Source organism: Phalangium opilio, unplaced genomic scaffold (genome assembly GCF_054372755.1).
Source record: "Phalangium opilio isolate 3A_F unplaced genomic scaffold, DU_Popi_V2 ptg000021l_1, whole genome shotgun sequence".
NCBI lineage: Eukaryota > Metazoa > Arthropoda > Arachnida > Opiliones > Phalangiidae > Phalangium > Phalangium opilio.
In genome coordinates, this window is record NW_028324153.1 from 523,506 (window position 1) to 595,594 (window position 72,089).

General features: G+C 37.8%; 1 protein-coding gene and 1 long non-coding RNA gene across 2 annotated transcripts; one reads left to right on the plus strand and one right to left on the minus strand.

The window, feature by feature from the left end:
* Positions 1-12,863: 12,863 nt before the first annotated feature.
* On the plus strand, positions 12,864-14,479 carry LOC149696363 (uncharacterized). Its single transcript, XR_016382406.1, has 5 exons — positions 12,864-13,055; positions 13,844-13,895; positions 13,997-14,091; positions 14,147-14,295; positions 14,366-14,479. It is a non-coding gene; the product is annotated as an uncharacterized LOC149696363 (long non-coding RNA).
* Positions 14,480-47,567: 33,088 nt separating this feature from the next.
* Positions 47,568-52,165, minus strand: LOC149696364 (uncharacterized). Its single transcript, XM_089867331.1, has 2 exons — positions 51,856-52,165; positions 47,568-48,532 (listed from the first exon to the last, which is right to left on the minus strand). Exons 1-2 carry the CDS (start codon positions 52,163-52,165, stop codon positions 47,568-47,570), a joined length of 1,275 nt encoding a protein of 424 aa, XP_089723457.1.
* Positions 52,166-72,089: the final 19,924 nt, after the last annotated feature.

A 72,089-nucleotide genomic window follows, 5' to 3' on the forward strand; every position in this document is an offset into this window, starting at 1 on the left:
CACTAGTGCCAGGATCTATTGCCTAGGCCTGTGCGAGTACTCGATTAAAGGCAAGTACTGGATCGAGACTTGAGAATCAAAATTTTAGGACTTGAGAATTATTTCAAGTCCTCAAAAATCCTTAAAACTATTGGACTCAAAAAGCACTCGAACCGAGGCTTAATGACTTAGCAAGTCCAAAAATATTTACCTTGAATTCGGTGACCCGGAATTTTAAGAAGAGCGCGGCATCTAGAGAGGTTTTATCAATTTAGAAATTAGAGTAGACAGGTAATTGGATAAATATTTCTCCACAGAAATGCAGTTAAGCAAACCCGAAGTTAAAATTACTGTTTTTGCGGGTTGTTTTCGTAGGACTGTCCACTAGCCGAGCCGAGCGAGCTTTTTAAAAGCTCGGTCCAAAATGATAGAGACGAGCCGAGCTGGCTCGGTTAACAAATTTGTTTAACAAAAATTGCTACTACCAACTTAAGACTTGAGAACGACAAAAAATGCTATCCAATGTTTAGGAATGTAGTGGTTCAGTAAAACCCGCTCGGTAAAAAGTGAAGAAATCGTTATATGTTCACGGTTAGAGGCGAGAGACAGCAAATTTTCTCATGCTTTATTGGAGAGGACTAAAAGGAAAGCACTGACTAGGCTCGCTATACGGCTCGCGAGTTTTAAAAAAGCTCGCTCGTTAATTAGTCGAGCCGCCAAAGTGTTGGCTCGAACTCGGCTCGCTCGTCACAAGCACGAGCTGGTTCGAGCTCGTGTACAGTCCTACGTTTTCGTTAATGTTCACTATTTTATAAATTATATACTTTTTAGTAGATTTTAAATTATTCCTTTTTTTTGCAATATAATTATGTAAAATTAATTTATTAATAGTATGAATAGAAATAATTTATCAGAACTCGACTAGGACTTGAAACAATTTACCAGGATTCGACACTGGCCTTGAAACGTTCTGAAGCTGACTCAAAGACTCGATAGCATTTAGAAGACTCGACTCAAGATTCTATAATGGCTTTACTAGGACTCGAGACCCGACTAGAACCCTAAAAAACGGGACTCGCACAGGAGTATTATTGCTATGCTACAGCCCTTTAACTTTTAGTCCTCACCCTACTTCTGTGAATACTACGGTGATCTATCTCTAGCCGCACTAGAAGAATTTCAACATGTTGTCATGACATGTGGTTCTATTAAACAACCTAAAATAATTCATTATAATGTTTGTTTAGCTTTGGGTTCACTCTAAACCGTTAATACCTCTTCTCAGAGAACATGAGAAATTCTAATTTTAATTCATCTCATATCGGACCTGTAGTGTTTACTTTTGAGTTCACTAGGATCAACAAACAAACATCAATGGAAGAAATGACATTAAGTAATACTCTTCTTTATACCTAGCAACATCTTAATCAACGTTTAGGTTATATATTAATAGCTTAATTAATATATAAAGACCCATTTCAAATATTAATGTCAAAATATGCTCTTGGAATATCGAAATGAAAAAGCTTTATAGCTACAAAACTAATAAAGACATCGAAATTCCGAAACACATTTTTGGTTTGGATTGTGAAAAATGAAAATAATAGGGTTCTGTAGGGTTCCTTGACATATGAACACAATGCATAATTAGCAGTGGAATCTGTATAATTGCTAGGAATTAAGATAATCGTTCGATTATCTCAACAGTTCGATGGACCCCGCACGTTTAACCATGAAAATGGCTTTCGGTTAATTTTTTCCAAACTTCGGTACGAGATAGAATGCGTTATGCTGATCAATGTTTCAATGAGATAAAACGTTCTCTGACGTACGGTTCGCTCTGCACGTGTCGTCAAAGTTCATATTTTCTATGAGACATAATAGCTTAAAATTAACTATTTAATTAAATAAAACGCTTGTTTATGAGGGTTTTAAAGCTAGAGGACACAAATAATGTACTTACGAAGCTTAGAAGAAAGTCACCGGTTATTTGTGGTACTTAAAAGCGACGATTTCTTGCGTTAAAGCAGTTTTCCAATATTTTCATAATTATACTATATCGAAGCTTTCTAATTAGCATTAAGGCAATCGGAAGAAGCATCCCTGCGGGGGCCATAGAGATTTAGAGAGAAGGAGTTCTAGGTTTCTTCATTTCACTTGAAAACTGTAAATGCCGGTTGAAAATGACACAAAAGGGAGCTGTGTTTAGTAAGCTAACGAAATGGTTATCGATAGGTTCGCCACAAAAGGATAGAAATCCATATCTGCAATAATTTGCAGAAGAGGCGACTGGCAAATCAGAGATCTTTAAAGCGTTTGAGACGAATAGCCAAACATTGCTGTAATTAAGATGTAGGTCTTGCTATGAGAAAGCTATTATACGTACTTAACCTCGCGTCTTGCAATGTCGGGGTGCTTGTTTATAGCGAGTCCCATCACCTCTCGCTTTTCGGGGTGCTTGATTATAGCGAGTCCCCTGGCCTCTCGCTTTACGGGGTGCGTGATTATAGCGAGTCCCCAGACCTCTCGCTTTACGGGGTGCTTGATTATAGCGAGTCCGCTCGCTTTTCGGGGTGCTTGATTATAGCGAGTCCCCTGGCCTCTCGCTTTACGGGGTGCTTGATTATAGCGAGTCCCCTGGCCTCTCGCTTTACGGGGTGCTTGATTATAGCGAGTCCGCTCGCCTCTCGCTTTTCGGGCGCTTGATTATAGCGAGTCCCCTGGCCTCTCGCGTTTCGGGGTGCTTGATTATAGCGAGTCCCCTGGCCTCTCGCTTTACGGGGTGCTTGATTATAGCGAGTCCGCTCGCCTCTCGCTTTTCGGGGTGCTTGATTATAGCGAGTCCGCTCGCCTCTCGCTTTTCGGGGTGCTTGATTATAGCGAGTCCGCTCGCCTCTCGCTTTTCGGGGTGCTTGATTATAGCGAGTCCGCTCGATTCTCGCTTTACGGGGTGCTTGATTATAGCGAGTCCCCTGGCCTCTCGCTTTACGGGGTTTTTGTTTAAAGCGGTTTCCATAAAAAGTGGCTTTGGATTTTGATGTTAAACGTCAACAACGTCGATGTCATCATTGACGTTTTGAGGCAATGGTCTATTTGCCGCATCCATGACAGTCTGTAACAGGAGTGTCCATGGATATTTAACCCTGTTTTCCTGTCTTGCAAACCCCAAATACCAAAGAACACTCGCTTCGTGCGCGCATGTACCTAGCGTTCGAGCACCCGATTTACACGTGCAATAGTATCCTATTATTAGTTGTCTGTTTACGATATCTTCAGCCTCGTTATCGTCATCATCTAGAACGTTATAGGCTATCCAGAGCTGATACTTAGTAGCGTTTCTAAGTCGAGAATAAACCCTCACTCGCAGAAAACCAGGCTTGTCTACAAGTTCGTCATACTCAAAGACGTCATTTGCATCCCTTTGCATTTTGTCTTGAATATAGGATGGTGCTAGGTGTATTTGATATACTCCTACGGTCAGATCTCTCAAATATTCCAATGTGAGATGCGGGAAATGAGGATCAATATTTGCTTGTAAACGACCCCACCTTCCGTTTCTTCTATGTAGATTTTCAGCTTCTACTCGAGCTTGAACAATATTTGCCTCCCGTGACTTCAAAAGAATTTCTTGAGCCTTTTCGACCGTTGCATCTTGCATATGGACAGGATCATGGTACTTGTTAATGAGAGCACCAGCAATTCGGTAAAAATCTCCAAGATGAAGGGCGTGCATGAAATTAATTGTATCGTCAAAGAACTTGAAGATTTGTTTTATATGCCCATTTCTTGCTTCTACTATCCAACGTGTTTTCGTCACCAAGCGCGCTTCATTAGCTTCTTCCGTCGAAAATTGTCTTTGATTTGGTCGTAAAAATGGTGGCATTTTGCTCGCAATTCCTAATCTCTCGAGGAATGGTAAAACATCCCTGTAGCCTCTGTCAACTATGAAGATGTCTCCTTCATCAAACCATTCTCGGGTTTGTGAAGCGTCTCTTTGATATTCGTTTCGCAGGAGGTTCGCATCGTTGTTACGTGAGTCAGAAAAATAGGGCCCTTGAATATCTAAAATATAGCCATCTGGAGCCACTATTAATACTGGCTTGAGCACATGATTACCCTTATGCGTACTATACGATTGCCTTAGAACTCTAAAGTTGGAACTCTTATTTATGTAGCTGTACGTTCCATCTATATATGCAATGGCCCTGGGTGTTTCAGGGTCTGGATTATACAACTCATTAGCGAATGCTGATACATGCCCTTCAATGTATTGGTCCCTCGTTATAGCGTTCAAACCGATATATCGAGGAACAAAGGTTTGCATTAAGGATTTTCGAGCCTTCGCGATAGTCAAACTGGTATTTTGCCGAGAAGAGTAATTGAATATGACGGTTAAAAAGTCGTCAGACAAGCCTTGACGTAATTTGCACAAAAACACTAGAAGGTCTTTTTTGCTTATATGACGTTGAAACGCACCTTCATCCAATGGATGGCATAAAGCATATAAATCCCGGAACTGTTCTCTTGTGAGAGCTGACAAAGATTTAAATTCCTCATCGGAAAAACTATTTTCGTCGTGGAATTTAAAATCAGCTCGGTTGTTGGCTGTTTTCCTCAGACCTTCAAGAAATACGTGCAGTTGCTCCCCGCGGAATACAAATGGTCGGTTTATGAATCTTAAACCTTGAATCAAATATGGGAACAGGTACCCCCTTTGTACCCTACCAAACTTGGCGCTTCAACCTTTCTTCACTTAAAAAAGCTAGTTTTTTAAACAGCTAGTCAAGGGCAATGAACAAAACTGGTAGGGTACAAAGGTCTTAATATGATTTTCAATCAAGCTTGGTTCTCGAGCCCGAAAACGGATGATTCATTTTAATGCTGTTTATGAATAAATCAGTACAATTGCCGTTTCTCTTCCCTTTATATATTATATTATATTGTATTTCATATAATTATTTCACCAAATAGTCACAATTCATAATTGATTTATTATTTATATCACAATCACGCTATACGTTTCTCGTATTATTGATTATGGCTAATAGAAACCAGGGCCGGTGCTATATTTGCAATGTGGTTTTTAACTTGAGGCAAATGGTGCGCATATTTGGAGACGATAATAATGTGAAACGCCTTATTAGTATTGCAAGGCGAGAAAATCTTGAACGACCTGTGCTAGAGGTAACAGATGCAACACGCATATGTTTTAATTGCAACAGATCAATTAATCAAGAAATCCGAGACATTGAAACCAATCCTTCGTCTGTGAGACTAAATGTCTTGACACAAACAGCCAATAATACGTGTTTAATTTGTAACGCCGACCAAAATATTCAACGCCTCTCTATGGATAGTAGAATTGATGTATATTTGTCTAGGAATGTATATATATCAGAAAACACGAGGTGTTGCGCAATACATTTGGATGAAAGGGGGTACCTGTTCCCATATTTGATTCAAGGTTTAAGATTCATAAACCGACCATCTGTATTCCGCGGGGAGCAACTGCACGTATTTCTTGAAGGTCTGAGGAAAACAGCCAACAACCGAGCTGATTTTAAATTCCACGACGAAAATAGTTTTTCCGATGAGGAATTTAAATCTTTGTCAGCACTCACAAGAGAACAGTTCCGGGATTTATATGCTTTATGTCATCCATTGGATGAAGGTGCGTTTCAACGTCATATAAGCAAAAAAGACCTTCTAGTGTTTTTGTGCAAATTACGTCAAGGCTTGTCTGACGACTTTTTAACCGTCATATTCAATTACTCTTCTCGGCAAAATACCAGTTTGACTACCGCGAAGGTTCGAAAATCCTTAATGCAAACCTTTGTTCCTCGATATATCGGTTTTAACGCTATAACGAGGGACCAATACATTGAACGGCATGTATCAGCATTCGGTAATGAGTTGTATAATCCAGACCCTGAAACACCGAGGGCCATTGCATATATAGATGGAACGTACAGCTACATAAATAAGAGTTCCAACTTTAGAGTATAGTACGCATAAGGGTCGTCATGTGCTCAAGCCAGTATTAATAGTGGCTCCAGATGGCTATATTTTAGATATTCAAGGGCCCTATTTTTCTGACTCACGTAACAACGATGCGAACCTCCTGCGAAACGAATATCAAAGAGACGCTTCACAAATCCGAGAATGGTTTGATGAACGAGACATCTTCATAGTTGACAGAGGCTACAGGGATGTTTCACCATTCCTCGAGAGATTAGGAATTGCGAGCAAAATGCCACCATTTTTACGACCAAATCAAAGACAATGAAGCGCGCTTGGTGACGAAAACACGTTGGATAGTAGAAGCAAGAAATGGGCATATTAAACAAATCTTCAAGTTCTTTGACGATACAATTAATTTCTTGCACGCCCTTCATCTTGGAGATTTTCCCGAATTGCTGGTGCTCTCATTAACAAGTACCATGATCCTGTCCATATGCAAGATGCAACGGTCGAAAAGGCTAAAGAAATTCTTTTGAAGTCACGGGAGGCAAATATTGTTCAAGCTCGAGTAGAAGCTGAAAATCTACATAGAAGAAACGGAAGGTGGGGTCGTTTACAAGCAAATATTGATCCCCATTTCCCGCACCTCACATTGGAATATTTGAGAGATCTGACCGTAGGAGTATATCTAATACACCTAGCACCATCCTATATTCAAGACAAAATGCAAAGGGATGCAAATGACGTCTTTGAGTATGACGAACTTGTAGACGAGCCTGGTTTTCTGCGAGTGAGGGTTTATTCTCGATTTAGAAACGCTACTAAGAATCAGCTCTGGATAGCCTATAACGTTCTAGATGATGACGATTACGAGGCTGAAGATATCGTAAACACACAACCAATAATAGGATACTATTGCACGTGTAAATCGGGTGCTCGAACGCTAGGTACATGCGCGCACGTAGCGAGTGTTCTTTGGTATTTGGGGTTTGCAAGACAGGAAAACAGGGTTAAATATCCATGGACACTCCTGTTACAGACTGTCATGGATGCGGCAAATAGACCATTGCCTCAAAACGTCAATGATGACATCGACGTTGTTGACGTTTAACATCAAAATCCAAAGCCACTTTTTATGGAAACCGCTTTAAACAAAAACCCCGTAAAGCGAGAGGCCAGGGGACTCGCTATAATCAAGCACCCCGTAAAGCGAGAGGCCAGGGGACTCGCTATCATCAAGCACCCCGTAAAGCGAGAGGCGAGCGGACTCGCTATAATCAAGCACCCCGAAAAGCGAGAGGCCAGGGGACTCGCTATAATCAAGCACCCCGTAAAGCGAGAGGCCAAGGGACTCGCTATAATCAAGCACCCCGAAAAGCGAGAGGCGAGCGGACCCGCTATAATCAAGCACCCCGTAAAGCGAGAGGCCAGGGGACTCGCTATAATCAAGCACCCCGAAAAGCGAGAGGCTAGCGGACTCGCTATAATCAAGCACCCCGTAAAGCGAGAGGCCAGGGGACTCGCTATAATCAAGCACCCCGTAAAGCGAGAGGCCAGGGGACTCGCTATAATCAAGCACCCCGAAAAGCGAGAGGCGAGCGGACTCGCTATAATCAAGCACCCCGTAAAGCGAGAGGCCAGGGGACTCGCTATAATCAAGCACCCCGAAAAGCGAGAGGCGAGCGGACCCGCTATAATCAAGCACCCCGTAAAGCGAGAGGCCAGGGGACTCGCTATAATCAAGCACCCCGAAAAGCGAGAGGCGAGCGGACTCGCTATAATCAAGCACCCCGTAAAGCGAGAGGCCAGGGGACTCGCTATAATCAAGCACCCCGAAAAGCGAGAGGCTAGCGGACTCGCTATAATCAAGCACCCCGAAAAGCGAGAGGCGAGCGGACTCGCTATAATCAAGCACGCCGTGAAGCGAGAGGCCAGGGGACTCGCTATAATCAAGCACCCCGAAAAGCGAGAGGCCAGGGGACTCGCTATAATCAAGCACCCCGTAAAGCGAGAGGCCAGGGGTTTCGCAATAATAAAGTACCCCGAAAAGCGAGAGGCGAGCGGACTCGCTATAATCAAGCACCCCGTAAAGCGAGAGGCCAGGGGACTCGCTATAATCAAGCACCCCGTAAAGCGAGAGGCCAGGGGACTCGCTATAATCAAGCACCCCGAAAAGCGAGAGGCGAGCGGACTCGCTATAATCAAGCACCCCGTAAAGCGAGAGGCCAGGGGACTCGCTATAATCAAGCACCACGAAAAGCGAGAGGCGAGCGGACTCGCTATAATCAAGCACCCCGTAAAGCGAGAGGTCAGGGGACTCGCTATAATCAAGCACCCCGAAAAGCGAGAGGCGAGCGGACTCGCTATAATCAAGCACCCCGTAAAGCGAGAGGCCAGGGGACTCGCTATAATCAAGCACCCCGTAAAGCGAGAGGCCAGGGGACTCGCTATAATCAAGCACCCCGAAAAGCGAGAGGCGAGCGGACTCGCTATAATCAAGCACCCCGAAAAGCGAGAGGCGAGCGGACTCGCTATAATCAAGCACCCCGTAAAGCGAGAGGCCAGGGGACTCGCTATAATCAAGCACCCCGTAAAGCGAGAGGCCAGGGGACTCGCTATAATCAAGCACCCCGAAAAGCGAGAGGCGAGCGGACTCGCTATAATCAAGCACCCCGAAAAGCGAGAGGCGAGCGGACTCGCTATAATCAAGCACCCCGTAAAGCGAGAGGCCAGGGGACTCGCTATAATCAAGCACCACGAAAAGCGAGAGGCGAGCGGACTCGCTATAATCAAGCACCCCGTAAAGCGAGAGGTCAGGGGACTCGCTATAATCAAGCACCCCGAAAAGCGAGAGGCGAGCGGACTCGCTATAATCAAGCACCCCGTAAAGCGAGAGGCCAGGGGACTCGCTATAATCAAGCACCCCGTAAAGCGAGAGGCCAGGGGACTCGCTATAATCAAGCACCCCGAAAAGCGAGAGGCGAGCGGACTCGCTATAATCAAGCACCCCGAAAAGCGAGAGGCGAGCGGACTCGCTATAATCAAGCACCCCGTAAAGCGAGAGGCCAGGGGACTCGCTATAATCAAGCACCCCGTAAAGCGAGAGGCCAGGGGACTCGCTATAATCAAGCACCCCGAAAAGCGAGAGGCGAGCGGACTCGCTATAATCAAGCACCCCGTAAAGCGAGAGGCGAGCGGACTCGCTATAATCAAGCACCCCGAAAAGCGAGAGGCGAGCGGACTCGCTATAATCAAGCACGCCGTGAAGCGAGAGGCCAGGGGACTCGCTATAATCAAGCACCCCGAAAAGCGAGAGGCCAGGGGACTCGCTATAATCAAGCACCCCGAAAAGCGAGAGGCCAGGGGACTCGCTATAATCAAGCACCCCGTAAAGCGAGAGGCCAGGGGACTCGCTATAATCAAGCACCCCTAAAAGCGAGAGGTGATGGGACTCGCTATAAACAAGCACCCCGACATTGCAAGACGCGAGGTTAAGTACGTATAATAGCTTTCTCATAGCAAGACCTACATCTTAATTACAGCAATGTTTGGCTATTCGTCTCAAACGCTTTAAAGATCTCTGATTTGCCAGTCGCCTCTTCTGCATATTATTGCAGATATGGATTTCTATCCTTTTGTGGCGAACCTATCGATAACCATTTCGTTAGCTTACTAAACACAGCTCCCTTTTGTGTCATTTTCAACCGGCATTTACAGTTTTCAAGTGAAATGAAGAAACCTAGAACTCCTTCTCTCTAAATCTCTATGGCCCCTGCAGGGATGCTTCTTCCGATTGCCTTAATGCTAATTAGAAAGCTTCGATATAGTATAATTATGAAAATATTGGAAAACTGCTTTAACGCAAGAAATCGTCGCTTTTAAGTACCACAAATAACCGGTGACTTTCTTCTAAGCTTCGTAAGTACATTATTTGTGTCCTCTAGCTTTAAAACCCTCATAAACAAGCGTTTTATTTAATTAAATAGTTAATTTTAAGCTATTATGTCTCATAGAAAATATGAACTTTGACGACAGGTGCAGAGCGAACCGTACGTCAGAGAACGTTTTGTCTCATTGAAACATTGATCAGCATAACGCATTCTATCTGGTACCGAAGTTTGGAAAAAATTAACCGAAACCCATTTTCATGGTTAAACGTGCGGGGTCGCACAGTAGTTTTCGTTGTTGATTTCTGATACTATGAAGAAAAAAAACCAACATTCTCTACCGCAATTGACAGAGTCATGCGAGATAACTGATTTGCCGTTTATCCTGAATCGAAATCTTTTCTCTGTTTTATTCCACCTATATTGTTAGTTGTCTTATATTAACTTTGGAGAGTTTCCATGATTTGTAACACAACTATTAAATATATGTATTGACCATAAGTGGATCATATTACAGCTCTCTCAGAATCCAACAGTTGGTAAGGGACAACTTGTCTCCATTCACGCTCTTCTCTCTCAAACCTTCCCTCATTTGCTAACAACTGCTTCCGCTCGCTTGTCCCACTTAAAATTTATCTCGCGCCAAAATCATTCCCCTGGTTTAGTTCACAAATCACAATTTCACATATACCCTTTTCCCTTCAGTGCTGGGTGAAAATGCTGATGCACAAAGATGTTATATCGTCCAGTATATGGTATGACTTCATACGCAATCTTCATTACTCATCCTATATTATCTTTGACTAAAGAAGTTTCAATTAACAGATGTTAAACTTAATTCAATAAATATAGTTGGTATTAATTGTAACCTATTACTTAAACAAATTCTAGTTAAATTATTTCAAGAAATCATAGTCCAAATATATTATTTCAAAACGTCGCTGTTATTAATGTTTGACACCGGAATTCTCTGGGTATAAGGCAGTCGACTCCCATTAAATGATAAGAAAAAGCCCAACGTCATGAGTTTTTTGGTGGAGTTTACATTACATGCGGAGATTAGGCGTTACTCGTAACATTGGCTGAGAGATGAACTTAGATAATAGAAAATCAAGAATGATTAGTTTATTGTGAAATTGTTTGAACTTCTAAATTTAAAATGTAAAATGACGATTTTATGAATGACACATATTTTTATTTGTTTTACTTTTCTAGTAAGTTTTTTATCATATTTCAAAATAGGAGTATTACAACAGAACATGGTGTAACCCTCCGTAGAATAATTTAACTAAGGGAGAAAGCTCCCGAGGGCCATAAAAAGAATAAAGACAACTTACTTTTTAGTCAAAACAGAAGAAACAAGTCTTCTTAAATTTTATTAATCGAAAAGGGCTTAACCCGACTATACCGTAACTTGACAGTAAAGTAACAAACAAAAAACTGCTCGTTCCGAGAGAGCTAAGAAATTTTCTCAGAATCACAAAAGGAGGAGGAACATGTAGCATGGAGGCTTATACACCCTGCCAGACCCTAGGAGTAGAAACCAGCCATGCTACAATGGGTTTTTCACTTTTTTCAAACACACTGATTCAGGTTGTTTTATAACATTTTAAAACTAGGAATAATATAGTGCACATTAAAACTAATTTATCCATATTTTCAAAATATGACACTAATTTATCCATATTTTCAAAATATGACACTAATTTATCCATATTTTCAAAATATGACACTAATTTATTTATATATTTCAAATATAACACTATTATAGTCCCATTTTTAAAATGTAACACTATTATATTCCCATTTTTAAAATGTAACACTATTATATTCCCATTTTTAAAATGTAACACTATTATATTCCCATTTTTAAAATGTTACACTATTATATTCCCATTTTTAAAATATAACACTATTATATTCCCATTTTTAAAATGTAACACTATTATATTCCCATTTTTAAAATGTGGCACTATTTTATTTACAATTATAAATTCCTATGTGATAAAATAATTCACGTTGTAACATTACTATGTGATAAAATAATTCACGTTGTAACATTCCTATGTGATAAAATATTTCATGTTGTAACATTAATATGCGATTAAAAAACTTTATTTTATAATTTAAATTTAGAAGTTCAAACGATTCTCTAAGATTCCAAAAATTCCTGATCTTCAATTTTATAACCTAATCCCTCAATATCGAAGTTTTGCTGGGTTTAAAATTTCACGGGTAATTCAGAGGTTAGAGGTTAGAAGTTTGTAACGTTCTTTTGTAAAAATATATAAAAATAGTCGAGTATATAATTATTTTGAGAAAATATAAGAAATTCAAAGTTTTGAATTAGCTCCAGATCTCACACGTTTATTTTAAATTCGGGCTTCAGCTGTCAAACACAATATATGCACTCTAAAAAATAAGCGTTCAATAGGGTTCAAATTTGAACTGTACGATCCTTCGTTGAACATTTGCTGTTCAGAGGCTCATTAGATTTCAAAAAGCGTTCACGCTGCATCTTTTTAAAGATAAGCGTTCAACGTAGAACACATAATAATCGGCCTGGTGGGGTTTTCTAAGAAACCCAGGAAAGGGAGGTGTCACGGAGTGTTTAAAATAATTCGACCCCTATCACCAATATCCCCCCTCTTGGAAAGAAATGTAAAAAGGGGTGTACTACCCCGTTCTTCCCATTGGAAATGTGACCCTCTCCATTCCCTCGAGCCTTCATCCCACGTCACGCGGTCCAGGTTACCACTGAAAAAAAACTGAACTGCAAAAAAACCCGTATTTGTAAAATATGCCCTCGTGGCATTAAAACCGAGGGGTCGAACATAATGTACAAACACGTACGTTCTGGATATACTTCCCGGAATACTCGAATATGATTTTAATTATGCCTATTATAGCCACATAAAAGTAAATTCTCCTACAACCACACGCCCTAAATTTACTTTCTGTCCGATCCCTCGATAGACCGAGTACAAAGACCCTTAACCCTTTGAAGGCTTTCCCCCTTCAGTGGACGAAGGGGATGGGCCAGGTTCGGTTCTTTGTGTGTTTGTTAAGTGGTAAACGGTTACTAAAAATTTCCACTGTGCTTCGCGATGTTTTCGAAAAGCGGTTTAAAACGGTTTTACTACAGTACGCTATGCAAACCGATGATTTCAATCTGATGATCCATTGAAAAGTCTATATAAAAATTGTTTTATTGAAGATATAATTCAGGTATGTAATATTTTATTTTATTTTCTAGCTAATTAAGGTATTAAAACTTAAAATGAGTAAAATTTAATTGGACAATAGGGCTATTTGAATATAACGGAGCTCAAAGCCACTATAAATTCTACCAATTAGCTGAACCAGTCACTTTTTGTAAAGGTCCTGTGTTAAGAGATAACGCCTAAGTGTTTTTTCAGTAATAAACAGAAAAAATGTCCATAATAATATTATTTTTCACCTTGAGCTCTTGTTTAAAACACTTCTAATTAACGTGGTCATTTAGCTAGTGCTAAATTTCAAAATATAATTAAAAATCATTAATAAATAAAGAAAAACCCTAGTACTGGTAAATCGAACCTTTCCTACTGGTACTTTTCCTAAGTTACCCCCTCCCCCAATAGCGTGGAGTCGCGCCTTAATGTCGAAAAAACCGGGCTATTGTGGCTCAAAGAAAAAGTTTTTAAAATGAATGAAGTTTTAGGTTTATTATATATATATATACTATTAATTTTATGGACAATTTTGAGTTGACAATTTTCTTGGATATTTTCCTTAAGCGCCACCGTTTACAAGTTGTGATCAGTATTTTGCGTATGAACCGTTAAATTAGCATTATCTTTCAGTGCTCTACTTAAATTTACGGGACCATCCCTAATCATAACTCGTAAATAATTGTCCCTAAGTCAAAATGTCAAAGAAAAGTTTCGACTCAAAATCGTCTTTTGAAAAACGGTATTTGGTCGAAACACCCTGTATATGCTCTTTTAAATATATATAAAAACTCTCCATTATAGGTTGAACTTCTCGACCATTTTTTTAATTTGGAAAATGGACTGGCAATATCATGTAATGTATAAGAAAAAATAATTATATTTAACTGCAAGGAAAGCTGTACACGAACTAATTTACTACAAATTTTTGGAAATTTATTTGAAATTGATGTTAAGGTGGTCCAAATATCTTATTCTCAATGACATTCAAGAATTTATCATACTGCAAATGGATTTAAATTAAATCCATTAAATCTCTAATGAGGACTTCAGTAAGTTTGACATGTAAGTTAATAGCCATGATATCAATTCACTCTTCCATTCTAGTCGGACCATACTCGGAATATTTTTAGATGTCCAAAAGGTTTGACTACTCCAGAATCTGTTTAGCTCTAATTACTAAACACAAGTTTCTAAAACATCGACTTCCCAACACCAGTGGCTACGTAAATTATGCATATAATTATGCCACGAAGGTTCTAGTATAGTAATTAAAACTAATTATTCTAAGGGACTGGTAATAAAATATGAATTATCTTTTATTAGATGAATTCGTTGAAAATGAAATTTCGTCATGAAAGGATGCAAATGGGAAATTTAGTCGTTCGAGCTATGAAGTTCCTACAGAAAGTTGTTCTTCTTCAATTTATAACAAATTATAGATTTATAACGGATAATTTTATTCTGTAATTTACTTTGGTAAATCAAATAAAGTGGATTGAAATTCTAGAAAATCTTAGGTTTTTATGTTATGCATTCTACTTTTCTTTAAACTATTTTCAAAAGCACACTTTTTTCAATATTAAACCTTAAATATGGGTTCGAAATTCCGCAAAATCATTCAATTTTAAACGCTGTATATCTGCTCAATAAAGCACCTACTCGTTCACTGTGGAACGAAAAATGCGAGTTCGAGGTATACCAATATCATTCTGTGTTGAACGCTAAATATCGGTTCAATCCACATAAATACTGTTTAGAATTGAACGCTAATTATGAATTCAAAATACACCAATTTCGTTCAAACATGAACGTTAAATATTTGGTCAAAATAAATCGGTTTCGTTCAATATTGAACGTCCATAGAACGTTCGAGATTTCTCAGTAACGTTCAAAGTTGAACGTTAAATGTGCGTAAAAGATATAACAATTTCGTTCAGTACTGAACATTTTAAACTCAATCCAAAAAACACTTGCGTTCTTAAATGAACCCTAGATTCGCATATAGTATGGAACATTTGTGTTCTTGAAAGAACAAACTCCTTGCGTTCAGTTTTGAACGCTATATAATGAGTTCAAAGTTGAACAAAAAAGTGTTTAGCTACGGGGACAAGCCTCTGAACAACATTTTGTTCAGATGGGAACGATATTTTTTAAGAGTGTGGGTCGCCAAGTTTTTGGGTACTTGGATCCATGCGCGATAACTAAGCTTTTACTTGTGTACTGAGAGGGGATGACCTGCTAGACAGGTAGTCGCCGCCATACACATTTAGCGACATTTATCTCTATCTGAAGCACGGCTTTTTTCTATAATTAAACCGTTACACCCTTATTGGGGCTAATCAGTAAATTTATTGAAACAAAATATTTAAAATCCTTATTTGGAGCGAAACGCATGAATATATTTTTAATGTTTCTTCCCTGGAAGTTTTACGCGCTTAACATTATTTGTGTGCTTGCATTGTTTTATGTTATTTGTCGGTATTAAATATTATGGTTCATTGGCAATTCAATTCGGACCCTTTTACAAGTTTAAGCCTACACACAAAACCCCTAGACAACATTTTATAACATTTTTCTTGCTCAACCCAATAGTGAAATTGACGTGAGTTTCCGGGCATTTAACTTGTAGCTGTTAGTTAACACAATGTCTATTTCTTTTAGTTTTAAGGAGACTAACAAAAATCGCTACAGGTTTTCAAAAGCGACATGCATGCGTAGTGCCGAAATAAGCCAGGTCTCCCTACCCTGAATACTCAGGTTTGTAATAATAATTTTGGCGAAGACGTGAAAGATACAAAAACTTATCTTTTTCCTATGGTAACAAATGAAATACGAGGTGTGATAATGACCAATAGGTTCGAAGCTTTTCTTAAGAAACAATGTCTCATGTATAACCAACACTTAGCAAATGTAGCAATATTATATATATGAATTGAAATTATCTTACTTCCATTTATAGAAGTTGGATCTGGGAGTCGTTGTGTAAGAAATATTCAGATCAATTGCGCTGTAATCGTCGTCCATTTCCGAGCCTGTTGCTCATGTAAGTGGCTCGCCAAATACCACTCGTATGTTCTTCATCTCAAAATTCACATTTCGACATATAACGTTTGTGGGAAATAAAAGCTGTAGCATATACAAAGCATAGCTACCAAATTGGGACACATTACTTATTTATCTAATACTTGCTTAGCACTTTGATAAACCCTTTATTAAACACGACCGAAACACAAAGTTTAGATCTCGTTGATAAATATTTCCTTGGATTACATTACTGCAGTTTGTTTGAAATTAAATTTTTTTTGTTATATGAAAACAGCAAAACACAAAAACCAAATGCCTCAGACTCGGTTATTTGAAGATTCAAACGGATTTTGAAGGACGTTGCTGGCTGCTTTCAGCAAAAGAAACCCATCAATTGTAAATATATTTTGTCGGAGAGTGTTATATGAAGAGAAAATCTACATTCCTATAACTTTGACTCCGAAGTATTTCCATCATCTTCAAACTTTCGGTAGGGTCGATTCAAACGCCCCGATTTATTCGAAATTTATGCTATTTCTTGAGTTAATGAAAAGAGAAACCAATTCCGAAAATTTCCCCAACGTGGCAGCATTAGTCACGCTATTACCGAATCGCGAGGTTTTCTGGGAAATATCGTCTACCAAAAACTCTTTATTAAAATTTCTCTTCAAAATAAGATTTATAAAATGTACGTTTCAGTACGTACGACGCTACACATCATTGTGACTTCGAGAAGAACGGTAAGTTACCTACCGAACATTTTTTATCAGTTGTCTCCCTTTTTTGTCCTTTTAATGTGCTAAGACGACATCTGAAACCATTTCGATATAGTAAAATATTCAGTATCTGATAAAATAAATGTCTAAAAACATTGAAATACGAGTGTATGTAATTGGATTGTTCCTGGAAACTAACAGTTAAAGCTAATTTAATAAAACGACTTTTCTACTTGAAAAACATTGGTATGAATAAATAAAGAAGTGTACAATATTATATTTTAGTGACTATGTGAAAGTTACGAGGCGCTAGAAGAATGTATATTTTTTTAACTACAGCCCCTTTTAGACGATGCTTTATGACTTAAATATATGTGTAGAAAAAATTAGGGATAAACCTGTACCGATACCATATCGCTATTGGCTCTGATACTCGGGTTTTCCCGATAATATCGGATCGGTTGGTTTAATATGATACTAAACAGATACTCGTTTAAAATGCTATATATGGCTCTACATGACATTTTAAGGTCTTTCAGTAATGTATTGATTGTGATAATACATTTCTAAGAATGTCAATCGTGAATATTTCTCATTTATACAAAAAGCACCTGAATTTAGTTTATCTAATGACTAAGTTTAATAGAAGTTTAAGGATAAAAGGGCATCTCAGCATATAGTTAAACAAAAAAACCCAAGGGCTCGTAATAGTAGCCACATCGCACCGTACTAAACATGCGTACATAATATTTGAGTGAATAGCCCCTCGCTGCGCGACCTTTAACTGTTCTAAAATCAAATCTGTTCTAATCAATTTTTTACCTATGCTGTATTTATAATAGTGTGACACGAACGGGAAAAGTGAGTGATTAGCCTCATGATGCGTATCCTTTAACAGTGGTAAAAAGAAATACCCGCAAATACCCCTTAAAAGAAGTACAGAAAACCAGAGTGAATAGGGCCTCGATGCCCTAACAAAAAAAAATATAACCCTTAATCCTTATTTCAATAAATTTGCTTACGTTATAATTGTAATATCCACAGGGCCACAAGTTAGTACTTTCTTTTGCTTTTAAAATTCCTCTCGATTCGTAGAGAAATACCCGTAACTTTCAATAATAAACACCGCCTTAAGCCCATTCTAAATATAACGTCGGTATATTCCCCCTTTTGGGATCGACTAATCTGCTGAATGTCTGAACTGCTGAAAAAAGTAGAATTCCTACTATAAAATTCTCCCATCCTACCAAACCGTAAACTGTCTGAACCTTTTGACTTTTTTGTTGAAATGCCGAATTCTGAACACTGAACATTGAAGTTAAAGTAAGAGATCGTCTTAACCTTCTTGACTAATTAGCTGAAATGCAGAATTCTGAACACTGAACATTCAAATTAAAACAAGAGATCGTCTGAACCTTTTTGACTAATTTGCTGAAATGCTTAATTCTGAACCGTGAACTTTTGAAATTAATGTAAGATAGAGATCGTCTGAATAGTCAAAAAAGTTCAGACGGCCTCTATCTTACATTAATTTCAAAGTTTACGGTTCAGAATTCAGCATTTCAGCAAAATAGTCAAAAAAGTTCAGACGGTCTCTATCTTACATTAATTTCAAAGTTCACGGTTCAGAATTCAGAATTTCACCAAAATAGTCAAGAAAGTTCAGACGGTCTCTATCTTACATTAATTTCGGTTCAGAATTCAGCATTTCAGTAAAATAGTCAAAAAAGTTCAGATGGTCTCTATCTTACATTAATTTCGGTTCAGAATTCGGCATTTCTGCAAAATAGTCAAAAAATTTCAGACGGTCTCTATCTTACATTAATTTCGGTTCAGAATTCAGCATTTCAGCAAAATAGTCAAAAAAGTTCAGACGGTCTCCATTTTACTTCATTTTCAAAAATCACGGTTCAGAATTCAGCATTTCAGCAAAATAGTCAAAAAGGTTCAGACGGTCTCTATCTTACCTTAATTTCAAAGTTCACGGTTCCGAATTCAGCATTTCAGCAAAATAGTCAAAAAAGTTCAGACGGTCTCTATCTTACATTAATTTCGGTTCAGAATTCAGCATTTCAGCAAAATAGTCAAAAAGGTTCAGAGGATCTCTTACTTTAATTTGAATGTTCAGTGTTCAGAATTCGGCATTTCAGCAAAAAAGTCAAAAAGGTTCAGACAGTTTACGGTTTGGTAGGATGGGAGAATTTTATAGTAGGAATTCTACTATTTTCAGCAGTTCAGACGTTCAGACATTCAGCAGATTAGTCGATTCCCGTAAAGGGATACAATGAGCTAATTCTGAAGCAATATGGCAATATAAGCCATTACCTTTACTGTATAATAGGCTAAAGTCAACATGCAAGGTAAATGGAATACGTATTCTTGCATATCTAATACAAGTGTTAGTAAATTCAAGAAAGCCATTTAGCTTGCATCTTGACATAACCATAATTTTATTTATTTTTTCAATTCTTTAAACTTATTTTTTTTTCTTCCCCGCAGAATGAACATTTAGAAAGGATCACTACATTAGTATAGGTCCGGTTTTGCCTACATGTTGTTTATACCCTAAACAAAAGTTATTTGAGGTCAATTCAGTATTTTCAGTTATCAGTATTTTTACTTTATCTAAGGATGAAGAGTGTTTTATCCGAGTGGCTTATTAGTCTCAATTAGTAGGTAACCTAAGGTAAAAAACTAAGTTACAAAAGCTATTTATTTGGCTTCAAATAACTTTGCCAAACTGTACATTATATTTAAATATACTTATCTGATAATAGAACTATTATTAATTAAAAATCAATAGAAAAATTATTAATTGTGTTTAAAGGAAAAACACTATCCGACTACATTTAGTACTAAAATTTAATTTTTACTTACTTACTTGGAAGTCCAAATAGAAAACTTGTAGCTGTTTCCTCTTTGGCGATAGGATGAGAAAAATGTTCTACTCTGGCGAAAATAACCTATTCCCCGAATAATAAACGACCTCTGGCGCCGCGGAGAAAACCTGACTGTTACCTGTTACTGGACTCAATAATGGCACACGTGTGAAATACGTGCAAACATCCCTCCTTTGCGAATATAAAAAGAAAGGTTTCACAACCTTCGACTGCTGGCATTTTTTATTTTCAAATGATCTGGCTCTCTTATCATTATCATGATGTGCTCCTTAACGGTTTAAAACAGGCATTGGCGTAACTACAGGGGAGCAGAACCCGCAACTGCTGGCGGGCCCATGGCTTTTGGGGGCCCTTTTGAAATTTTGCTTATAGACTGATTGTCCCGTATTTCATAAATTTTACTATAATTTCACAAATCGTCCAATAAAGTCCTATATTTTTGAGGTTTCAAAGTAATTGTTTAAAATCCCAAATGTATGACGTTTTAAACGCTGAATTAGTTATATCTCATTTGGTCAGATCAAAAAATGGCGGAGCTCGCTTCGCTCGCTCAGGATTTTTTTATCTTAACTTCTCACATAATTGAATTTATAAGAATTTTTAAAGTTATTATAAGAGATGATAACAATTACTTTGCATTGAGAGCTGCACTCCAAATGACGCAATTGAATTTTTCCTCAGACCTTTCATTTAAATATCTAAGCCCAAAGATTGAAATTAATTATAGCACAGACATTTAAAATATTTTTAATTATAAAAAAGAGTTTTGAAAATCTATCATCTCTGAAAACATTTCTTCCTACCTGACCCTTTTAAATAGCTTGATTTGGTAATTTTCACTCACTTAGGTCTCTTTTGGCTTACCGTTTCATTTAATTAATAGTCACTTTTTCAAGTAAATCTAATTGTACGTCTTTGTGAGCCTTTCAGCATTTGTTTAGTTCTAGGTGCGATATAACGCTCATTTAAAGAATCTTACGTTTTCAAAAAAGTAAAATTATCCACACTCTAAATCTAATCATTTATGAGTCCTGTATAATCCTGTAATTTGATTAATCTGGTCCTATATAATGCTATAATTTGGCGAAGAGAATCCTACTTTTTTGTATTAAAAATTCTCCATAATAGTTGAGGCCTGGCATTACAGTTTAGGGGAGTGAGCCATGTATATGCAAGAAATCTTAGTCAAAAGCGGCAACAAGGCGCATTGCTATAAATTATGAAATTGAAAAGTAGTGGCGTTCGTGATGCTTTCATACTTTTTGAAAGCTCGACGCTCCAGAAGGGGCCCTAATTGTCGGGCTGCGGGCGGGCCCAACAAACGTCGTTACGCCACTGATATTCCGTAGCGCCCCAATCATCCTGAACGCTGTTCAGAATTGATTTCAGTTCAAACATGCTCTCGTATTTAATACATATACCGTCCTTAGTAGGGATGGGTAACAGTTTTCTAGGGTTCTTCGATTTTATATATCTTCAGATTTCAAGGTATAAGGTACTGTTGAACGACGATATTTTAACCGTTAATAATCTATTCCAACCATGTTCCATTACATGATATTTCCAATCATCCTTTTTATATCCCTACAGAGATAACAAGGTCTCTCCTTCCTTGTCACAGGATTGTGTCTCGTCCTTTTATTCGGCCTATTGAAATACTTATTTCTAATAAACTAAACACTCTAATCTCATTGTTTGACTCTCGATAGGGGATATTCTATAAATAGGAAAATTTCCCCATTACAAAAATCTCTCTCAACCTGAACACAGAAAGTACATAATGTTAGGGTAGAGCCTAAAGAAAGCGTTACTTTCAACTCGACTTAGACAATAACTTATCTACCCCAGGCGCTCGTTATAATCTACCCGGTTTGACTCTCGAAAGGGGATATACGAGAGTGGGTCGTAGGAAGCAATTCATTGCAGGGTATTTAGCGATGCATATGTTCAGGCAAAAGGCCAAGAAAGGAAAAATATTTATTCCTAGCATTTCTTGAAGCTATTGCTATAGTGTAAAATCCAGAAAATCATGAAAACCTTGGTGAAATATTGGAAGTTGAATAAAGTTCAACATTATTATAGCTCTTTTCTAGTTTTGTGTTAAAATATTTCATTTTCTGTATGTTTCCAAGTTTTGGGACAAAAAATTTTTTTTGAGTTAAATTAATAAAACTTGGAGTTTTCGAAATATACTCTATAACATACTTGGGGACTGAATACTCCAAAAAATGTTTAAACTTATGAGTGTTCTTTGACCAAAGAATAGCGCCCATTTTAGGCGCAGATTAACAGAGTCTAACATTGGAAAGTTCTAGTTTTGCGAGTGAGCTAGATTATTATTAACAATTATGGAAATCTCAGATTATTTTCACGGTTTAGAAAGTCACGTTAAAAATAGGTTCCGCATGAAAATAGCATATATAAACAATCTCGACCCGTGAGTTTTAAAAAACAAAGACTTCAATGTAATAAAAGCGGAATCCGTTCCAACCAGAGGCGTTCTTTGGGAGCGCATTCAACTTGCTGCGGCAATGTGGAAGCGTCTTTTAGATGCCGGCCGCCTGTTTCGAGGCTTACTATTCTCTAAGGCTGATTACTCGTAACCTACAGATTGGAATTGGATTTGGTGAAAATTGTTCAAATATGAATCGACCCCAAGGAATCCAACATTGTGAAAGTTGTTAATTTTGACACTTCTAGTTTCCTGTATAAGTTTGTGGTGGACTGTGAAATCGATAAAGTGTTAAAAAACTATAACACTTTTTTTAGGGCATTGGCTTGCATAGTGTTCGAAATATTGTAAAATGGGTGCGAAAAATACAACGCGCAAAGACTTTTTTAACAGACTTCTTATTATTCTATGACGTATTTTATTCTACAACCTGTCGAGGGCATGCCTTTACTTTCAATACTCTAAAAATAAAATTACTTCTCGTACCAATTGTTTGAAGTAAATAACAGCCTTAGAGATGCCTCAAAATATTTTAACATCGTGGCTGCAGGGCTACAAAAGCGACTCTTTTCTATAGCGGAGGAAAGGAGACTTTCTATTGAAAACACAAGTTTAGGAACAAGCTTCAATGAGAGTACAAGTAAAAGTTTACCATCATTATTGAATACTGATGACAGTGGAGTTTTAAGTGGATACAATTCCAGTACACAAAATGACGAAACTAATCAAGAAGTACAAAAAGAACCTGTAATCGCTAATAAAATCTGGTCAATCTTGTCACGAAATTCTAACTAGATATGACTCACAACCAGGGAACTTAAACGGGAGATTTTAAAATGAATCAAGAAACTCAAACTACAAATGAATTTCCCCCAAAACCAAAGAAATTCAAACTGACAGAGTAGAATTTTCTTCTGTTGAAACTCAAACATTGTTCCATACCTCTTAACTATTTGAGCTAGAATCTATGGAACTGAAGATTCAACAAGTAACTTCTGAGTTAGAAAAACTAAGGATAAACCTTCAAGATGCAGAAAATGAAGCAGAGACATTTAAGGCTGAGAAGAGTAAAGTTGCTAATTTTGAAACAAATTTAAAAAAATTATGTTATCATGTAGAGTCATACCTAGGAGACAATGATAAAGTTAAATTTTTTACTAGGTTAGAAAACTTCGATAACTTAAAAGCAATATTTCAGGAAGTGGAAGCTTATTTGTTCGTTTGCATAGATTTTTCGGGTTTGTCGAAAACGAGGTGGCTTGTTATAACCAACCGTATAGATCGCGTTTTAATCCAGTGGGACGAGCTTCAATTATACTTTGCGATATTTGTTACCCAAGACAAGGATTACGATGCGCGAGCGATACATGGTATGTTCAGCGTCCCGTTAACTCAACTATATTTGGACTTATTGCAACCTATTTTAATATAGTTGAAAAGGCTGACAAAGTTTTTGCAAATAGAAAACCATTGCAAATACTGGGCGAATTTCAGAACTTCTATAGCATTTTCTTGTCACTAATTTAAAACCAGGAATTTTTAGAACGAATTTAGAAAACAAAACTTTCAACAGTTTAGATTTAAAGAATATGAAAACCATATTCCTATACGTGAACAACTGTGACCTGGGCCCGACTTTCATTGAGAACATAAACAAAAGCAATGTCAGTAACAAAAAAGAAGGTGTTTTAACTTTATAAAGGCTGTTTGTTTACAATATCAAATAAAACTGCTAAATGCAAATAGCTTTTTAGATGTTACGGCAAATATTGATCGAAACAAAATTCTGTCGGGAATCGAATCTTTCAAGACACTACCTAAAGAATTTTTCAACACTGACTTTCTAAACTTAGAAAACCAAATAAGGACTTAAATTCTCTGATAAGGGTAAACAAACAAGACCAATAGAGTTTTGGAAAGAGGTTTTCTGTGTTTGATGATGCCCCCGCGAACACCGTTCTCAAAGGACTCGCTGAAGGTGCAATAAAAATACTATGGTTGCCAATATCAAATAGTTATGTGGAACGTGTTTTTATGCAAGTGAATTTAGTAAGAGATAAACATATAAATTGCATGGGACTAGGCTTGCTAGAAATCATTTTATATATCAGATTTGGATTATCAAAACTCGGGATAAAAAGTTCCCAATTTATCCCTCAACCAAGTCTATTAAAATACAATCGTATCATTTATGACTGGTGAATGTATCAATGAATAAAATATTTCTTAGATTTTAAAGGAACATTGGACATTTTGGGCTTTTTCTTTGAAATTTTTACGTTTTTGGAGGCCCAAATTCATTTGGGCTGATTTCAGACTCGCGCTTTTTTTTTGGTTGGGCTTCTGGTTGCCCTGCACGCAGCGCCTCTTGCGGACTGAATTAAAAAATCCTTTGAGAATATATTGGACCTTAGTCTTAAGCCTATTATCAGTATTTTCTTTTAAATCTATTAATATGTGAGAATTCGCTTTTTCAGTACACTCTTCGTACGCTTCTGTTAGACGTTTAGTCTCTGTAGGAAAAAGCTGACGACTTAAATATCTAACCTGGTTATTATCCCTAGGATTTTTAAACATAACAATATAAGAACAGTTCAATGATATATTTCTAAAACATTTACCGGGAGAGAATAATAAGCCTCTATACCCGTGGGCAACAAAGGGGGAAGAATTATCGATATAATGATAGTTAAAACGATCCTCGTGGAATATTATATATATTACGGTTAAAGGACAAAAAGTAACTTTTTGAATGACAGTCTTTGGAATGCGAAACTCCTTATAGTCATAGCTGGCGGTGGGTAGATCGTCGTGGACTTCGTCTTCGATCGGTACGTTGTTTGTTGGAGGTCTGCAGATGAAGGGACAACTACGAAAATGACGTTTGTGTTCTTCGTGCACAGAGTCCCGAATTTTCCAATCGTTTAATATACCGTGACAAAAATAACACTCTACGGTATAGTGACCATATGTATATAAATAAAAAATCCGTCTCTAGCTAGAACTCTGGGGTTTGAATACGGTGCTTTCCAGTGATAGAAACTTTCACGTCTTTTCACCTCGGCGTTCATACTAGGTTATGAAGCCCGACGGTTTTCCTGTTTGGTTATATAATTCGGACAAAACATGTAGCCCCCGCACCACACGCCTAGTGGCTAAAATAATTAATGCCCAGACTCGTTCGCCCTCCTCTCTATTTTACAATTCCTTCCACCTGAAAGAGGCCCAATAGTAACTTTAACTTTAACCAGAACCGACCAAAAAAACCAAAATTCAAACTTTACCTACAACTAGAACTAGAAGACATTTATTAATTTTTACCTATAAAATTCGTTAAGAATGTCTACGTTACACGAAATATAATTTCGGCTTTGTTACAATGAGCCCATTGGGCGTAAATTGAAGTCTTTTCAAAGGCGCAAGTCGTTTGCTGCTCACCGACAGGGTGTGGGTATAAGCAGCGCACGGGAAGAGAAGCGATGTCCGCGATGGCGGCTTTCGGACACTTAAAATTGTTCAGATCGTGAACTGTTCTGTTAAGGCGGTCCGATAGAAAGGCGAGTTTGGCGTCCCCCACGGAGAAGATCAAGTCGACCCCTTGAAGACCAGCGGCGAAGCATTCGTCGATTTTGCTTAAGATGTTAAGCCTGCATTCCAATCCAGTTGGTGTAGATTACGCGACACGCATTGGTTCTAGCGTTGTTTTGAAATGGCTACGTACGATTAATTTTAGGGTGGCACGAATGTCCAGGAAACAGTTGCCGCCTTGACTCGATGGTGGTTATGGCCAGTTCTTTAACGATTAGGTCCGTACAACCATCACTACGTGTGCGCCCGTTCAGATATTCTAACTCAATAATGGCGGACTTCAAAATAACTAGCAGCGGGACTGTGTAAAACCGAATCGGGAGTAGGTATGAAACCTCAAACGACCGTCGGGTTTCATTTATAGAGGTTGGAACGGATGACGTCATAACACGGACTAATACCGAGTCGGGATTGGATACGAGAATTCCGAGGGAGGCGTGTTTCTTTTATAGAGGTTGGAAATGATGACGTCATTCCTCCACGGATCCCGCTTAAATTTCTTGAAAAACACGTTTGTGCTTCTCCTCGCTCTGAATGTATATTGAATTGCTGAATAGGTTAATTTTAATCATATTATAAATTTCACAGTTTGTGTTTATTTTATTTACATTTCATTTAATATTTCACTTTTTAATCCTCGGAAACCTCATTTTAACTAGAAATTTACTTAAGTGCTGGTACCTTGGTAATCGTATAGGGCCTTACTTTGCTATACATGTATATGGGCCAAATCCGTATGGACTTTTTCGTAGAGGTGTTCATGTCACTTTAGGCATGTTTAATCACTCATTAATAGCAATTGTGCCTAAAATTGAATCTAACTATTTTCAAAAACTATTCTATCTCAAAGTTTCACTCACGGTTTTATCTAAGATTACGTTATTAAATCCCGTGGTGGCCTAACTATTACGCAGAACCATGCACGAAAATTAAGTTTCTTCCGCGTAAAGCAGCATTTTGCTTGGTTTTCACTGGGCGTTTTTCGTTGCGAAAAAAGCTTGGAAATCGCCCAATGAAAACCCAGTGTTAAGGATCGTAAATAGGTATGGTATGTTACGGTTGTTTTCAAATGCTGGAGAACTACATCCATTTTGGGTTTCAACAGGGTTCCTGATGTAGATTTTCTCTGATATGACCATCAGGATTAAATGACCATGGTACGATGTTAAAATTATAGAATATTAAACCTGGTTTTTTAATACGCGTCGAATTTAGACGCGGGAATTCTCATACCACCATACTGCGACATATTAAAGTTTGACGATACCTTAGAATTAAGCAACAATGATATTCTTAATACGCTGAAATCTGGAACGAGAAAAGAAACAAGGACTAAAGAAAAACAGCTGGACAGCGTAACCGCTTTCCAGGATCATTACATTCTCGCGCAATTCGCTAACAGCGCTTACAAAGAGAAATTTCCTCATGAAAAAGAGGAAAATGAAACTGAAGATGAATACGGGAAACGTTTGCAACTACTACAAGGTTGGAAACTTCTTACAACGGCCAAAAACAAGGCGTTCTGGAAAACCATTTGGGGATATTTTGGCGCTGCATTTTTACATCCGTTGCGCCGCAGAATTGTCATAGCCCATAGAGGAACCAAACTCTCAAACTTGGACGCGCTAAGAACCGATATAAAGGGAATCTCTGGGAATAAATATGTCAAACAGATGAACGCCGCTTGCACATTTACGCGCAGAGTTTACGAAGCTGTGCGTCGAGTTGAAAAAGAATGCAACGTCAAATTTCAAATTTAAGTCACGACATTTTCCCTCAAGCACCTGAAGTTGCGAGGAAACGTTTTCAACAAAAGTTCCAACCAGGATGATTATGACACGACTTACCACGCACACACTGTGGTATTTGAAAGCCCAGGTTGCAGCAACATGTTGTTACGAACGCAAAAAGATTTCAACGTCGGATGTTCCGGAAGAACGAGCGACGTGGATAGCCTGGACATAACAACCTATCTCACATCACCGAATTTGGTCAACTGTTGTAATTTGCACATTAGAAAATTGTACCAAATTTTTCCAAAATTTAACTGCAAAAGCCTTCGTGGCCTATTAATTTTTCATGATCTTGAAACAACTTTGAAAGCATTGGAAAATCGTTCATCACTCGATATTTCGGAAGTAGTCAATTGGCCCGAATTTCAATTGGATTTGTGGTCGTATTTTAAACCTTGGGAAAGTGTAAATTTTTTACTTTCGTGGAAAGAAATTGCCAGGTTTTTCTGGAAAGTCAATGAATATAATGCAACACCACAAGATTTGACGGTATATTTAAGACACACCCCGTTAAGAGATTCGGAAGGTCAAAAACTGACAAGACTTCGCTACCAATCAAAACCATACCTGGTCTCTCAGGCTCTCCTCTATTTTGTGCTCACTGGTTTTGGGTTGCGTATCTCCGTCCCCAACGGGACAGAAGTAGTCGCGACAGTAAAGCCAATATGCCTATGAACCGGCAGAGAAGACTCATTAGATACATCTTCCTCCGTGATTACCGCAGTCGGATAACCATTTTTGACAATGGCCATCATTTCTGAGCTGACGGCGTCCCTATAAGACTTAAGTCCTTTTGGCTGCCACCTGCAAAGTACCAGGCAAAGGAGTCAAGTCCTCCACTCTCGGCCTCTTCGTCGGGTTGTCACTGGGGTGGTGACCGCTTCAGAGCCCGATTTTGCTTTTAGCCTAGCAATCTGTCGTTTAAGACGGCGTCGCTCGGTGCGTTTAGTAATCTTGGGAAGGCTGGGTCCTGCCAAAGGCAGGCCCTTGCCCAGGACATTAGCGCAGACACCACTGGAGTCAGACACACGTTTTTCTTAACTCCTTTTCAATTTCCTCTGGGTTCATTTTTAGCTCCCTAGATTTGTCTTCTGGCCATTCGGTTTTGGGTTTCTTTAGCCAATAAGGCCCCTCCCACCACATCAGCTTTGTTGCTAGTTTTTCCGCAGTTATACCTCGAATTGGGATGTCGGAAGGGTTATTTATCCCTGGGCAGTGTCTCTAATCGTCTATGTTTGTAAGTCTTTGTATTTCTGCCGCTCTATTTGAAATAAAGGGCTTCCACATGTTCGTCGCGCCCCTAATCCAATACAGTGCTATTGTGGAATCACTCCACATGTATGTTCTGATAAATTTTTGGCTAAAGAATTCCTTTACATAGTTCACTAATCGGGCCCCCAAGTTGCACCCCATTAATTCTAATTTGGGCACGGATAACTATTTGAGTGGAGCTACGCGCGCCTTAGATGTTACTAGGGACGCCTATATTTTTTGTTTCGTAACATACAAGTAATTCAAGTTCTTGAATGTCGGCATAATTATCAAAATAATGTCTGGCTATGCTTATGTGTCTTAAGCTGGGGAATTACCAGTACAGGCTCATAAATTCCTCGGATAATTTTTCACTCAATCTTTCACCCCACGTGACTTTTCAATCCACAATTTTTGAAATATAATTTTGGCCCTTATGGTAAAGGGTGCCAAGATCCCTATTAGATCAAAGATATGGGCTACAGCACTTATTACGTGTCATTTAGTTGGTTCAATGTTTTGAAATATCCCAATTAGCTTTGTTAGGTCAAAGGAATAAGGGTTCCATTTTAAGCATAAAACCTTTATCCCCTCTGGGGCATCCTTTCCCTCAAACATGGTTACTTCGTTTTCTGATTTGGTGTTATTTCCCCATCATTCTCTTAATAGTTTGCTATTTTCTGAATCGCATGCTTGCGCTACTCATAAATTCATTAACTCGCATAGAAACTGGGTAGGCTTCTTCAACACTATTCTCCCCTCTCACCAGATCATCTACATAAAGATCCCTGTCTATTAACTTTACTACGTTTTTGTCCGCCCCTTTACTGATTGTATATGATATTTTACTGTTGAGGCCCGCAAAAACGGGCTGGAGGTTATCCCAAAAGGCACAGAGTCATGCGTATTGTTATGAAATTGTTTTCTTCTATTTTCCCCTCCTTGACCCACAAAAATCTTACTGAGTCTTCTTCTGATTCTACTAAAGCTACCTGGAGAAAAGCCTTCTCGATGTCAGCTATAAAGGCTACTTTGTGTAAGCGAAATCTTAATAACAATAAAAGAAAATTTGGGGTTAAGTTCGGCCCCGATGCCAAGCAAAGAGGGGCATCCCTTAGCGCTGAATGACCCGTCTAAAACTATGCGCAATTTTGTAGTTCCAGATTCCTTTTTCACGGGTTGGTTGGGGAGGTAAAAGGTACTTGCTGTATAGAATTGTAGAGCGGCACTTATACATAAAATACTTGGTAAAGGTTTGAAATTCCACTTAATGTATAATAAAATTCACTTTATTTTAAAATGACTACTAGTTTCGCCGACCCATTCGGGGGCTTCTTCAGGTCTGAGACTGACGGTTAGCAGTACATTCTACGAAATCTCGTCTTTTTTAAATTACACTAATATTTTAAGCTAATGTTTTTAAAGGTACACGTGATTTTTTATATTTTAGATTTAAGTGGTTCTAATTTTTTATGTTATTTTTTTTAATTTAGATTATTGGTTAATTACTCAGAATATCGGGCTGTCAAGCCATATTTGTGCTATAATGCTACCTGGGCCGTCGTCTCTATTAAGTATACAGTTTGGGTTTAGTGTTTTACTTTTTAATATTTTAATGGATTCCCTTATGTTTAATTTTAGGTAATTGTCTGTTTTGCTGATAATTTTTGAAGTTTCAAAGCCGGGTTTATGGTTGGTGTCGGCAATGTGTTCAGCTAAGGCAGATGTGGCTGTTCTTCTGTTTCGGACATTGGCCTTATGTTCGTTGAGTCTATATTTTAAGTTACGTTTTGTCTTGCCAATATAAAATCTATCGCAGCTACAATTAATTTTATAAATACCGTAATTGTCTAAAGGGTTGACTTTTTCTTTAAGTGGTATGAGATTGTTATTTAATTTATTAATGGGTCTATAAATGGGTTTTTACTTCATTTTTCTGAACTCATTGCCGATTTTGTTTGAGACGTTGTCCAAGTAAAGGAGTAAAATGTATTCAGCGGTTTTAAATTCGTTTTTGAAAGTGGTGTTTTTTCTATTAAGCTCCTGTGGGTTATTCGGTCGATGCCTCTATTTAATATAGAATTGTCAAAACCCCGATTTTTTGCTATTTCTTTGATAAAATTAATTTCTTGGTTAAAATTTGCTTGGTTGGAGCAAATTTTTGTTGCCCGGTCAATAAAAAAATAGGAGGTTAGTTTTTGGCTAAGGGGGTGCTGAGAGTTTGCATGTGGTGGCATGGCTACTGAATAAGGTTTTCTGTATACTTGGGTGCTCAACTTTTTATTCAGTTATTTTTTGATTAGAATGTCTAAAAATGGCATTGATCTATTTTTTTTCTATTTCCAATGTGAATTGTATGGTCTGGTCTATTGAGTTGATAAATTCTAAAAATGTTTGTAAGTTATTCTGGCCATGCCGCCACAGTGCAAGTACATCATCTACATATCTCCACCAAAAATTAACTTTAAATGGGGAATTTAACAGAGCAATTCTTTCTAATTGGTCCATATATATATATCACACAGTTATGGGCTCAAGGATGATCCCATAGCTAAGCCCTCTATTAGAAAGCGGATAAAAGTGTCGTTAGTCTAATCAAAGCTTTTTGAAAACGTTGTCAAATGAATAAATATCAATAAAAATTACTGTGAAATGACTAACATAACGAATAACAGTTACATCATATCTCTAAAATGTACTTGAAAGCGAAGGTAAATAACTTAAATGTGATTGAAGTGGTTCTTAAGTGACTGTAGCTGAAAATCCTTTCACCATGCTGTTAAGTGGATCCCAATTTTTAGGAAATATGACCAGACTGGTTTATATTCCCCGGTGGGATTTTTGAAACATGTGCCTCGCGAAATAGGGACAGAGCACCTCAATTTACATAGAATTTAACAAAGTTTCGCATATTCTCCCAACCCAAATGGAATATCAAACCATCCGCAAGATTGATGACAAACAATCCATGCAGAGAACGGTGAAAATCCCAGAGTTCTTAGACCTGAGGGGGTTCTTTTTTAAATAGGCGGGGGTGACCCCAGTAAACTCACGACACTTGGATAAATGGTCCTGGGCCGATCAAATGTTTTTACATCTCCAAGTGACGATATTGTGACGGAGAGGTATTACACTGGATGTGTCAGGGTGTGTTTGTTGTCACCGCTTTCGCAGTTCCCAAATCGGAGTTCACAGAAAGCAATAGTCGTTTCCCATTACCATCGTTAGGATTAAGAAGTACGAGGCAATCGGCTAGGGTTACAAGAAACGCCTAGCTTCCCAATGGCAGTGCTTGCACCAAAGGTTCACGTAATTGCGGGTTTCCTACTAATTTTTTGAGAATCAATCGCCTTATATACTCTTAAATTTTTAAAAATTGTAATAGAGGTATACGCTTGAATTCAAACGTCAACATTAGCTATGTTTAAAATGATTTAGGGAATAAAATTTGTCAAAGCGATTTAACTTGATATAAAATAACGAATATAAATTATAAATATTTAATTATTTAAGAAAAACCCCTTAATTGCGTCTCGACTTGGAGAGGTTTATTTTGGTTTCCCAACTTGTTCTAGTCGCGTCGATCGAATATGTATCAACGCTAATTGTCTTGTATTTTGTTGAACTATCCGTGTCATTCGAGGGGAAATGGAGTCAGATAGCATGCCAGTATCCTTTTACTTAGATTGCTAAATCAGAGCCTTTATAGCGCACAGAAGCTATAAAGAAGAGGAGTAGTCACTTTAGCCTTAACCAATATAAAAGGGAATATCTAGCCAAATATTTACTATTCAATTCCGATTTTTCTATTTGGGTTCAATACCTTCTCTGTACAATACATGTCTTTAGTGGTTGAAAATGTCACCTACTTAACTGTATATATGTGGGGGTGGAGAGTGATATTTAAACAAAGCAAGGTAACCACCAAGAAACCAAGTACCTTAATTTGCTGCAAAAACTTTTACGATAACTGAATACAACAACTGTCCATTCCTCTTCTTTATATCCTCTATGATAGCAGTTTACATTCTCACGTATTTGTGCGCGCTTGATAATGGTCATTATAATTCTAACGCTTTTTGACATTGTGCCTCAATACGCTACAGCATACTGTAGAGTATACACTTGGCCAAAAGTTGGCAAACGTAGGCACACCTTAAAATCAAGTAACGATCGACATCGTCATTTCGCGAAACAAACAGACTCCCATGACATTAAATTTTCAGATCGCGTCTCCGTGGAAAATGACAACTCGCACATTTTCGCCAAATTTCGAAGCTTAATAACAAATTGTCTGGGAACATCAAATAACGTAATATAATATATCAATATTACTCAAATAATTTGGCGTTATCGGGTAACGTAATCAACTATATTCACTATGTTATTTTCCAATGTAACCTTGAGAATGGCCCTGGATAAGGTAAGGTTTCAAAATTATCATTAGCAAAAATTGATCGCTTCCAAGACACTAGAGAAAGTGATTTATATAACGAGATTTATATTCCAAGGATAAAATTTCTGTTTTCAGGCATTCGTCATAGAAAATACGGGCGAATTCAATTTCAAAGCTGTTTCTAAATATTATTCTGTTGTAGCGGAATTTTTAACCAATTTCAAAACGTAAATGGCATGCAGTAATTAAATAAGCTTCCTGATTTTAATTTCGATTAATTACAGTAATAAGCTTCAATTAATTCCTGACGCTGGAAATCTCGTAAGTAAAATTCGAATTTTAATTTCATTTCTTTGTAAGAAAAGAGTTTAGAGTTTTCGAGTTTTTCACGAAGTATGGACAAAAAAATATTATTTTTGAATATTGAATAATCTTCGGCAAATTTCCGACCGATTAAACTCTAGGCGTTTACTTTTTTTTTCAGAATACCGACTTGAGATATGATTTAACTAACTATTGGTGGGATATCCATAATAATAAAGCATACATTACTGGTTATCAACTGGGACCACCCATCCAATTCACATATTTGGTCAAATACTTTCGAGCGGAAGATGTTAAAGTCACCAGAATGTTTAACAGTACCGCTTATGGGGTATAAAATTTTCATAATGAACCTGACCCTTAAAATTAAACCCGAAAATAATTATCAGGCTTTGCTCATTTTACTCTTGTGGGCTCTACTTGTCAAAATTTTGTATTGGAAACTAGCACAATTTGGAACAAACCTTGGAAAAAAGCAAATAGGCAAGAGTTTGCATTTTACCTAAACGTTTTTGAATAATGTTAGGCTTGAATATATTCTTAATAATACGAAAGTCATTTCACATTGAAACACGTAGGTTCTCTGGGGATCGCAATAGTGTTATTTGTGTCAATAACAAAAGCCAATGTGTATTCTTACCACGTTTACCAATCAACCCCAAAAATCTATACTCTCGACGACTTAATGAAGGAGCCCAACATGAAGGTCTTCGTCCAAGATGATTTTCACATTAAACGCTACATGAAAGTATGTCACTATGTCTTAGAAGCAATATTAATTCCGCTGTTAAATCACAATATTATAGCATCTCTCTACTATTATGTTTTCCCTTTCTACATGATCTCTCCTTTTCAGACGTTTTAATCCCACTAAAAATTCTTAAGACAGGCAAATAATAATAATAATAATTACGATGCAGATCACCGATCACTTTTGACACTTTCCTTTAGAAAAGGTCGAATCATAAATATTATGCATTTCCAGAAATATTTCCATGATTTTTACGACGATTATCTGGAAAGGGTTATGAATCTGAAAGAGTCTGGGTTTAATGAAAAGGAAGTATTCAAAGCGAACGAAAATATAGCGTTTATAGCCTATTCTACGGTAATGCGACGTCACTGTTTCTGGTATAAAAACCTAGAAGGAGTCAACTACGGGGAGATTTTCATGGAACAACCCTTCTCCTATCTATTTTCGCATAACGCATCCTTGGAAGGCAGAGAAATATTCGTTCAAAGGTACCAAAACAAGACCCTTATGGTTACATAAAATATAATTAAGACATACCCTAATTGATGAAAATCTAATTAACTCATTAGCTCTTAAAATAGTTAATTAATTACTGACAGATTGCAAACTTTTCTGGAAACTGGTCATGATATTCGTAGCGAATTCGTATGGTTGACCAATTTTTGCCTTGAGAATGAAATCAACAAAGATCAAATCATCAAGAATTTGACCTCTAACCTGAAAACTTTGGCTCCGGCTTTCGCCAGTCTAATTGTTCTGTACATGTTGAGTGTGATTGCTCTCTTGGTCGAATGTGACGTAAAGAAGATGTATCCAACTACAGGCCCGGATGATACATACAAACAGAAATACAAACTCAGACCTAGGGATTTTTTTCGTTTAAGGCATTCCAAAGTAACTCCTGATGCGTGAGCTGAACTAAATTGAATTGAAATTTATATACTTTCCCTTCATATCCAAAGGGATATAACAGAAGTATTTACCCCATCGCTAAATATAATGATGACAATATAAAGCTTTAAACAGTTGCTAAAATATCTACGAGTTTGCGTTGACATGACTTAAAATTAATTAATCGCGGAAGTCCATTAAATTATCGTAGGAAATAACAATTACAATAGCTGGTATAGCGTACGTCTCTGCTGGTGTAAGAACTTCTTTAAACTCCATGGATGGGGGGTTAGTGTTTCCCCCTTTTCCCAGCCCAGTTAGAAATCTCGAGCTCCTCTCTTGGAAGTCTTTTTTCACGAGAGCGGGGCGCGACTTCTTCAGCCCATGAACGCTGGATCTCTAAATGGACCGGAAAACGGGGAAGACCCCTCAATCTAGCATGTTTGCTTTTTAAATAATAAAAAAGGAACGGCCACTCTCGTTAAATGTTTTTTAATAGGTTTTTGAAGAATCATAAAAAACTGAATTGTCTTGACTGTTCTCAAATTCACAGCCCCCATCCCTTCCCCTGATGCTATGCTAGAGAACGTTCGGTTTTGGTTTTGCACTAGAATAGGGCGTTTTCCGGTCCCTTTAGAGATACAGCGTTCATTTTCAGCCAGGGTGGTTGATTTTTTTGATTTAAATCGGATTTTTTTATTTTAATTGATTTATTTGATTTTTATTGAACTACTAGATAGTAAATTACCAACATGAAAACTTTTGAGTCAAAATTAGTCAAAAGCAAAATAATCATCACATTTAAGCAGCTATGGGATATTGTTACTATTCAAATGCTTACATAGAAAGACTAGCTTGACCGCTATTTCATTTCCTAGCCTTTCCAGCAAGACAAACTGGAGTTCTGGGAAAACCTTAAACATACCAAAAACATGATTATTTTTAATTTTAGGTCTTTCCTACTTAAGTTTCTTCTCGAGTTTCTTAAACTACTACTTGGAATCTCAGAAAACATTTTTTAAAAATAAAAATAAATACTTGATTTTAATCAAATGATTTTTTTTAAAAAATCGCTTGATTTAAGTCATTATTTAAATCAGGTATTTCATTATTGACACATTTAACATTTGAAATTGAAACTTTTCTAAAAAGTTTAAAAAAAATACATTGTTAATAAACAATTCTAAATCTAAATTTCTGGTCAGATCTTTTTCGTAGGCTAGCGAAGTTAAGTTTCACTTTCTTTCATGTAACTTAGCTCGTCGTTAAAGTGAAAATACGCGAGTAAGGCAGGAAAAGCTTGCCTCGCAACTTCGTAAGTCGCTGTTGAAGCTCAAAATGTTAGTCTGTACCCCGACATAATATTTTAGTCCTGGGTGACAAAACCAGCGATATATATCAAGGACAACGACGTAAAGCTAAAAATTCCAGTGTGTCAGGGATACATATCAAAAGTGAAGTTAAAACATGCAAGTGAATCAGGGACATATCAAGTTAAAAAATCAAAGTGTATCAGGTAAAGACAATAAAGTCTAAAATATGTTAATATACATTCTAAATAATTTTAATATTTGTGTACCAAAATGAAAATATTCTTTAGAGGGGAAAGTTAATTTGATAAGGGGGCATTTAGGGGCAAACCGAAATCTTATTTGAGGGGGCAGGATATATTTTTTGACGGGGCACTGCCCCCTGGTGCCCCCCGTGGCTACGGGCCTGTCCTTCAGTATTGCTGCACAAGAGAGGTTAGTCCCAAACCCCGCTTTTGATTACTCCCTAGGCTAATTTAATGCACTTCTGCTATCGCTAAATTACAATTTTGAACCTAATAAAGTTTTTATCCGTTGATTTTTTTGGGGGAAGGGGCGAATTTTCAGTAGTTTAGAAAAGGTTGACCAAATAGAATAAATAATTAACCGAAAGATACAGATTATAGTTGTTCATCAAATGGGACTCAATTGGAAGGCGTCAATCCAAGCACGCCTGTGGTCAACGGTGTTTGATTTACTGAACATTCCACAAAAAAAAATCACCGCAAAAGAGTGAAAAAATGCCAAATGCCTTCAATAAAATATGTACTATATTAAATTCCCTTCAGTAGGAAATTTGCGACAAGCTTTTAAACATGAAACGTCTTGGTTTCGCCATAGAGTTTGGGCACTTTGACACAGTTTATTTACACTAAGAAATAAGCCCCAGTGAAATCATACTTGTGTGTACTTCCCAAAATGTCTTTTCTTTCGTTTGCTCGTGTATATAACGCGAATTAGTAGTTTGATAAAGAATGGTTCTGACTTGGCGTAAATCACGACTTTTCGCCCGACGTCAAGCGACAACCGAAAAATAAAAACATAGTTAAGCTGGACAGAAATTACGTTGAGTATGACGACATTCGCTTTCTATTTTTTCGGCCGCGTTCAACGTTAACGCATTGCGCGAGCGAATCAGCAATAAGCTAGTGTCGTGACGGCATTTTCGACCACGCGTATTCGGAAGAGGCCGTCCGCGGTCCGACATGTTTTTATTTGTTTTGTTCCTAATCGAGTCAGTAACTAGTACAAATCCCTGAGATTACCGAAGTTCAATGCTGGATGGTGTAGAATTATTTTGCGTAAAAAATCAAAGTGTGTAATTATTACTAATTAATTATTAAAACTGTAAAAATAAACTAGAATAAAATGTAAAATCTTAACACCATTTAATTATAACAAATAATTGCTATCTATTCAAAGTGTAATCATATTAAAAGCATTCAATTCGATTGTACTAAACTATAAAATACATTATAATTGTAAAGCATGAAGGGCTTTGACCTACTTTGTAATCGAAAGCGACAAGGAAAAGTTATCCAAAAAAAACCCCTCGAAAGCCTTTCAATGCTCAAAAGAAATCGCAACGGTCACGGAAGAGTTCTGGGAAGGATGAAAGGACAAGAGCACCAAAAACCCAAAAAACCTGCGGCGCCATTGACACAAACTGTAGGTTCTTGTTCCTACATCCCAGTCTCCTAATTGGCTCAAAATAAATCTGATTTCTAGTCGATAAATTTGTATAAATAGAGAAAACCTTTCTTTATATCACTATACTTGTAAAAAAAAACCTGTATCGAGTAGCCCACTAAGAAGGGACCTATTTAGAAGGGACAACGATAAATAAAATAGAACTTTTTCACAGCAAAAACTTGGTCGTTATTAAAATTTAAAACTTAGAAGAAAAATATAACTTCTTGTCGACGCAAACTTCGTCAGAAAACTTAGAAATAAAATCAACAGTGCGGGATTATCATTTTTTCAGTCGGTGTTATCAGGGCCGACGGATGCTGTGGGTATGGTGGGTAGACCTACCCACCTGGGATCTCACGGGAGTTATGGCAGAGAAAAAGCCGAGACTCTGAGTATGCGTTTAATATTATAAATGCACATTTCATGAAATTTTTCATTTAAGTTTTTTACAGATGGGTAGTTAGAATAAAATCTCTTAAATCAGAATGAGCAAATTATCAGCAGCTTATGGCATTTTTATACGATTGTTCTGTAGACTAAACCGACTAAATGTATTTTCTGCATGGTATTTATGGGGCGCGTCACTACACCGACTTGAAACCTTTACGATTTAGACAACCCTCTGTATTGGGAAATACTAGGGGTTGATACACTGCCGTCTCTTAGCATTCCCATGATTCAAAACGGTTATAGCGCCGGCGTCAAAAAGTGATACGGAAGGCAAAATTTTAGCACCTTGCATTTCCCTCTTAATTATATCGAAAGGGTCTATTACTCTTTCTCTATTAACTTTGAGATGAAAATCAAGATTATATTAAATATTAAGTTAATATTATACATTTTCTCCGTTAGTTATTCACATCATTGTGCGTTACATCGTTTTAAAGAGAAACAATTAAAAAATTTTGAATCACTTCTCTGAAAATGAGGTTTGAAGTGCAGCGTATGCCACTTGTTTCGCCTCACAGAAATCGGTAGTATAACCGGGTTTCGAATCACAGCTTATGAAAGGTAGCTATGGAGGAGAATTAATTTCAATGTAGTAAGAAGATTTTATATTGAATTCTATGCAACTAATGTTTTTCACAACTATATGTTTCAAGCTTTTCTAGTTAAATTTATTTTTGTGTCATCACGGAAGAGAGACAAGAGTATTTAAAATAACAATTTTTTTCATTATAATCGACAAAGGCTTAGGAATGTTTCCCTACTGTTTTGCATTATTAAATGCATATTTTGCATTTTTATTAACGGGAATCATTCTCAAACTACATTTGGATCGTTCCTAATACAAATGATTTGGATATGGGGTCGATTCATCCCCAATGAAACTAATCGGGTTTCTTTAACTCGAAATCCCTTTTAATTTGGTTCAAACCCTATCAAAATATTTGGGCAGCCAAATGGCCGGCCAAATCGTCAATTGGATAGCTCTTTTCCCCTTTTTCACCTTGTTTTTGGCCGCCATTTTTTTAAGTGGAAAACGTTTTAGGGTGTGTCCTTTTTCGTTGTCATTTTCATATTTTTTAAGGATTTGCACAAAGCTGGGTCCTTTTTCGTTGTCATTTTCAAATTTTTTGAGGATTTGCACATGGCTTGATTTTAAATATAATATCAAGTAGGTTTCAAGCTTTAATATAAGCCTAACTTCATAATTTTCCACTTTTTCAGTGTCACACCAAGGATGATAGGGGGTGGATACGAATTCTGAGAGAAATACGCGCCGTAACTTCGGACGCGATTGGGTCTGGTGGGACGCTAAAAATGGGGGAGGAATACTCGGGAAGAAAGGCAAGGTGGGCTACCTCAGAACTAGGCACTATTTTGCGCCATCGTGTTGGCCTAATTTTGCATGCATATTGCCAAAGTTATTTTAAACCTTTTTCTCATAAATAAAATTTGCAATTGAAACATTTTTGGGAGGGCATTCTTCGAAACCAAATTATCTGACCCTTTTTCTTGATAATAGCGTCATGAGTTCGTTGCTTGAAAAGTTATTGCAAGACATGGGCAGATGAAGAGTGCCTGCACCACAATGGTAATCACGTTGAACATTTACGTTGACGTTGATGTGTACCAAACAGATTAGAGGTGGTAATTTGAGACCCAAATTTCAAGATTTATAGTAAGACTGTGCTTTAAAATTTTCTGGTGCTCCCCCCACTTGACTGGTATGAAGTGACATTTCTGAAGAAGAAAATTTATTGAATTAGGGATAGCGAGAGATGGCTAGCGATGTGGCTTAGTTATGAGCTAGACGCCCTTGTTTTATTGGCAACATCATTACATTGAATGTTGCCAGATTAAATTGTTGCTGGTGAACTATGTTAATGATATATTAAAATTTAAATGGAAAAGTTTCATTTTGACACATTCCTTACGCTAAAATTTTGTATTTGGAGTCTATTAATGTATTATAGTGATAATGTAATTAACTTTAGCGTTAAATAGGAAACATTTAGGCTGAAAGAACAACTCGCGTAGTTAAATCTTATTTTGTTATTTCAGTTAAGGGTTATCTAAAGTTACCCAAAAAACCTGTTGTTTTCGATTAATTTCACGTTAAATATGGTTATTAAGTTGAAATTAACGGCTTATCTTCTTTTATTAGTGTTATTGCAGTTTATTATACGAGTTAGAATAAGAAATTCTCCTAAACTGCAAACTTTAGAGGAGTGACTGTTTGACTCTTGCGGAACAATGACTATTTTACCCCAAAACTTTTAAATATCGCGCCTTTTCAATGGCTCTCTTTTAAAAATGCGAAAAATGCTTTTAAATGACAATTTAATTAATCGTAAGAATTAAACAGGAAAGTGGAGGCTGGGTGAAGGATAAGTGTAGTTTTAATTTTAATTTGTTAGTTTAATTATAAGGTATCCATGAATTTACCCAAAAACATTCGTGTTTTGGGTTAATTTCACATTAATTATACTTGATTAAGTTTAATTTAACGTTTTATCTTGTTTATCTAGTGTGGATTTAGTTTATAAAACAAGTTTCAATAAAATATTAACTTTAAATGCAATTACCCTAAATTTTAATGCATGCGCTTTTGATGTATTTTAACGATCATTTAAATTAATTTGAAAGTAAAATAGGAAACTACTGTGGCTGTACGAATAACTTGTGATGTTTTAATCTTAATTTAGCGTGGTTCGTGAGAGTGGATTAAGCTTAAAATATATTTAAATTTTTTACCCTAATTGCAAAGTTTAGTGCAGTTTAATATTTTTGCCATATATTCATCATTATGGTACCCTAAACTTTTGAATTTCGCGGCAATTAATGTATTTTAAAGATGGTTTAGATTAACTTAAGTGTGAAATAGAAAATGTTGGGCTTTACCAATGGCTTGGGTAAAAAATGTATATTTTGGTTTAATTTCACGTTAATTACACTTAATTACGTTGAAATTAACTTGACGTCAGTGCTCATTAAGCTTATAAAATGACTTTTAATAAATAATTCACCTTAACTCTAATGTTAGAGGAGTTTTTTATCATTTCCAACACATTGCATTTAATTTTTATCATATCCTGTGCTAGATTTGTGGTAACATAAAGATTATCTATACAATATGTTAATCATTGATGTTATTCTATAGTTTAGCTTGAATACCAGTAATCAAATCAAATACCTATACAATTCATAGCAATTTAAACCAATAAAGAAACGGCAATGTTGTGGACCGTTGAAAATGGCCAACAACGTAATCCTCCGTTTCCAACGTGGTTACATTGAGAGAATGTGATAAAAACATGAAAATTATTTGACTAATTAAATTATATAACGACACTGTCATCCTGGATTAACCAGCACCACTGTTACTTATGAATTAAACAATCCACTGTTGGTAACAAATAGTTTATAAAATGATAACGTAACATCACAATATGACTGATTCAATAGGATCAAAATTGTTTTAGCGAATAATCTGGTCCTCTACACTGTGTAGTATCCTACTATTGCGCTATAATGGACTTATGTCCAGTACTGTATATGTCTCATCCCTTTTTGTAGCAGACGAACGTTACGACGTACTTTAGAGTCATAGACTATAATCAGAACCATAACTGCGTAGTATTTGATGTATAATGACCAAACCGTAATAGTAATAAATGTTCTCTTTTTATGTTTGAATTTAAGAGCTGTTTAAACGTTATTATTTAACCTAATCATAACCCAAGACCCGCACATTACAATGGCGACGGAGATGGGATAACTTCCATGATTATTTCTATCAACTTAGCAGTTTCTGTTTGACCATCACAGTTTGTTTACCACACCACATCCTGGTTTGAATTTATCATGGTATTATCTTTACCTGTCATACTCCCTTTTGATATGCGTGCTGACCCGGAGAATCTGAATGCTGCCTGGGCCAGATGGTGTAATAAATTCGACAATTATCTCATCGCTTCTGGAGTTAAGGATTCCGTTAGGCAAAAGGCCTTATTACTACATTGTGTGGGTGAGTCCGTTCAAGATCTGTATTATGCACTACCGAATAATACCGCTGCTTCGGACTATGACGCCGCCAAAGCACTACTCACTGATTATTTTGCACCTAAACAAAACGTGGATTACGAAATTGTCAAGTTTCGTGAGGCTACTCAGTGTGTTGGTGAATCTCTAGACGAATACCACATTCGGCTACGCTCATTGGCTACCTATTGTCAGTTCTCTGACCTTGACCTCGAATTGAAACGACAGCTGGTACAAACCTGTACCTCGAAGAGTCTCAGGAGAAAAGCTTTGCAAGATCCTTCCCTAGATCTAGCGGGTTTCTTGCAAAAAGCAAGGCTGATGGAAGCTTCAGAGTCTCAAGCTGCATCTATCGAACGTGGTAGTTCACAAACCACGTCAACACCAAAAGAAACTGCGTTTGGATTACGACCAAAGTCCAAATATCAAAATCAAGGCCATCTGAAACCATCATCGCCTACTAATCGCACGTGTGGGTTGTGTGGTGGACCGTATCCGCACCCTCCTCATCAACCCTGTCCAGCTCGTGGCAAGACCTGTCACAACTGTGGAAGGGAAAACCATTTCAGCTCCGTTTGTCGCTCAGCACCTGCGACCTCCGCTAGCGCACCACCGAAAAGACCACCAACGGGCGCACCTGTTAGACGCCCTCAAGGGTTCAGGTCAAGAGGTACCAGGCCTCCGACAAGAGTACAAATACTACAATCATCATCACATGCGTCACCACCTGTGGCGGAAGAAGATTCGGAAGAATCATACGAATCTTTGTTTGCACTTTTCAACTCTTATGAGTCTGATAGCGTTTTATCGACGTCTCAACCCTTACCACATCTTGAAGTTACCGTCGGTACCACTCCTATAGATTTCATCTTGGACACGGGAGCAAGTGTTAATATTTTGAACAATAACACCTATCAATCACTTGTCGATAAACCTGAATTGGAAATGACCGGCCTTCGGATTTTTCCATATGGATCTACTGCACCACTACCAATCATGGGTAAATTGACGGCCGTAGTCGCAACCCGAACACACAGCACCTCAGCTACCTTCTACATTGTCAACGCCAGTCCCGACATCTCGCCGTCAATACTAGGATTTTCAACATTGAAAGAGCTTCACCTCGCTCAGAATGACCCTAAATCACCGGTCCTCAGATCCAACCAGAAACACCTCAATTATCTATCGCGCGAAAGTATTCTGACTAAGTATCCCGCGCTCTTCACTGGCATAGGCAAGCTTAAAAACGTCACAGTAACCTTAACTATCGACCCAAGCATACCTGCTGTAGCCCAACCACATAGACGGATACCCTTCCATTTGCGTGACGCTCTCGAAGAAGAGCTACGTCAACTACGTCTCGATGACATCATCGAACCTGTAACAGGACCTACCCCATGGGTTTCTCCTGTGGTTTTAGTCGTTAAAAATCCTTACGCACTACCCACAAAGAAAATCAGCTTACGCGTTTGCGTTGATATGCGAGTACCGAACACTGCAATCATTAGAGAGAGGCACGTCATGCCTACCATCGATGACGTAATACACAAACTCAATGGAGCCACCGTTTTCTCCAAACTGGATCTTAATAAAGGCTACCACCAACTGGAGTTGGATGTCACATCGCGTCCAATCACCACATTCTCGACACACAAAGGATTATACCGCTACAAGAGGCTAAGTTTCGGTGTCAGCTCAGCGGCAGAAATATTCCACCATGCCATTAGATGCTTAATCCAGGATATTGAAGGCACTCTTAACGTCTCTGACGACCTTCTTATTTTCGGGAGTTGTCACCAAACCCATGATATTGCTCTTGAAACCGTCCTCGAACGATTGGCAGAAAACACGCTCACCCTCAATCTGGCCAAATGTGCGTTCAGTCTTTCCCGTTTGGAATATTATGGGCATGTGTTTACGAGCTCCGGTGTGAGTGTCAATCCAGAGAAAATTCGCACACTGCACAATCTTCCCACACCCACCTCTGTTCTCGAAGTTCGCAGTGTCCTGGGTCTAGCCACATACTGCGGACGGTTTTTCCATACTTTTCGGATGTAACCGCACCGTTACGCTTGTTGACGAAAAGCCCCACACCCGTTGGGAGTGGACCGTGAAACAGACCAATGCTCTGAATACGTTGAAGACCTACCTTTCGCAAGAACGTATTCTAGCCTATTTTGATCCTCACAAGTTTACCATGCTACATGTAGATGCCAGCGCCATCGGTCTCGGCTGCATCCTATCACAAAAAGACAATCACGATAACCTCTCGATTATTGCTTTTGGCAGTAAGGCCCTCACTGATGTGGAATCGAGGTATTCCCAAACTGAACGTGAAGCCCTGGCGGTTGTCTGGTCATGCAAACACTTCCAGATATATATCTATGGCGCATCGTTTCGAGTCATCACAGACCACCTACCTCATTTAACTCTCTTGGGTGAACCGAAAGCCAAGACATCAGCGCGTATTGAAAGATGGAACTTAAGACTCGCACCTTACGATTTCAAATTGGAATATCAGCCTGGTAAACTGAACCCAGCAGATTATCTTTCACGCCATCCAATCATTGAAAACAACACCAACTCGTGTTTGTCACCAGCAACAGAACAGCACATTCGCTTGATTGTACATTACACCTTACCAAAGGCTCTCACGCACGACGAACTTGTTGCTGCTGCTGCGGCTGATCCCACTTATCAACACGTCATCACATGTTTACGTACTAACCGGTGGGATGCAGTTTCGCCCCCGGATGTTCTTCTGGACAGCTTGCTAATATTGCGCCAAGTTCGACATGAACTAACGGTATTCGATAAAGTACTTCTCAAGCAGCACAAGCTGTATATACCACAGTCCCTACAAGAACGCGTGATTGCTATAGCTCATGAGGGACATCTTGGCATCGTCAAAACTAAACAGCTACTCAGAACGAAGGTATGGTTCCCTAAAATGGACGCCATGGTCGAGCGAGTAGTACAGTCGTGTCTGCCGTGTTTAAGCGTCACGCCGCAGTATTCCAAAGTACCTCTAATGATGACACCTCTACCGGATGGTCCATGGACTCACTTGGCCGTTGATCATTTAGGACCATTTCATCAAGGCCAATACCTAGTGGTTTTCATGGATGAGTACAGTCGTTTTCCACTGGCCGAAATAGTTCCATCCACATCATTGGAAGCTAATTTAACGGTGTTCGCCAGAATCTTTTCAATTTTTGGCCTCCCTACAGTCGTAAAGACCGATAATGGTCCTCCGTTTAATGCACACGGTTTTACCGAATATCTGGCTCGATCAGCCATCAAGCACCAGAAAATCACACCCCTATGGCCTCAAGCCAATGGAAATGCGGAACGTTTTATGGCATCATTATCGAAAGCACTTCGTATCGCAACTGTAACTGGAACCAATTGGAAAGAGCACCTAACCACGTTTCTCACCAGCTACCGTCTGACCCTTCATTGCTCGACAGGAGTTCCTCCTTCTGAGTTAATGTTTGGACGGCCAATACGAAGTAAACTACCATCGCTCGCGCACGAAAGTGGTTCAGGTGATGCTGACCGCACGTTACGCGAAACCGACTCTACTGCAAAAGCCAAAATGAAACATCATCATGACAGTCGTCACAAACTGCTCAAACCCCAATTAGTGGTAGGAGATAGTGTCTTAATCAAAGCACCTTATACGCACAAATTGGCTCCACCGTTCAACCCTCAACCATACATAATTACGTCAGTTCACGGGTCCCAAGTGACCGCTGAACGAGATGGACATGCTGTAACGCGCAACGCTTCATTCTTTAAACGTATACCTACTCCATCCGTCCTACCGATCGTGCAAGACCTCGCTCTAACTCCGACAACTCAATCGCCAACTGAAGTCATCGACGCACCTACTAATCCGACAGTAACTCCGTCCGCGTCCGAAGTAACACCGTCTGTTACCACGAGTCAACCTACACCGTCCCGCTATCATCTGCGCTCCCAACGTGCTCCGCCACGTCGCCTCATCGAAGAAACCTAGTTCGCGCTCCTAGGAAGTTTTCTCTATAAGGAAAGGGAAATGTACTATCCTACTATTGCGCTATAATGGACTTATGTCCATTACTGTATATGTCTCATCCCTTTTTGTAGCAGACGAACGTTACGACGTACTTAAGACTCATAGACTATAATCAGAACCATAACTGCGTAGTATTTGATGTATAATGACCAAACCGTAATGTTCTCTTTTTATGTTTGCATTTAAGAGCTGTTTAAACGTTATTATTTAACCTAATCATAACCCAAGACCCGCACATTACACACTGGTTTAGTTTCAGGAACTATACTACACACCTTCACAATTAATAGCATTTTAGTGAGATTAACACATAATGAAACCGTTTGTACCTGTTTTCAAATGAGAATGTTGAATCAACTGCGCTAACGTAAACACCACTCTTTTAACTGCCGCAGAGAAAACACTGAAAGCTGAATTCTTCACAGGGTGAAAACATTACCGTTGATTTCTAAACCATAATAATTTGGATAGATATGCCATTTTTTACTTAAAACTAGACGCGCCAACAAACTGTCATGAATACAGTATTAAGTAGGGTAAAACCTAGGCCCTAGGGTTGGAATTTGTAGCATGAATCGAAGCAGACTACGTATTTTGTAATTCCAAAACAGAGCTGGAAATTAGCTTTCTTATAATCTTTAAAAAGAAAGACACTATAAACACTATATTACATAGACAAGCTAAAATACAACTTAAGCCTTGGCCATAAATAACGTTGAAAAGATTACTTTAAATGATATAAAAAACCTCTATTAACTGTAATTATTTACCTGAATTACTTTTCTAGACGAAAATTCGACCTGATAACGACGTATTTCTTATTAAGGGTGCTACAGTTAATTAGAAAATACATATAAAGGTGCTCAAGGTTTCAACTTGGACTTGTTTAATTTGAAGTTACATTGTCTGGCGCGATGAGATTAGAATCATGATCCTGTATCGCTTCCTCGAGAGTGTCGCCACATCCAACACAGACAATGTCATCAGTTATATTCTCGATTCCTTGTAGTCCTATCAACACTTCATGTTGGCGCCTTTGATATTCTTCTGGTGAGACAGATAAGCCAAAGGGCATACGTTTCCAACGATAGTGGCCGAAAGGAGTCCAGAAAGTGGTAAGCTTACTACTTTCGTCATCTAGTCGGACTTGCCAAAGTCCATCCTTGGCATCCAAGACGGAAAAAACTTTAGCCTTGGCAATCCTAGGTAGTATCTCCTCTATAGCTGGTAAAGGATATTTTGGCCGTTGCAGAGCGACATTTAGATCTTTAGGATCTAAACATATGCGCATACTCTTCTTTTGGTTGCGGACTACGACCATACTTGAGATCCACTCTGACGGTTCCGTAACTTTTTCCACAACGTCTAAAGCTTCTAGTTCCGCTAGTTTATCTTTTAAGGGTTGGCGGATTGCCACCGGAACCTTCCTTGGTCTATGTTGTACAGGAGGGATAGTTTTGTCTACTACTAGGTGACAATATCCAGGTAAACACCCTAATCCTGTGAAAACATCAGCATACTCTTCTAGAATTTTCTTCTTGGTCAACGGACTTGGTATTGTGATTGAGTCTGTGGCATTGACTGTAGATAGCGTTTCTTCCGAGTTCGTACTATTAAATGGTTTATTAAACTTCAACAGTCCTAACTCTTCGCAAGTTTCCCCAGAGAGCAGTGGTACTTTATCGCTTGTGACCACTTGAAATTCCAAGGTATACTCCTGGGAATTATATAGGACTTGTATACTCGCAACTCCCATGACCTTTAAAACTGAGTCGTTGTAGCAATTTAAACGAGACTCATCCAGTTCTATCTGCTTCTGACTTTCTGGGAGGGAATCGAAAAGCTTCTTGCCTATTACATTGCAAGTTGATCCACTATCAATCTAGAACTTAACCATCTGTGACTGATTTTTTGCCTTATCTTCCACAAGCAACTGGGTGAAATACTTTTTTCCATGCTTGGTTTTCTTGACTGTCACCAAGTTTAAAGCGTATGTAGATTCGTCAGAATCAGCTGTCTCGGGAGAGGCTGGCACCTGTCTAGTGTCGACTGAGTGAACCTGTTTTCCCGGTTTTGTCTTGGTGAACTTCCCCTGTCGTTTCCGATTCTGATCAGTACAGCATTTTGCAAAGTGATTTAGTTGGTCACACTTGCGGCACGTTTTTTTATACGCAGGACAGGCTTGACGATCTTGTACATGCATAGTTCCACAAAAATGACAGGATTTTTGTAACATCTTCTTAGCGCGACTTACTGACTGTTTTGTAGAGAACTTCTTATCAGCCATATTGACAGAGTGTACTGTCATGGAGTTATTTGAAAAGTCAGTATCGCCTTGATGTTGCACTTGTCTACATGTAAGTTCATTTGTTCTACCCTTACAAAAATCTTCTTAAGAGTTCTAAAGGAATTTCTTTGGAACCCTACGGAGCCCTTGGGATCATTTTCTAAAGAAACTATTTCCAAAGACTTCCATGGAATTTCCTAAAGAATTCTTGAGATAAATTTCCAAAAAATCTCTTGGGATTATATTCTAAAGAAATTCTTTTGGAATTCTAGAGATAAATTTCCAAAGAATGTCTTGGGATTATTTTCTGAAGACGTTCTTTAGGAATTCTAGAGATAAATTTCCAAAGAATGTCTTGGGATTATTTTCTAAAGAAATTCTTTAGGTATTCTAGAGATTAATTTCCAAAGAATGGCTTGGGATTATTTTCTAAAGAAAATCTTTAAAAATTCTAAAGATAAATTTCCTAAGAAGGTCTAGGGATTATTTTCTAAAGAAATTCTTTAGGAATTCTAGAGATAAATTTCCAAAGAATGTCTTGGGATTATTTTCTAAAGAAATTCTTTAGGAATTCTAAAGATAAATTTCCTAAGAAGGTCTAGGATTATTTTCTAAAGAAATTCTTAAGGAATTCTGGAGATAAATTTCCAAAGAATGTCTTGGGACTATTTTCTAAAGAAATTCTCTAGGAATTCTAAAGATGAATTTCCTAAGAAGGTCTAGGGACTATTTTCTAAAGAAATTCTTTTGGAATTCTAGAGATAAATTTCCAAAGAATGTCTTGGGACCATTTTCTAAAGAAATTCTTTAGGAATTCTAAAGATGAATTTCCCAAGAAGGTCTAGGGACTATTTTCTAAAGAAATTCTTTTGGAATTCTAGAGATAAATTTCCAAAGAATGTCTTGGGATTAATTTCTAAAGAAATTCTTTAGGAATTCTAGAGATAAATTTCCTAAAAGGGTCTTGGGATTTTTTTCGAAAGAAATTCTTTAGGAATTCTAGAGATAAATTTCCAAAGAATGTCTTGGGATTACTTTCTAAAGAAATTCTTTAGGAATTCTAGAGATAAATTTCCAAAGAATTTCTTGGTATTATTTTCTAAAGAAATTCTTTAGGAATTCTAGGGATAAATTTCCAAAGTAGGTCTAGGGTTGTTTTCCAAAGTAGGTCTAGGGTTGTTTTCCAAAGAAGTTCTTTAGAAATTCTTGAGATAAATTTCAAAAGAATGTCTAGGGAATATTTTCCAACGAAATTCTTTAGAATTCTTGAGATCAATTTCCAAAGAAGGTCCATGGTTTATTTCCAAAAGAAGTTCGTTAGGAATTATTGAGATAAATGTCCAATGAAGCTCTAGGGTTGGTTTTCCAGAGAAGATCTAGGGTTTATCTTCCAACGAAATTCGTTTGGAATTCAAGAGATTAATTTCCAAAGAAGGTTTATTTTCCAACGAAATTCGTTTGTAATTCAAGAGATTAATTTCCAAAGAAAGTTTATTTTCCAACGAAATTAGTTAAGAATTTTAGAGATGAATTTCAAAGGGCCAGATATATTGCAATTATGCTTTACATATAATTATCTCAAAATATTTTTACCCAAATTGTTTAGCTAAAGTTTTCCTAGATAGACATTAACTTGATGGTTAAAAAAATTAAAAACGTTTCACGAATGCTTGTCCCGTAGCTAAGGCTAGGCAAGCGCTGAAATGGAATGTTATATTTACCTATTTTTTTATTATATTTTTTTTGCCTTCAATAATCCGTGAGGTGTTTATGTAAAGGATAAAATAGATTAAAAGTAAAGTAAGAGTAATTAAAATCGTTATGTTTAGATTTACAGGGAATCTAAGCTGTCAGTCGGAATTTTTGCTTAATTCTCTTATGGCATGTTTTATCTTTATTTCGAGCGTAATTAGAGTCCAAAATAAATATTTTTTAAAAAACATTGTAGAGGAAATTAGGTTAAACCCGTTTCTGATACTCGAAAAACTCTCAGTGAATATACATTATTAAATTTAACTACGACGTCTGTATCTACTGCTTGGCCGTTAAAGCCTCCAAAACCCACTTAGTACCCCATACAATTGCACAAGGTTTAAAACTTTCTGCCGTTTACGGATGTTTTTAAGTCGATTAAATGTCTGACTTTTAAAGCAACTTCACTCTGCATGCGAGAACTTCCCTCTCTATAAGGGGTGTAGTTCAGCATATAAGAACTACACTTCCTGTATTGGGATATGGTTCTGCATGTAAGAACTATCCTCGTTTCAAGTGGCTAAATTAATTTACCCACTTCTCTATATATTACCCAATAAAATTCCAAAGATATTTCCCAAAAACATTCCAAAGATATTTCCCAAGAGAATTCCAAAGATATTTCCCAAGAAAATTCCAAAGATATTTCCCAAGAAAATTCCAAAGATATTTCCCAAGAAAATTCCAAAGATATTTCCCAAGAAAATTCCAAAGATATTTCCCAAGAAAATTCCAAAGATATTTCCCAAGAAAATTCCAAAGATGTTTCCCAAGAAAATTCCAAAGATATTTCCCAAGAAAGTTCCAAAGATATTTCCCAAGAAAGTTCCAAAGATATTTCCCAAGAAAATTCCAAAGATATTTCCCAAGAAAATTCCAAAGATATTTCCCAAGAAAATTCCAAAGATATTTCCCAAGAAAATTCCAAAGATATTTCCAAAGTAATTTCCAAAGAAAAAGAGGCCAATATTCCCCAATTTCCTAAAGAACGCCTTAAGGATTTCCAAAGAAATTTCCCAAGGAATTTTCTTAAGAGTTCTTAAGAAGATTTTTGTAAGGGACATCTCCAGTGCTTTATTTAACGTCAGATTGGGTTTATTCAAGAGTTGAGGTCTAAATCTTGAATCTGACATACCCAGTACTAGTCTATCACGAACAAATTCGTCCACGTTTTGCCCATAATCGCATGTTTTGGCAAGTTTCTTCAAACGGTTTATATATTGGTCAATAGTTTCCGTAGGCTGCTGAGACGCCCTACGGAAAACATACCGTTTATAAAAAGTATTCTTCATAGGTGCAAAATGATCTTCTAAAGCTGCTGTTAGTAACGCGAGTGTAGCAGTTTGCGCAGCCGTTAGTTCAAGATCTTGATAAACTTGGAAGCATGCAGTTCCCATGACCGTAAGAAAAGTAGCTTTCTGTACTTCTTCAGTTTTAGTGGCCATACCTGTAGCTGTAGAATAATTTGCCCATTGCGCTCGAAAAAGTTTCCAATTCGTATACAGGGTGTTTCTGATAAGTCTGCCATAAATCAAGGGGCGTGTTCTTTGGGTCAAACTGAGTGGAAAGTGTCAAAGAACATGGGGTGTACAAGAATTTGCAACGAAGATATGGCCCCCCAAACATTGGCCGCTAAAACAAGAAAATATTCGAAAATGTAGACTAAAACAAATTCAGCCTTATCAACTTGTTTAGAAATATGAGACAATTTCAATAGTTTCCCACTAACATCGTTATTGAACTTTCACCTGGCAGAAGTGTATTAAATGAGTAGAAGTATGCCTACTCTAGTAAAGTAAATTCAAAGTATCATGGTACCTTTCGGTTGGTATTACTTTTATTCTTAACAAGTTAACATGGACGTTACAGGTATTGTTCAAAATGTCCACCAACGGCGTTAAGACAAACATGAACCCGTCTTTCGAAAGATTCTTGGACATGTTGGAAGATTCCTGGCATGTTCCTGATTGTTTGACAACCTTCAATAATTCGTCTTCGCAAGTCTTCCTCATCACGGACTTCATTCTTGTACACGATGTCTTTGAGATGACCCCAAAGATAGAAATCGCACGGATTTAAATCCGGAGATCTGGCTGGCCACGCAACTGGTCCTCCACGCCCAATCCATCTCAAATTAAACGTAGCATTAAGATGTTCTCTAACTGCACGGCTGAGATGTGGGGGTGCCCCGTCGTGCATAAACCACATGTCACGAAGTAATGCTAACGGTATGTCCTCGAGTAGTTCAGGTAAAGTGTCTCTTAAGAACGTGAGATATGCTTCACCATTTAGTCTGGGTGGAAGAAAATGCGGACCTAGTAAATGATTACCGACAATGCCGCACCATACGTTTAAAGAAAATTGCTGTTGGTGACTTCTAACACTAGTTGCGTGTGGGTTTAATTGGCGCCATTCGTGGTGGTTGTGATAGTTCAGAATTCCATCCCTGGAAAAATGTGCCTCGTCGGTTACTAAAAGGACCCGTGGAAATTGATTGTCCTCTATTCTGGCCAAAAACCACTCGCAAAAGTCGATGCGTCTTGGATAATCTGCCGGGTTAAGAGCTTGCACCTTTTGAATATGATACGGGTGAAACTGATGTCCGCGGAGAATTCGCCAGACCAAAACGTGATTAACATGTAATTGTCGTCCAACTTGTCTGGTACTTGTCGAGGGGTCCTCATCGAACATGGCAAGGACGTCTTCCTCGATTTCCTCCATGTCTTCTGGAATGTCTCGCTCTCGAACGTTGTTGGGTTGTACTTGTCCGATGTCCCTCAAGCGCCTGTCAACAGCCTCGAACGTACGACGATTTGGTATGCGTCGTTGCGGAAATTGTTCCTGGTATCGCCGCTGTGCTTCCACTGAATTGCTATGCGCCAGTCCATACATGAGATGCATGTCTGCATATTCTGCATTGGTATACGCCATACTGTACTACCACACGTTCGTTCGAAGTGATACTGTGACGTTATCAACAACATCGCGTTACTTTATAGCAAACCACCGTTTAGTTTTTACGTTTGCGTCATGACTGTCAGCATTGTTTTTTATTCACGGACTTCATTCTTGTACACGATGTCAAAAAAATCTTTGAGATGACCCCAAAGACTTTTTAGCAAACCACCGTTTATTGTTTACGTTTGTGAATAAAAAACAATGCTGACAGTCATGACGCAAACGTAAAAACTAAACGGTGGTTTGCTATAAAGTAACGCGATGTTGTTGATAACGTCACAGTATCACTTCGAACGAACGTGTGGTAGTACAGTATGGCGTATACCAATGCAGAATATGCAGACATGCATCTCATGTATGGACTGGCGCATAGCAATTCAGTGGAAGCACAGCGGCGATACCAGGAACAATTTCCGCAACGACGCATACCAAATCGTCGTACGTTCGAGGCTGTTGACAGGCGCTTGAGGGACATCGGACAAGTACAACCAAAACAACGTTCGAGAGCGAGACATTCCAGAAGACATGGAGGAAATCGAGGAAGACGTCCTTGCCATGTTCGATGAGGACCCCTCGACAAGTACCAGACAAGTTGGACGACAATTACATGTTAATCACGTTTTGGTCTGGCGAATTCTCCGCGGACATCAGTTTCACCCGTATCATATTCAAAAGGTGCAAGCTCTTAACCCGGCAGATTATCCAAGACGCATCGACTTTTGCGAGTGGTTTTTGGCCAGAGTAGAGGACAATCAATTTCCACGGGTCCTTTTAGTAACCGACGAGGCACATTTTTCCAGGGATGGAATTCTGAACTATCACAACCACCACGAATGGCGCCAATTAAACCCACACGCAACTAGTGTTAGAAGTCACCAACAGCAATTTTCTTCAAACGTATGGTGCGGCATTGTCGGTAATCATTTACTAGGTCCGCATTTTCTTCCACCCAGACTAAATGGTGAAGCATATCTCACGTTCTTAAGAGACACTTTACCTGAACTACTCGAGGACATACCGTTAGCATTACTTCGTGACATGTGGTTTATGCACGACGGGGCACCCCCACATCTCAGCCGTGCAGTTAGAGAACATCTTAATGCTACGTTTAATTTGAGGTGGATTGGGCGTGGAGGACCAGTTGCGTGGCCAGCCAGATCTCCGGATTTAAATCCGTGCGATTTCTATCTTTGGGGTCATCTCAAAGACATCGTGTACAAGAATGAAGTCCGTGATGAGGAAGACTTGCGAAGACGAATTATTGAAGGTTGTCAAACAATCAGGAACATGCCAGGAATCTTCCAACATGTCCAAGAATCTTTCGAAAGACGGGTTCATGTTTGTCTTAACGCCGTTGGTGGACATTTTGAACAATACCTGTAACGTCCATGTTAACTTGTTAAGAATAAAAGTAATACCAACCGAAAGGTACCATGATACTTTGAATTTACTTTACTAGAGTAGGCATACTTCTACTCATTTAATACACTTCTGCCAGGTGAAAGTTCAATAACGATGTTAGTGGGAAACTATTGAAATTGTCTCATATTTCTAAACAAGTTGATAAGGCTGAATTTGTTTTAGTCTACATTTTCGAATATTTTCTTGTTTTAGCGGCCAATGTTTGGGGGGCCATATCTTCGTTGCAAATTCTTGTACACCCCATGTTCTTTGACACTTTCCACTCAGTTTGACCCAAAGAACACGCCCCTTGATTTATGGCAGACTTATCAGAAACACCCTGTATACATCCCCTTCTAAAGAGACCGGAGTAGGCGGCGGAATGTTGGCCGAAGCCATGACGAACTAGCAAGCGACCCGCAAAACAAAAGCAATCCAAAACTAAACGGTGGGAACGTACGACGTACACACCGAAGCTAAGCCTTGGACACGGCTACAGTTAGGAGAAGTTAGCAAATTTACCGCAAGAACTGGTAAAATGAGTCAGTTTTTAAGTAACGAGTACGAGGAACGCCACATAAAGCCAATAACCACTTCTGGCACCATGTTTCATTATCATATTTGTTATAATGAATTTAAGTTTATTGGAGAAAATCACAGTACGTTTTAATGGTTCACAAAATGAGTTGAGACTAGTTACAAAATACATGTATATCTTATACATGGAGAGAGAGGTACATTACTTAAACCCTAGCGCCATCTAGGTTGATTCCGAAACAGGATGAAATACCGCAGTAATTTGTTAGCGTCTACTGCTAAGAAATTAGGAAAATCAGCAAGAAAGCCAACATTTGCAATATGTCAACGTAACTTGTTAGCACCCACTAACATAGGCCCTTCTAGTTGTCAACGAGAACGAAATGAAGAAATAGGTTTAAGCGCGCTATAAGGTTAGGCTGACTTCTGACCCAAAAGTACATTTTTGATGTACTTTGTTAATTAGTTAAAGTACAATACTTAGACTTCAATAATTAAAAACCGAAACAGGTAAGTTTCCCATTTAATAAATGCATGTTAATGTAGAAGTATTCCGAAAACTAACTTCGCTATGCTTTTTCCGTATGCCCTATGAAAATTGCGTTAAAAAAACGAAAAATTTTTAGTGCTTTTTCTATGGGACGCTAACCCTAAAAGGTGTGACTTTTTCTTTAACATTACGGAAGGGTATCAAGTCATATCTACAAGGGCCTACCGGCCCTGTAGATTGCTATCTATTTAGCTACGACGTCAAGAAGCTCTTCCCCGATTGGTTTGTTCCTGTAGGTAGTTGAGCGGAGGGTAGTTTGTTTCTCAGTTAACATGTCGTCTACAGGCAAGGCAGGGAATTCTTAATGATGTGAACTTTTTGTTTTTATATCTATACACTTGTGGTAGAAAAAAAAGAATATTTCACGGAAGGTAAAAAAAAACCGCGCCGACTTACAGTTGATTCCATTATTCATCTTATGACATCCCAAATTTTTTCAGCATCAACTTGAAATCGTAAATTTTTTAGGTACCAGGGGAGTCATGGTTATTAGAATCGCTTATCTGTCAACCGCGCACGATTAAGCGGGCAACATTCATATTATAAACATGTATATTCCGACATATATACCATTGGGATTCCGGCTAAAGCCCATCTTAACATTGCAAATTCCGGCTTCAAACAAAAAAGTGTCCCAAGGAACAGAAAATATGCCTAATTCTCATTGAACAGAAGTACAAAACTGACATAATCCTAATCAGAAGCTTGTGGATTTCTGTTCCAATGAATTGAAATTAAATTCCCTTTGAACTGTAGAACCAACAGCCCCGTAGCATAAAAATACAGCTTATTGTGTCGGAAATAGGCACCCATTTAACAATATCGCGCTTGTTGCAACAAGCTTTATTTCCACTTTTAAAATCAGTAAATGGGCTACTGTAAAAGCAATAGCCTGTCGTTAGCTTTTATAGTTTCTATGCACTGCTTACTTCATTAATAAAGGCCCGTAGATGTAATATTTTTAATGTAATTCCATCAACTGAACTATAATACTAATTCGAAATAGCAAATGTTAACCCCAAAGCGGCAAATCGGACTGGGCTTTGTTGCGGATGCGAGAATAATGGAAATCCAGTACTGCAAAAATACCCCACACTGAGAGAAATTTGTTCTCTATGAACTACAGAAAATTTATGGCAGCACTGATGCCAGAACATATCAGTAAAAAATACAGTCAATACGGCCTTTCCGCTTCTCAGAACCATCCTGTAATATTAATAACATTTTTCTATTTTTCAATAACTAATTTTTATGTAAATATTACAGTTCTAAACTGTGCCTTAATTCAGTGTTTTTTTACAGATATAGCTGTAAATTTTACTGTTTTGATCTGTTTTGAAAAACTGTATTCTTTGCCGTAATGTCTGTAATTTATACTATCTGAATTTGTACCATGTACTGTCTTAATCCGTGTTTTAAATCTGTATTTTTTGCGGATCTGTCCGTAAATTATGCTTTTTTATCGGTGTTTGAAATCTGTATTCTTTACAGATCTGTCCGTAAAATATGCTGTTTTTATCGGTGTTTGAAATCTGTATTCTTTACAGATCTGTCCGTAAATTAGGCTGTTTGTATCTGTGTTTGAAAACGGTACTCTATACAGATCAATTTGTAAACTATACTGGTCATGCCTGAGATAAAAGTCTGTACTCTTTACAGAACCCTCTGTACATTATAATGATTATCTGTGATATAAAAGTCTGTGTTCTTTACAGAACCACGGTAAATTATTTTGATCATGTCCAAGTTGAAGGTCTGTTTTCTTTTCAGACCTCCGATAAATTTCACAGAGTTATTCCTATTTGGTATCCAAACCTGTCAATATTATGCTTTTCAGATGTGTTAAAAAACCTCCATATATTTTAACATTGTAGTGTGCTGAGTTGCATATTATACAATAACACTCCTACACCATTAACATGCTTATAATTGACAAATCCATGTAAAATATAAAATAGCGAGTTTTAAAGAGCGTAAAATTTACTAATCTTTAATAGCGATTTCCACTGACTGCTCCAAAGAGTGCTCTCAGTGTCAGGATGACGTAACTGCCCTCAGCGAGTTTTGGAGAGAATAGTTTCGTCAGTGGAACACGATCGAGAGGTCAGAGCGCGCTCTGAATAATCAAAATTGGCGCCGGAGACGAAATTGCAATAAAGTGTGTATATCTTGACGCAAATGGGCCGAAACCAATTAATAGAATTAACATTTCAATTAATTTTCAAAAAATCTATTTTGTTATTGGTTTTAGGAAGAGGCGTAATATCTTAAAAGTAATGATAAAACCTCGTATTCTTCATCTTCAGAACTTTAAGAAGATGATTCCAGAAATAAATAAGCATAAGCGAGAGCCTGTCTTCTATGAGATACCCCATGGTCCGCCATTTTAATTTTATTACGTCATACTCGAGCACCGTCGCTCCGTCGAATTTTTCAGAGCACGAAAGAGCAATTCTCGGGCAGTTTTTGGGGTCAGTGGAAAACGCGATTCTGGGCGAGTGTTGCACTCGTGTTCCCAGTGGCGGACGAAAACGCGCCGAGAGTGCACTTAGAGTGCTCTAGTGCAGTCAGTGGAAATCGCTATAAGCTGATGTTATTATACTCGGTTTTAGTTCGAATTCAGTGACAATACTTTCTTTCCCATGAGATTTTCCCGTTCCCTATGACTGAAAACGAGTATATTAAGAGAATTTCTACACTTAAAGTTTCCGAGGAAAATTATGCCTTTACAGCTATTTAGGAATATAAAAAACGGATACGTTTTCTATTGAAATTCTTTTATTTTATTAATTACAAACCATCAAACTGGAAAATTTTGTTAGTCAATAGTAATATTTTTACATTAACTTCATCCTCTTCAGATTCGGGATTTATCCTGGCTATGCATCTAAAAAAACATAACTATAAATTCATGATGTATTAAATATCTCTGAAATATTTGGAATTAAAACGTAATAATATAAACGTAAAAGATATAAATACCGTTGAATAAATTCCATAAAAACCGGAGTGTTTTCGGGATATTCCACGTTTTAAATATAAAAATAGCCAAAAACATAAAGAATCCGGTTGTCAATTCAGATGGATGAATGTGGTCATTAACAATTTTTTATCTACAGTTAATAAATATTTGGAAGCTTTACCCAAGCTTTCACCGTGCAACAATTAGGTGAATTGCAAATTAGTATTAAAAAATAAACCGTGAAATACAATCTAATTAATACCTATTACTACAAGACATGGATGTGGAGGCAACCTTTTTTCAATTTCACTTAGGTTTGTTCCATTCTGAATATAAATATGGCGTTTGGGTAAAGAGACGTTTGATAAGTACTAAATTTAAGGAGTAATTCCTTACCTCAAAAATTGAAAAAATGAGTTTTGGATCCTCTCTAAAATGATCCATGAAAAGTGTGATTACTGCTGCTACAACAGCTTGGTTTTTGTCCTCGTGATGGTCTTCTTTAAGGGCTGCTAGGAAAGCCTGCACGCTGGATTTTTTACTTCTCGAGAAATAAGCCAAAGTCTGTCCACTCTTTTCCGTAAAAAATCGACTAAACGTCGATAGCATATCTTGGCCTAAGAGCTGTTGTAAATGCGTGACTATGCCGAAACTCTCGAAGAGGAATGGCCAATTCGATTTTAACTGATCAGATGAGGGGACCTTTTATCGCGTATGTGCATGATTCGGTTTAGTAATCTTGTGCACTGCAAATGTATAATGATGTTGGGAAGAATCACGGTGCAATTACCCCGCTGTGTGGTTAGGTACACTTCCCTCGAAGAGAAGTATTATGTACCTCTGGATAGTACGTATGCATATCCATGGCCAGACACCTTACATACACTAAGGACTAGTAGAAGACCTCAAACTTACAAAATCATCTAATACGAAGAATGGTAATCGTGTAAGTCTGGGACATTGGAGCCTCCTATGTTTTCAAAAATTAGGTTTGGCAGCTTTGAATTTATCTTCTCTACTCTGTGGCCAAGCGCTGGATGACCTTTTATAATATCGGCTGCATTCGTTGACAGACATAAGATAAATGTTGCATTGATCAACAGTTGATTACCTCTAAATTATGTTTATCAAGTCGTGTATACTTTGGCTGTGCGTGATACCCGTTATAATTACAACATCATGCATAAATTAATAATTGCATTAATATGATAATGGTTTATCGCATTAGTATCAGTTTGTGTAAACAGGATCAACTTTTCGCATTACCCTAATCGAAAAACCAAATTCAACTAATTACAACAAGTTAAAATTATCATTTTTCGGTAATTAAGTCGGTTCAAAATAAAGCATTGGGGACATTTTTATCTACCTCTCTGAATATATAATAAAAACCTAGTTTATGAGAACAAAGTTTGTAATGTGTTTGTGGAACACGAAAAAAAGCTTGGTTAGGAACTGTCAAGAAAAGATTCATTACCAGCTCCGACCTAGCAAGGCTAGCATCGCAAAAGAAGGAGTTGGAACAAATGTAGCGTCCACGCTGGCTTTTGGCGTCACCATGAACATGGCGTCACTTAATTCTTGGCTCACATTGAGAAAGAGGGCTAAAACATAAAAGTGTCAATAACGGATTTTAGAGCACGTTATAATCAAATATTTCTCTATTTATTTCGCCCAATAAGACCAAAAATGTTTGGTGGAAATACGTTGGCCGTTGCTAATCAAGGTAACTCCCCTAGACTCCTATGGATAGCGAGATTATTTCAAGGCCAATAATAGACTTAAGGCCTTTTCAGACGATACAACGTTTTGACTCCTTTAGATGTGTCAACTTGAGTTGAGCAAACTAGTTGGGTCGAATGAGGAGAAGTTGAACAAGTTGAATCCCCAAATTATAAATTGATCACTCTACAAATTTTTGCTGATTCAACTTTTTGATCCATCTAGTTGAGTCAAAAGTTGTATCGCCTGAAAAGGCCTTAAGTCAACTACCTCTCGGCATATTCTTCTTTCAATAAAATCTATATTACGTTAATTTTTTCTATGAAGTCTATTTCAGGATTTGGAATTAAAAAGTTGATTTGGTAATCCCGTCGCGCAATTTTTACACCTTTTGACAAAGTAACGAGTCTCGACACAGCAATGGAGTAACATTGCCTTATCGATTTACGCTAACACAGGTAGATATAATATGATGTAATCGTAATTTTCTTGTTCACTATTTTGGTCCGAAAGAGTTAGCCGTTTAGAATAAAATGATATCGGACGACAGAGCAGCAGCGAAGAATTAGTCTTCTTTCGTTTCTAGATTGTAGATTAGAATTTTCAACGCTAATAAACTGTACAACCTTTACAGATAGCGATGTATCCCGAGACACTTAAACTGAATACAATGTCCACGGTATGATATATGTATATACATTTTATAACAATTTTCAGAGAGTGAAAAATACTATTTTGGCTAATCACCCTCCCTCCACATTCACCGCATCAATTGTCAAATTTAAGTTGTTTGTTTATTTGGTTTATGTTCTTTATGCCCAGTTACATTTCGTTCGTTTTCGAATTGGACAAAACTGCACGCGGAGTCAGAAAAAATGAATATTTTGGTTTAATTTCGATTATTCTCTTTCAGCTGTATCCTTTAATTTATCAGAGTGAACGAGGCGACCCTGATAAACCCTTGATAGAAGACTACGATGGAATTATTGCCGAAATCATGATCGCCATAAGGAGAAATCTCAAGTAAATTTACTGACTGATAAGTTTAAGAGATATTTGAAAACGTTGAAAGATACAAGTCCATTGGGAAAGTTCGTCCTAAAGGGAGGTTTCTGTCCATTGGGAAAGTTCGTCCTAAAGGGAAGTTTCTGTCCATTGGGAAAGTTCGTCCTAAAGGGAAGTTTCTGTCCATTGGGAAAGTTCGTCCTAAAGGGAAGTTTCTGTCCATTGGGAAAGTTCGTCCTAATGGGAAGTTTCTGTCCATTGGGAAAGTTCGTCCTAATGGGAAGTTTCTGTCCATTGGGAAAGTTCGTCTTAAAGGGAAGTTTCTGTCCATTGGGAAAGTTCGTCCTAAAGGGAAGTTTCTGTCCATTGGGAAAGTTCGTCCTAAAGGGAAGTTTCTTTCCATTGAGGAAGTTCGTCCTAAAGGGAGGTTTCTGTCCATTGGGAAAGTTCGTCCTAAAGGGAGGTTTCTGTCCATTGGGAAAGGTCGTCCTAAAGGGAGGTTTCTGTCCATTGGGAAAGTTCGTCCTAAAGGGAGGTTTCTGTCCATTGGGAAATTTCGTCCTAAAGGGAGGTTTCTGTCCATTGGGAAAGTTCGTCCTAAAGGGAGGTTTCTGTCCATTGGGAAAGTTCGTCCTAAAGGGAGGTTTCTGTCCATTGGGAAAGTTCGTCCTAAAGGGAGGTTTCTGTCCATTGGGAACTCTAGCGAATGGAATTTTTATCCAATGGGTTTCTGTTTAATGGGAATATGGAATGGCTTGTTGTTGGTCGTTCAAAAGATTTAACAGATTGATACAAGATATTTTTAGGTATTGAGGAATATACCTGGTGTACCAAAAAGGGAGGGTGGTAGGTCCAAAATTCAAGTACAGTGGATTCTACGAGCGACTTTAAGGACATTTGGCCGACTAAAATTCATATTTTCAAGTATTATAAAATATCAAAACCTTATAATAGTCGAAATAAAACGGTATACTATCCTTTCAACTAAAACTTTATAGTCCTACATTAAAAACATCGACGTTAATTAAAATTTACTAATTTTTTTCATTTTTAGCTTGACGTATCAGGAAGTGTACGATGTAAGAAATTCATTACAATCAACAAAATCTTGATGGCGACGCGACAAATCAATTCACGTTCACTCACACTCGATCGATTAACGCTACTTTTTAGCTTTTTGTAGAAACACGGATTTCTTCTACTTTGAATCTAAAAGATAACATAGACCTCGTACTAATATCTGATTGTATGAAAGGGGAAGGACTTAAAACTTACATTCAGGTTCGAAGCGGATAGGTCGAGAGTTACGTCAACGCCACTTTGCTTCTAAGTTCAGATACTTTTGGTGTGACGTCAGGGGTGACGGTTCCTACACCCGCTCCCCCGTAGTTCAAGCAGTAAGGCCCAGAAAATGGCGAGTTAAAGATTCCAATTAGATGAAATCTACGCATTCTAGCGTTTAGCTAAAGCTTACGCCGAGTGCGGGTGAACAGGAAGAAATTAAAATATCTTGTAACCGTTTTGTCGCGTTCAAATCAGGGCTTGAGTACCAATACGTTACGCCACTAAGCGTTCTTCGGCCTATTTATTTAAGGTAGACGAAGCTTGGGACTTGAGGACTTTCCCGAACGTTCTGTCATACAATCGTTTGGCGGACTACCGATTTACGACTGAAATCTTCTACTCAAAAGTCAACATGTTTTCGCGGCTTTCTCAAACTCAACGTGGAAGTTTTCTCTCGAATATATTCACGATACCTTCTTGGGTAAGTTATACAACGCGATAAATAAAGATGTACTCGGTTTTAGTTTTTGTTCGGCGTTTTACGCTTTTTGCTTTAATCATCGCGTGGCTCGGATCTATATTTTTGGGAGGTTAGCTGGGAATCGATGACGGTATACCTAAGCTAGAAATTTCGACACAAAAATAACTACGAAAATTATAAGTGGAAATGCGCACTTCGAAAAACAATTGCGTTGAAATATATCAAATGATATTTATCGAAATGAGATCTTTTATTAATTAAGGGAGGGTGAAGTGGAAAAGCAAGTGATATTTTATTGATTCTACTAATTAAAAGACCATTCTGCATAGTAAAATATCTAGGAAATAAGTCTCCGAACGATTTTAAAATTAAAATTAGGTTCAGATTTTATGTATAATTTGAAATAAGGACCTCCGACCAATCGCGTAACGCCCTTCCTTCTTGTTAACAAATTTCTCGTGGCACGCTCCATGCCGAATGAAACTTAGCGCGAGATTTGATAAAAATTTCAGGCAATGCGACTATCGGGCGCGAGATGTAGAGCGTTTAATGGAAATTTTGTTAACAGGAAGGCAGGCCGTTACGCGATTGGTCGGAGGTTCTTATTTCAAATTATCCATAAAATCTGAACCTAATTTGAATTTTAAAATCACTCGGAGACTGTATTTGCAAGATGTTTCACTATGTAGAATGGTCTTATAATTAGTAGAAGAATCATTAAAAATCACTTGATTTTCTACTTCACCCTCCCTTTAACAGGAAGGCAGGGTGTTACGCGATTGGTCAGGGGTTCTTATTTCAAATTAACCATAAAATCTGTAGGTCAGCCAGAATGTTAGGGGTGCCACAGGCGACGACATTTGCTTCAGCCATTTAATCCCAAAGATTTGGCGTGTTTTCGATAAGTCGATTCTTGTTTCGATAAGAGAGTTGCAAATTCAGATTTAATTAATAAAAAAATGTCTTAGTGGACAAAGACTAGAAGAAGTAAATGATAAGAGAACAAAATGGAATGACCGAAGTCACAGATATTAAATTTTTTCAGTTTAAAGTCATGACTATAAAACATCAATTATTTTAAAAAAAATACTTATCTTCGTTTTTTCACTAAAATTACATTTGCATTGTTTTCGAAAGACAGATTATTCATTCTATATTTCCTTTTTGGTATTAACAGTATTAGAATAAATCTCCAAGTATGGATATGGGTTATTTTTAAAGGTTTCTCTTTTCGAACTATAAGAGAAAACGTTGTTTAAACCGACTAAATGCAACCGAAGGATGAAATTTTATCTTTCATCATGATTGACATTTTAAACGTCGCTTTAGGGTGCTTTGGTTTTGCGCCTGCATTTATACGACCACGATTTAAAATTTTTTAAAATCAATAATTAAAATTTGGATAAAAGATATTATTAGCAAAAAACCTTTGGTATATTATTGAGTGCGTGAGAACTGTTTTAAAAGTTGTGATTGGATTAGTTTGGTACGACTTCGATTTGTTATTTATGAGGAACACATTGTAGAGCAAACCTATAACACGAAACACGTAAATGGACACAGACAATAGGTGGGTTGTGTATTTATTTCACTATTGGGCTTAGTTTCCAGTATTAAAACGTATTGTGGTTCAAATTAAAAGCCGCAATCCTTTTAAATATCACTAACGAGGAACTGTTTCTATCATGGACTACGCTGGAAATCTAGCTGTAAATATAAACGATGTCGCTTGTACCTGTTATATAGTGAAGCTTTGACACGAACCATTTTGAAAAGAATGGAAAATTTCATGATACAAAATTTCTGGGCAAATGTAATTTTGGTGAAAAAAACGAAGATAAGTATTTTTTTTTAAATAAATAATCATGTCTTTAAACCGAAAAAATGCAATATCTGTTACTTCGGTCATTCCATTTTGTTCTCTTATCATTTACTTTTTCTAGTCTTTGTCCACTAAGACATTTTTTATTAATATCTGTTCCTTCAGTCTTCATTTTAATTAAGATTGTTAAGAAATATCGGGGAGCGTAAGCCTAAGGGACCTAATATTGCTAGTTAGTTACTAATGCTTTCAGGTACCAGTTAATCAGTTATCACCAATGAGATTAGTTTATCACTGAAAACATCAAATTTTCATACTAAAATTATTTTGGCCTTTCTTTATCCCCTGGCTTTGAGTATTAAAATATTTAAAATAACTCTGAGGATTATCTAGAATCATTTCTACTGATATTTCAAATTCAGAAGAATCAGAGTCATCGTTTTGAGGCTTTCAGATGACTGGCTTGGACTTATGTTACAATTTTTCGGTTTTCGTTGTAGCAGTCTAACTAAACTGAGAAAATGTTTCTGCCTGCCAGTCATTGGTGTGTGTGTGTGTGTGACGTCACTCGAGTACCGACTCCCCAAACTCCTACAGAACTCCTAGACCTAGGCCTAGCCGCCGTGGTCCGTCTCCATTCTAAAAAAATCTCTCTGGACTCTCTAGTCTCAACCTAGGAGTGTATACAAAAATGCACAACTGGACTCAAAATTTATGTTAAAATTAAAATAATTGACCAGGTCACGTCGTCTGCTAAACTTAGGAATTGGACAATTAAAATTTTTGAGTTAATTTCTGGACTCTGGTTACTCTTGAATTTTCTTAGTGGTCCCGTGGACCACTGACCCCCATTCGGTTTAATTTTTAAACTGGTCATTTGCCCTGTGCCACCGCCTTATTTCCCACGCTGGACAAGGAAGCATTTCTCGTAAAGGAGAATGGCCATCATTGTTGTGTAAGAGACAGCCTGGCAGCCACGTATTTGTTTACCCTGCCCATAGCCCACTCGTTCACGCGTAACACGAGGCAAGATGTAGAGCAGCGTCCGTGAGCATGGATCGAGTGGGCTATGCCCTGCCTAGCCAAGTCAGCTGACTTGGGTGAAATATTTATTACTTCTATGCGACTTAATTCTAGACATTCTTGAACGAATCATCTTGAGAACATTTTATAAGACAGGCTTATGGCGCTGGGTTTTTTCTGAACCAAATTTGCTTTTTAAATTTGAAAAAAAAATTAATTTCAACCCTTTTTTCCTCTCTTCAGAAATTTAATAATGATAGTGTGTATATATTTATCTAAAATTTATATTAATTAATTAACACACTGTACATCCCTTTAATTTGTAATTTCGCGCTTGTGAAAAATTTAGTGAACTTTCATTTTGACATGAATACATACTAAAAATCTTGGAAAAAACTGGCCATTGTTTATTGTTTTCTTAGGTAGCTTTAGAATATACACTAAAATGAGTGCGAAAAGTGAAATAATTCGCCTTAAGCTCGAGCATAGGCAGAGCGGACGACGGGTTGTCTAAAAAAAACTTTGCTCTATTAGCGGTAAAACAGCGTTAGTCCAACAGTACGTTTCTCTATGATTTTAGCCAGGATGAAACCACGGAAGTCCAACAGAAAAAAGGTCGCAAGTTTAATTATGTACTTAAAAGTACAAAAAGTAATACTTAATATTAATTGTTTTCAATAAAACTTCGAATGGCACCAAAAAAGTGTTATACCTTTAATTTAAAACCGTTTTCAGACCTATCGAACATATAGTCTTTAAAAAATGGTCGAGAAACTTTCGCTATCACAGCAAACATTTCCTATGTTATTCCTATGGGAAAATTTACCTTTTTTGTTTTTGCCAAAATGACTGAATAATTTTATGAAATTGAAAATTACCCTTAGCAACTTTATTTTCTACAAAAAACTATTGGAAGGATCTCTTTGAAAGCTTAACCACATATCAAAGGCCCTGATTTTTTTCATAACGGTAATCATAATACGAAAAAAGTTCCACCCAATCAAAAAAACCACCCTTATACATTAAACGCAGTATGAAGGGAGCTACCGCTCTCTCAGAATTTCGATTAGTTGATTAGTGTTTTGATTTAATTCCGGATTCCATTTCCAGTATATTGGATTAGTTTTTCTGGCTATTCTGGTTCTGTCGGCGTTAACGAAGGCTTTTGAAAAGTCGAACAAACTTGGATCTTACATGTGGATGTTTTTTGCACCACTCTTTCAGAAAAGTAAGGAAACAGTACACAATTACCATTCTTATCAACAGTATACTTATTGTTGTTCTCTACGCGTTCTCATTTAAGGTTTCGCGGTGAAAATTGTCCACGGCGTTTCGGAGCATTTGCTAAATATCTGGTTCGCGACTTTGATTGTCCTAAACATATTTGTGTTGTGCGATATTACTGCCGATGTCTTAGTGGGACAAAAAATTATAATGAATCATTTAAGCGATATCCTGAAAGTTGAAAACCTCAAGTACGCGGCTGCTTTCTCGGACGCCATGGGGGACTTTTTTAAAGTAATTCTTTGGCTTAGCTAGTGAACATTACGATGAGTTTTGAACGTTGTTCTCTATTAGGGAATACCCGGAATTGAAGGAGAGAAAATTCGAGAAAGGGCTTCTTATGATATGGACTACGATCGTTTCAAGAAAGTGGTGAAAGGCGAACTAGTTTACATCGACTGGCAGGAAGAAGTGGCTGAACTAAATGAATTTTGCAAAGACGAATTAAGCGGAAAGAAAGATGACGGCCCTTTGTTGTACCAATCACCTTTTCCCTTGAAAACGGATGCAGTTGGATTATTCTTGTCACGAAACCACTCCATTGACAAGGACACAATGCGCGGAATAAATAGGATGTAAGCGTGCATCGCCCTCTGTTAGATAATTAAAGCCGACTTGCACAGTTGATTGTCAAATGGTCAGGAGTGTAGCCACAAAAAATGTATTTCGTCCCCTTGAATGAGATTCACATACAGAGTGATTAACCCATATCACAAATACCAATAGTCGCTTGGCATCATTCTCCAATAAAAACCATAACAAAGTGCTAGGGTAGCACGTCTGCTAATAATTTGTTTGACTAATTCTGAGTGTGGCGTTTGCAGTTTGCGGTTCGCCGCTTCGGCGTGCCTGTGTGACGAAGCAATCAAGAAGGCCTACGCGTGGATGAACACCAAATGCGTCACGACGGAGAACAACGTTCAGGACATGGACTACGCCGATAAGGAGAGCGAAGTGCGCCTATTGTTTAGCATGTTACTCGTTAGTCTGATGCCGGCATGCCTCGTTGTGACATGCGAAATCTGTTACAAACTATGTCCGTGTTTCAAACAACGCTCGATTAAAAGACAATCCGTCGCGAAAAGATGGTGCGATTAACTATCAGGACATAAAATGGCTACGAAAAGCGGCACTCACAGGACGTCCTCACTTCAGCATGTTATATTTGAAGACAAACACAGCGCAGTGAACCCCCAGAAAAACATCAAACCATAGTTTATGTGTACCAAAATAAAATTATATGCGCAACGAAAACAAAAAAATAATACAAACAGTTTGAATTGAATTTTTTTTAATTATATCAAAATAAATACTTCTGATTATTGGCCTTTCTCAAAACCGGCTAGGCCTATGCCAGATTAAGAAATTCTAGCAGGAGTTCATAATAACCCCCCTTCGGGGGGAAGTATGAAACAGGCCATAGAGCTAATGGTAAAAATCACGAACAACAAGATTCTGTCGTTGCGCATAGAAAGGATTAGCCTGTTTATGGACATACAACCTTACAGTATATCGTAGTGGTATCTATGCTCCTTGGTTTTCGTTCCAAAACTTCCGTTGGCTGGGATCTCCGTCGAAAAGAAAAATGGCGATATGGTGGACGTAGAAAAGATACTGGAATATTAAAGATATTGGCAATAAATTTGTCCAAACCGTTTTAATTTAACCACGGAATTCTCACCCACACATATCACAACAAAACATCATTGACGATCGTTTAAATGTTTTGTAGAAAACTAGAAACCCCGACTAAAAGCCAACTTCTTAGCCAAGGCTTAATTTACACCGTTCCGACAGAAGCAGACGTGAGCCATTTTCGCTCTCAAAATCACAAGATAAAAATAGTGCTAAACCGGAAGTGTGTAAGTTAATGCGCTTGGGCACTTAAAAAATGGGGTAACTATTTTTTTGGGAGTTAAGCGGTGTATGAATCCGCTGAGCTTTACGGCGAAACTTTGTTGTTACGGGCTTTTTAACCAGTTTCGTACTTCGGGTTATTATGAACTCCTGATTCTAGTAATTGAAGGTAGACGAAGGAGTCTGGAAGAATATTAGCCAACACAAAAAATGGACTGCATTTACAGATTTTTCCTGAGAAATATGCCAAGGGCGAGTGTTCTTTGGGTCAAACAGAGTTCAAATTGTCAAAGAACATATGGTCTAAAACATTCAGTTACGATGACACGAGCCCACAAAAATTATCCCTGAAACAATTATACAGGCTGTGTTTTTGAAAGGTCCATCAATAATGAAGGAGCGTGTTTATTGGGTCCAACTGAATGGGAAGTATCAAAGAACATTGAGTGTACAACATTTTGTTATGGAGATATGCCCCCCCCCCAAACATTGGCCCCTAAAACAAGAAGTACCCAACAAATAAAAGAACGACTTTAATCCGGGTAGCCAGCTTGTTTAAAACTATTAGACAATTTCAATAGCTTTCAATCGTTGCACTTTCAAACGTTTTGCACTTTTACTCAGCAGAAGGGCGTGAAATGTGTAGAAGTATGCCAACAACGGGAATGTATAGCCAATCCCTGTATAATGGTTCTATTTTAGAAGAACTGCTACGGGCAGACGTACCAAAAAGCGTCAGTTGTGTCGTTGGAAAAATTTGCAATGTCTAAAATTAATTTAAGCTGGGGTGCAATTGAATAAATAAGCGAGTGGTCTCTTTACTTCAGTCATTCCAGACTAAACAGCGAATCACAAAATAGGCCACCCATAAAATGCCACCGCCATTTGCAATGACCCACGTACTATATCCACTTCCGTGCAGTACACAAAGGCGTGAGCCATAAGGTCATAGCACTGACGACAAAAGGTGGGGACCCACAGGCATTAAGTTAGGCTTCAACGTTATCCCTACGTTACGAATCCTTTTGTTGAGTAGTGGTTTTAAAATTTCGCCCATTCGAGTTTCGCAACATATAAGCCTTGGGTCTCTCTGTTGACCTTTTATAATATCGACTAGATTCATTGGCAAGCGCGAGGTAATTACTCCTTTTGATTAACAGTAGATTGATCCTAAATTAAGTTTGTCAAGTCGTGTATAATTTGGCTTTGTTTGATATATGTTTTAATTACTATACCACGAATAATTTCATTAATATGATCATAAGTACAATAATTAAACATAAGTTTGCCATTTACCTCATTTCCTATAATAATGGATGTCGAGAACCTATTTTCACTAGTGACTAGTTAGCAGGCTAAAGCGTGGACACGATAATACTATAGTTGTTGTTCACCAAAACTTCGAATTTTTTTATTGGCTGGAATGTGTCCATTGATGAGAGCTAATAGAGAAAAAGCTAACTCGACTAGAACGCGCTTGTATTGTTGGGTACTGTGCCCTAGCTTTGTCTCTTATACGTTTAATTCAGTGGATGGTTTGAGCAGGGGATCTACTTTTTTCTGGAGAGTGCAGACTACGTTTCGCTTTCGGTCGAGAATTTGCCGTTGTTTAGGCGCGTTTCGCGTAACTTCGCACTTTAATTTGGAAAATGTACTGCATTTTAAAGTCTAATAATCCTCATATTGGTGAAGTTGGTAGTAAGGCCAGCAAATCTACTCAGTGTAATTTGAATCTAAAACTATTTAAATCTGTATCTACCCAAACGGTTCTTAACTTGCAAAACCAATTGCCAAGGATTAAGTATAAACTGACAAAGGAAGTCTCTTCAGAAAATCAGGTTTGTGCTATATGATGTTAAAGTTCAAAAAACTAAAGCAAAAATAGATATTATATTTGCATAAATCGGTTTATTAATTACAAATGTATATTCACATTAGCATGAAGAATGCACAAGCGCTAATTCAGCGGCAGAAGTTACCCATCAGAATAATCTTTTATCCCCAGTTAATGAAGTATTTATCTTTTGCGTTTTATTTCGAGTATATGATGTAATTAAGGATTAATGTGTGTTTTTGGGTAGGGACTGGAATGTACCTCGACAGATTGTGAGGAGAAATTAAAAATGTTTACCACCCCCAGGCCAAAGTGATTACGTAGATCAAGGAATGAGATGTAATAGTCCCGAGGAATTTCCCACAGTATAGGGTGAACCATTTAGAAAGTTGGCATCTCATTTTAAGAATCTCGAATTAGCCGAAAAACGCACAACAGATAAAAAGGTATGTAAGGGGAAAATCCCAAATATTAATGAAGGTCCAAGATATTAAAAAAATTATTGTTATATATATCTTTAAGTGCATATTGGAGATAACAAGAAAGGATTCATTCGAAGATTCGTATAACACAGAGCCGATAAAATATGTACTGAATTCTGATGGAGTTTTGAAGGTCGTCGTACTTTTTAAAGGGGTTGTTAAAGAGC

Coding starts and splice junctions, on each gene's coding strand:
- LOC149696364 (XM_089867331.1), bottom strand. CDS start 52,165: ATGGCCACTAAAACTGAAGAAGTACAGAAAGCTACTTTTCTTACGGTC. Junction 48,533..51,855: donor TCGTGATAGACTAGTACTGG/GTATGTCAGATT, acceptor GCAATGTAATAG/GCAAGAAGCTTTTCGATTCC.